This window comes from Aquila chrysaetos, chromosome 5 (genome assembly GCF_900496995.4).
Source record: "Aquila chrysaetos chrysaetos chromosome 5, bAquChr1.4, whole genome shotgun sequence".
NCBI classification, from domain to species: domain Eukaryota; kingdom Metazoa; phylum Chordata; class Aves; order Accipitriformes; family Accipitridae; genus Aquila; species Aquila chrysaetos.
Genome location: NC_044008.1, coordinates 76,273,166 through 76,333,495, shown reverse-complemented (window position 1 = coordinate 76,333,495; position 60,330 = coordinate 76,273,166). Strand labels below are relative to the sequence as shown.

The following is a 60,330-nucleotide window of genomic DNA, read 5'->3' as shown; positions in this document are numbered from 1 at the left end:
GGGGCCGCGGCCTCCAGGCCACAAGCCGTTGCCTTGGCGGAGGGAGCGGGACGGGCGGGCGGCGGCGACCCCCGCCCGGCCGAGGGGAGGGGAGGGGAGGCGGTCCCGCCGGCGGGGAGCTGGAGGGGAGAGCGGCCGGCGGTTCCGGCAGCTGCTGCTTTCCCCTGGGGTTGCCGGTGTTGGGATCGGTCGCCTGACCCCTCAGGAAATAAAGCGGATTTCTTCGTTGTGCGTGGACCTTGCCTGGCAGCTGTACGTGGTGACCCCCCCAAATGCGAGCCCACCCGGCCAGCCGACGTAGCAAAGCCTGGCGCGCAGCAGGCCGCGTACGCGCGGTCGTTCTTCACCCCGAGTCGGAAGGAGCTGTTCGGGGGGCTGCGCGCTCACGTTCCAAGTTTACGGCAAGAAAGCTCTTCTGCAGATTTAAGCTCTTGCCTCTTTACCAAGCAGTGCTGGCAGCGACTAACAACTCCGAAAATATCCACGTGTACAAGACAGGTACTCCTTGGCAAAAGATAAAAGCTATTGCGACAACCACGTTTCAGAGAGAGGAGGGGAGCGTCTTACCACGTTCCCATTGTCAGATGAGTGTCTAGACAGCGTCACAATCAGGGCACCGGTGGTTAGACAAATTTCAGCATCCCGCTGCCTTGGAAAGCCATTTCTTATGGCCAAAAAAGAGGAAAAACATCGATTGGGCATCTCACGATTAGTGTTGCAAACTCAGCCATTCAGATGAGATGACTGCAGCTAGGGAGCCAAGATTGTCTTAAGTTTTATGACACAAAATTTCTCAGAGACTTTTATTTCACTTATGAGCTTCCCTTTCACTCTCAACACCGCCTTTTCAGTGTCGAAGGCGCTCTCAGAGATTCAACTACAGTCTGTTTTGTTTGCTATCAAAAAAAAAACTTTTCGTTTGGGTAACCACTGGAATTTATTTAGCCTAAGTTGCTACCACATGCCAAATACTTTCTCTACTTCTTCTATATTTATCATATATGTTAAGCTTAAGTCCCCACCGCCACCCCCAGCGCCCACAAAAATGTCTGCTTTGCTTGGCTTATAAAGGAAAAAGATCCTTTTAAGGCAAGACACGTTTGTAAAAGATAACACTTGCTCATTTTTACCATATCGGCAGTGTGAGAGAAGGGAGAAAAAGAGAGGACGGGAATTTTCATGATGGAGAGACATCCCCTTGCTTATGCACATGGATTCCTAAGTCCACCCAACACCATAACTGCTCAATAAGATGTAGTAATAGTAGTAAAGGATGTCCTGGTGTATAATGCATTGTTTAAAAATAACACTTAAAAATGTCTTCGCAGTTGTTCTTTCTGTTTCATTGGGAAGCATCATTGTCATATCACCTATACAGCTACAGCATTCAGGACATTGGCACCCCAGTCCATGTCTGTAACTCCTGAACACATTAAAATGGTTTAAGTCGATGTCAAGGGGGACCTCATTACAATATACCAGTACTTAAGGGGCAGCTACAAAGAGGAAGGAGGCACTCTCTTCACAAGGAGCCACATGGAGAAGACAAGGGGCTGTGGGTACAAGTTGCATTGGGACAACACTTATCTTGACACAAGAAAGAAATCTTTTATGGTGAGAACAACCTCCCAGGGTTGAGGGTAGAGTCTCCATCACTGGAGGTTTTCAAAATGCCATCAGACAGGGTGCTAGATAATCTCACCTAGGCTCCTTTTCCCATGAAACATTGGACCAGAGGTCCCTTCCAACCTGGGCTGTTCTATGATTCTATGATTTCATTCTACTTTCAGAGCTGGGATGGACAAGGTGTATATATATGGTCAGTTACCACAGAACAGCTGATTAGTAACTTGTTGGTCCATATCAGCTGAATGATTTTCAATCATATGTCAATACCCTGTAAGTTGTCTGTGAGCACTTTTTTTTTTTTTTTTTTTTACTATTTTAGCTAAGCAGCTATGGAACTTTCCGAGTATAATCATGATAGCTATATATGGAGGTATTACCAACATTCTTTTACTTGTCAGTTCTCATCTTATGTAGTGAAGAACTTTGTTCATACTCTGAAATTCACCATTGCATAAGGACGTTATGAATCGCTGTCCTCTCAAGGATGCTCTTTTCTAGGAGAGAGGCCCCCCCGCATCTTAGAAGAGCTTCTTAATAAGAATGGCTACACAGGCTCACATGAAGGTAATCAGAACACTACCTCTGACAGCAGCTGGGAACAGCAGCAGAGCAGAAGACTCTGCAACTATATTTTCCCCAGTATCAACTTCCAGTTTTCACCAATCTGCATCTTCTAGACTTCCCGAGTCAGAGCATGCGTCTTTACATCTGATCATATCTGATGGCTCGCTCTTACATGAATTTGCCCAGCCGCGTTTTGAGCCCATCTGAGCTTTTGGCATCCACAGGATCATGGGGCAATGGTTACCACAGTTAAATGGTGTTGTATGACTGAAGTACTTAATTTTGTTTGTTTTAGAACTTCTTCCTTGGTGTTCCCCAGCTCTTACTAAGAAACAATCACTAATCATTCTCTGTTGCCACCTCTGTAACAGTCACAAGTCTAGAGACATATTTCTTGTAATTCCCTACCTTTTGCTGTAAAATATGTGAAGAGGCATGAGGACTTAAAGGCAAGATTGTTCTGAAAGTTGGCACACTTTTGCCTCCAAAGGGTGCCACAAATACCTATGGTGTGCAAGTTTAGTCTTCAAAATACGGTAAAGATCCAAAGCTTTGCAAGTATCTAACACAGAATGAAGATATCCTGTCCTTCCTCTAATTCATACCTTCACAGAAGGTATGAAGAAGAAGAAACAATTAAAACCGCTATGTTAACCCCAGTGATTATTCAGCTGCAGAGGTGGAGCAGCCATTCGATTTTAAAAGATACATTTTGGGCTTCATGGAGCCCAAAAAATTGGTCTTGTTTCTGGATAGGGGGTAGCTGCTATTTGATGTCTGAAGCTGGCAGCTGTTTCCTATTTTGCATTTGGAAGTGACACATCCCTTAGAGAAATGTTGCTCCTGTTAAAAAGACACCGATGTAATTTGAGCTGAACATTTCCAAGTTGCGGGATTAGAGAGATGAATCTAGTTTTTTAATGGCATGTCATAATCAGAAAGCTGCATGGAGGTTAAGGGTCACATTTCATACCCAGAGCCACTTCTAATCTCAAATATTTATCTGAAATTAGAAGCATCAGGAGAGAAAGAAGGGGGAGGTAACTACAACCTGGAGTTCATTAAAGTACTACAAAGAAAGAGGAACTCATTAGGGAATAGCTGAAAATACCCTTAATAATTCAGACTTCTGCCACTGTCCGGATCAAGAGGATGCCTGCAAATCTACCAGGTGAGCCTCAGCAAAACAACATCCACCATGCTAAAAACTTTTCAGAAATTGCATTTCATTAGTGATTACAGTGAACAAACTGTAGTATGACCTTTCCCCAAAATCACCTTTTAGGCAGCTAGTGCTTTGCATTAGATAAATATCCCTGGCATTATGCACGTTTGCATTCTGTCACACACCCACACAGAGAATAATGCATAAATTTGCTTCTCAACAAAGCATGGAAACCCCCCAATTTTTTTTTTCTCAAATGGATAGGAAATCAACTGTGAACATCGAGAAATACATTGTAACCAGTTCCAAAACAGAATATAGAACAACAGTTACTTATCAGAGTTAACCATGCCAAAGAGTATTTCCTCCTGTCTGTACCAATGGTACATGCTACTGATCATGCAGGGTCCTGGAGACATTCAAGAGGGTGGTTCCTACCAGAGCATCACACAGCACGTTAGGTTTGTATGAAGCGTAGAAACAAGCGCCGTTGCCCTGTCGGAGTTCCTTTACCCCCACCCAGCACTGATGTTAGAAGAGATGGCGGTAGCTGACTATGCGAAAGCAGGATTTTATCTGTTGGTGAGTGGTCTTCTATGGGGTAACTGACACCACACACACACACACACACACACATGCTTTTGATCAACACAAGACCCAAGAAACAAGCCAGGGAACTTCAACTGAGCCAGGGCTGCAGAGCTGCTTAAATCAGGCGTGAGAGCTGGCTACGAAGGGCAACCATACCTGTGGCACAAATCCTTGCACAGGACTCCAGGTGTAATCCTCTCAGTTTCTGACAGGGAAACATCAAAAGGGCAAGTCCTGGAGCTGCCTCGGTCCTGGCAGTGTGCTAGGGAATTTCAGAACTGTCTTGTTTGGTGTTGTGTAGCACAGTCCAATATACTTCAACGTATAGAAATGCATTAGGACAGAGTGGAACATATTATGCAGGATATTTCATTTTGAGAGGTATTGAATGAAAACAGCATCTCCCTTAACATTATTCCCAATCATTAAAAATCTCTTGCTGGCCTCCTATGTGCCTTACTCCTACCAATAAAAAAGCCCAACTCTCAGCACCCGGAGCAGTTTTTCAATTCTTCCACAGCTTTCACTGAGCTTCCTTCCGTACCGAGCCCAATCTATTCAATGTAGGGTGGGTCTTCCCAAAAGACTAAAACTTAGTGAACCTCTCGTGGTGAAGGACAGTATTATAAAATTCTCTAACATCTGCATGCACTTTGATGTTCTCTCAAGTTCAGTATGTCAAAGAGTTAAACTGTGCCAGATTTAAATGTCTAGAAGTAAGAAAGCAGTCTGTCATGCCATAACCTCATGCAGCCTTACACTCTTCTTAGCAGCCCTCTCGCTCCTTCATGACAGGTAATACAAACATCTTACTGGGCTTTGGAAGAATGACAAGTAAGAGTGCTTTGAAAGAAACCCTCTCTGAGTTACCTGACCCAGGAGAAGAAAAAAGCTGAAGGGGGCTCAGTAAAGCCAAGACAGACAAAATTTAAATTTCTTTGCTTCACCTCTTTGGACAAAAAGGCCCACAGATCTGCAACCTTAACACGCATTCCTCTTTGCCCTAAGGTCCTTCAGTGGTGTATCACATTCAGTCACCCCTTAACACACCAGCTGGTACAACATGGTACAGAGTCCAGTAGCTGCAGACCTCCCCAAAGAGCAGGAGCATGGAAACCAAGAAGAAGGCAAGCTTATCAGTGAGATGAATGGCAGCCTTTTCTCTGAAGGAGGAGGGTGGCGTTCAGCAATCTTATTCATCCTATTTTCTTGCTGCAGCTAGTGGAAGATGAGGTCCTGGAGTTGTTCATGCCGACTGTTCCAGTGATCCTGAAGCACTCTTGAGGACTTGCCGATTCATCCGTTCAGACTTGGCGCAAACTAACCGGTTTTCCAGCTGCATCTCTGCTCAGGCAGCTGGACAAGCTCTCTAACTTGCTGTAAGTAGTCCTAGTGATCAACTGCTCATACCTGTCACAGCCAGTGAGAAAGGGATATTGAGGGCAGCGTAGAAAAAGATACGATGACACTGAATTGTGCTGGGACCAAAAATGTGTCCGTGAGCACAAATGTAGTGCGTGCATGGAAGGGTACGTTCAATTTAGTGGCTTTTCCTGGCTTAAAGATACTGTTGGTACTATCAGCACTTAAATAAAAGAAAACATTTGGAGGTAAAAACCTGACTGAGGACAGAGCTAAGATTAAGACTACTTAGGAGTAACCGAAAGATTAAAAAAACCAACATGGCAAGCAAATTGCAAAACCATGTGCTATGTATGTAGGAAATTCAGTGTTGAGGATATGCTTAGAAAGTCAAAACACGCCAAGGTAAAAAATGTAGTTGCAGCAGCTGGACAGCCTTAAGTCTTGCTCTACAAAACACCCCTCCACTTACTATTTTAAGATTATACTATTTTCACCTTTTCTGATCCCAGATAAGATTACATCTCCCAGTAAAGACAGACTGTTTCCCTGCTCCTCTCTGGAGGGCTTTCACGGAGCATGAGCTGTCCGTTTTGGTATCCAAACGAAGATGAATTTTTCAAAGCGTAGCATTTTCTCTGTTTTTCCTCGGTTTTTAATACCGAGGTCTGCAATAAGGACAGCATTTCTGTGACGTTCCTCGCTCTCACAGACAGGCACTCTAGCAACCGGGTCTCGGCACGGCCTTTTCTCCAGGATCCCTCCTGCAACCGCGGGCAAAGTCCCTGACCCAGGGAAGAACAGGGAGAGCTGCTGGAGGGCAAACCTCAGGAGCCGCGACGAGCACCGAGGCAAAGGCCCCCCGTGGCGCGAAGGCTGCGGCCGGCCCGCCCGCCGCTGAGAGCCGCACCCGCCGTCGGGGGGCTGCAGGCGGGGCGAGGGGCCGCCGCGCCCGGCAGGGACCGAGCCGGGGACCGATCCACGCCCCGGCCCCCAACCGCTGCAGGAGAGCCCTCTCTCTCCCGGTGTCCCTCTAAGCGCAGCCGGGGCCACCGCGTCCCCTCGTGTTCCCCGGCAGCAGCATCCCCCGGCCGGCAGCGACCCGCCGCCCGCCCCGGTCACCCGCGGGCGCCTACGCGGGCCGGACGGCGATGTCTTTGGGGTAAATGACCGTCTCCCGGCTTTCCGCGGCTCCGGCGGGCCGGACCGGCACCGCGGGGCAGCCCCCGCCGCGCCCGCCCCGAGGGCTCCGCGGCCACCCCCGGCCCGGCCCGTGGCGGCGTGGGGGGTGGGGGGTGTGTGGGAGGGGAGGGCCCGCACCGACGGCGGCCGGGGGGGCGCGGGGGTGGCACGTCCCGCGGGGTGGGACGGGCGGCACCGCCCACGTGGAGCCGGGGAGGAGCCGCCGTCGGGGCCGCGGGGGGAGTGGGGGGGCAGCGGGGGGGGGGGGGGGCGGCGCGGGCCGGGGGCGCCGCCGCGGGGGACTGGCACGTGCGGGTCCTCGCGCCCGCGCGGCCCGACCCCCAGGGCCGGCCCCGGGGCCCCGGAGCCCCGGTCCCGGCGAGAGGCCGCCCCGCGCCCCCGCCGCCCTGCGGGCGAGGCTGGCGGGCGCCGCCGGCCGCCGCCGCCGCGGCCCCGGCGCCGGCAGGGGCGGCGATGGCGGCGCCGGCGGGCGCGGGGCGCGCCCCGACGGAGCGGCCCGCCGCGCCGTGCCGGTGCGGCGCGGCGCAGACCCCCCGCTCCCTCCGCCTCGCTCCGAGGGGGCGGAGGGCAGGGCAGGGCGGGGGCTGGCCGGCTGCTGCCCCACGCGGCGCCCGGGCTGGCGGCGCCCCCGGCGCGCTCCCCGCGCACTCCGTGCCCCTCTGTCATGCTCGCCGCCTGGGAGCGGGCGGCGGGCTCCTGCGCCGGCAGCCGCGCCGCCGAGCCCGCGCCGCCGGCGCTGTCCTCGCCGCCCTCGCCGCCCGCCGCCGACCCCCGTCCCCGCGGGCGGCGCGGCGGGGCGCGGCGGAGCGCGGGCGGCGCTGCCCGCCGCCGGGGGCTGGCTGCTGCTGCCGCCGCGGCGAGCGGCGGGTGGCGGCGGGCGGCGATGGGCACGGCGGCCGTGCACCTCCTGCTGCTGCTGGGGCTGCTGCACGCCGGGCCCGGCGGCGAGGGCAGGAAGGGCTGGCGGCGGCGGGGCCCGGCGGCCCGCGAGCGCGGCGAGGCGGCGGCGGCGGCCGCGGCCGAGAGCTTCCCGCTGGACTTCACCGCCGTGGAGGGCAACATGGACAGCTTCATGGCGCAGGTCAAGAGCCTGGCGCAGTCGCTGTACCCCTGCTCGGCCCAGGCGCTGCCGCACGACCTGCGCCTGCACCTCCTGCACAACGCCTCGGTCACCTGCAACGACGGCAGCCCGGCCGGGTGAGTCCCCGCGCCGCGCTCCGCTCCGCTCCGCACGGCGCCCCGCCGGCCGGCTCCGCGCCGCCCCGGGGCTGCCCCGCAGCCGCCCGCCGGCAGCCTCGCCGCGGCCCCCCGCCGATGCCCCGGGGCCCCGGCCCCGGCCGCGCGCTCCCCGAGTCCCGGCCCCCGGCCCCGGCCCCGGCTCCGGCCCCGGCCCGCCGCGCGCTCCCCCCGCCCCGGCCCCGAGGGCTCTGGCGCCACCGCGCGGCGGCGCGCGGCGCGGCGGCGACAGGTGCAGCGAGCGCCTCCCGGGCGGCGGCGGCGGCAGCGGCCCGAGGCGCTTGTCTTGGCGGCCGCGAGCGCCGCCGCCCGCCGGCGCCCGTTCCGCCGCCGCCGCCCCTGCGCTCTGCCCAAACACTCGGCGCAGCCCCGGCGCCCCGGCCCGGCGGGCATCAAAGCGCTGCGGTCGGGCCCGGCTCCCGCTAACGCCGCGCCGCCTCCTGTTTGTTTGTCCTCAGCTACTACCTCAAGGAGTCCAAGGGCAGTCGGCGGTGGCTGCTCTTCCTGGAAGGTGAGCGCCGGCGCCTCGTGTGGGTCCCGTCCCGTCCCGTCCCCATCCCCGTCCCCGTTCCCGTCCCCCCGCGCCGGGCGGGGTTCGGCAGAGGGGGGGCGGCCCCCGGCTGCCCTCGACGCCCCGGCCCCCGCCGCCGGCCGCCTTCCCTCGGCCGTCGCCCGCTCTGCTCCGCTCCGCCGCGGCCCCCGGCCTGCCCGCGCCCCTCCAGCGGCCCCTCGGAGTCGCCCGCCGCGGCCCGGCCCCCCGCCCGCGGGCCCAGCGCCGGGCGGGGCGGCTGACCCCCTCTCTTCCCCTCACCAGGAGGGTGGTACTGCTTCAACAGGGAGAACTGCGACACCCGCTACGACACCATGCGGAGGCTCATGAGCTCCAGGGAGTGGCCCGCGACCCGAGTGGGTGAGTCGTCCCCCTCTGCCCGGCGGGGCAGCCCCCGAGGAAGCGGGGCCGGGCCGGGGCAGCCGCCCACGGGGTCGGCGGCATCGCAGGCGCGTGGTCGCTGCTGTGTGACCGCTCCTGCCCCGGCGCTAGCGCGGCGTCACGGCACGGACGGGCTCTCGCTCCTGCCAGAGGACGCCCGAACGAGCGTGCGTCTCTGCTCTCTGGGAAAGCTGTAGAAGCGGAGATGTGCACGTGCGGTTGGACGTTGGGTTATCACCGGTAGACAGTACTGGTCTTTGGAACTCTGGCCAATATGCTCTCTCTGCTTTAAAGGCATGCACGTACTCACAAACCTGCTGGGATCTTCAGAGCTGTGTTTTAGTTTTTTGTTTTTTAAAGAGACTTTGTGTTTCTGTTAGTCGTGTCGGAAGAACTGTTCTTGGGCCTCGTCCTCTGCTCGTCAGGACAGATGCACTTCCTTGCACACTGCGCTGGGGGGGTGTGTTTGCCTGTAGTAGGACTGGCCCTATGTGCATAGGGAGAAATCAGATTAACTGTCTGGGCTTTTACCTGGAGCTGTGTGGTTCCACCTTTTCCCCGTTTACAATTGCGTAACGTCACTTAACCAACTACAGAGGTTCTCTGTGTGAAAGCATACATCTGGTGCATACGTAAAGTATTTGTAGCGTCTTTTCAGTGTCACCCATAAGGTGGAGTTAGCACCCCGGACACCCACGCTCCGGACCACCGGGCTCCTGAGTCAGCACAGAAATGCTGAGCTTCTCCCTTCATTCTTGCTGCTTATGCTCCAGCTTTCCGAGTACCTAAACCTCTGCCACTTGCACAGGTCTTATAATTGCATATATTGGTATTTACCTGCTAGGATTTGATTTTTGAGGAAGTACTTAATTTTAAGAATGTGTCACTTTTCTGTACTACAAGAGGCTTCTAGACAAGCCTCATCTCTAGCAGGAATCAAATTCTGGAAGTCACATCTGCCTAAGGGGAAATTTAGAAATGTTCCTTCCCCTTGCCTTACCAGTGTATTCCATCATGGATGTTTGTCTTCTGTGTGGTCAGAGATCCCGCATGAAGCTCATATGGTTTCTCTGAAGTCATAGACCGTCATCTGTACATTTCTTGTTTCTTTGTGCCCATCTGCAGGAACCGGGATCCTGTCATCACAGCCAGAAGAAAATCCCCACTGGTGGAATGCAAACATGGTGTAAGGAGGGACAACGAAGGGAAATAGGTTTATACTTAAACAGCATCTCCTGCCTTTTAGGCTAGCAAGAATGCTACAAAGACAGATTAAGACTAACACTTGTGAGAGGAAGTTGTATGTTTCCTCATTTGTTCTAGTTCAGCTCTCTAACAAGTAGCGCTGGCAAGGTCTGGAGAAACTTAAGTCCAGTCTCCTTGGAGTTCTGGGGTGATCTAACGAAGAAAAACTGGGGATAGCTTAGAGAGCCTTCTCAAATAGATGAAGTGGCAAATACTGTTGTGAGTGGTGGGCTGATAGTATGTTACACATTTGCCAATTTGAGAGGAATGTGGAACAGCTCTTCTGGTTCAAAGAGAAATGAGAAAGACGCCAGTTGATATATGCATCTATAGAGGAGGGAAAAGCAGAAGAGAGGGATGTTAATTTGCATTCTGCAAGCCGGAGACAAAAATGGGAAGATAACTTCATTCCTGCAAAAACCTCCAGTGGCTGCAGTCAGCATTTACACTGCCTTGACAAGGTCTTCTCATTTTTCATGTGAAAAACTGAAGCACAAAGAGTTTCCCTGTGGCAGGCCATCCACCATATCAGTGGGACAGCTAAGAGCAAAATCTTGGCCCATCGTTCTGTCCACTGAACTCAGTGCTTCAATTAGATTGATAAAAGACACATTATTGGTTGATTTAACTCAGTAAAGCTACCAGTGTTCAGGAGAAAGTTCAAGACAGTTATAATTGTCACTTGGTGTGCAAGAAGGTAAGTTGTCTAACTGGACAAGAAACTCTTCCCTTTTCCCCTCCCCAGGGTTTAATTTTCTTCCACTTACTTGACCCTTTCCTCACCCCTCCTTGCATGTCAAAGGACCATCAGTACTCACACAGCTCTCTATTACAGATTCATCCCTTATTGCTCAAGTGATGTTTGGAGCGGTGCCTCTTCCAAGTCTGAGAAAAGTGAGTGTTGCTGATGGGCTGTTGCTGCCCCAGACATCGCACATTAAAGGATATGGCCAGACTTCTGTGAAACTGCGTGAATGAAGAACAGGCTTTTTCTTGCTGAAGGGCAGGAAGGAATATCAAGCTACTTCCAGATAAAACATCCTGATCTCTTTAGCTCAGGCTGTTTTGACATAGTTCAGAGCCACTGCTTGCAGAGATGTTACACTGATGCAGTGTGCAAGGATTAGAGGAACGAAATTCCTTTCAGATGAATCTCCAGGTTCCAGCACACAGCAAATTAAATGGTGTAGCTGAGGAACCATGGTTTGTCGCATGCAACTTTGCTTTGCTGATCTGAGAGGCAAGTGCAGTGAATTTAGCTTCAGACTTCTTTCACGAGGATATGTGGCCTTTGAAAGGAGCTGTCATGTGTCAGGCTAAAGCTGTCTGCAGGTTTCTTTGGGAAATGAAGAATAATTCATCTTAATACATGCATTGCCATCGGCTGTCATTTTGATGATGACGGAACTCTGGGAGTCTGCTTAAAGGAGTCCTCTTCCAGATTAAGCTGGATTTCATGCAAATGAATTGTTCTACCTCATGTACTTCTCTGGGTTCCCCAACTTAAGTAGGATTGGTGTCTGGGTGCAGTAATGTCTATAGAAACACCAGGGGCTTAGTTCTCCTCTCACTTGTTCATGAAGAGTTTTCTTTGACCCGAATGGAATTACTGTTGATAGATGCTCCTGTGAACAAAAGAATTTGGCCTAAGATGGTCTGTAATGTGGCGCTGAAAAAGGCAGGAGGTTAATGCTTTTCTTTGAGTTAGTTGTGAGTTCTGGCCTTAAACCAGGCACCGTGTCACTTGATGACCACTCGTGGATACCACGGATACACTTTTTGTCACAGTAAGGGCCTTTTTCACTTCATCATGGCTTCTTCCGATTGTTCCTATGAAGCAGTTACATTTCAGCAATCATGGCTGCCTTTTGGTGGTGCTGAGGAAGTAGCGGTCTATGTAGGTGTAACATTTTGTGAAACATTGCGTGTCTGAATTGGCTTTATGACTGGGAAAAAAGGGATGCAGTAAGTTGGAACTGAGATTCCAGGTGGTAGGAAGGTGTGCGTGTTCCTCATTTATAGAGAAAGGGTCCCAGCGCCTTCCTTCTTGTTTTCACTCTCTAAGTTTAGCAGTTCCTAATCACTGTTGTAGGAAGGTGTGCTTGTGTTCTTGTGTATTCTGTTCACTCTCTATTCGCTTTCAGGGAAGCAAGTTTTGTATGAGGGGGAGTATCTCTTGTTAGGTGTACTTGATACAGGTGGAGAAAATGAGCCTGGTTTTAGGTTCATAATCTCTTTGTAAGTTCTTAAGCATTTGTGGACAGGAAGCAAAAGTCTTAGCCTGGATAAGAAACCGTTTTGTTGACACTGAGCTATCTCTTCCAGATGAATATGCCTTCATGGGAGCACTGATCATTCAGGAGGTTATAAAAGAGCTGGTGGGAAAAGGTCTTAGCACTGCGAAAGTGTTGCTGCTAGCAGGGAGCAGGTAGGTATCTACAAGATTTCCTGTGGTGAAGATGGGAGATTTCCACAGTAGAAAGTTGTTAGGGAGGAGGTCTCAGCAGCTCCTGAAAAAATTCTTTTAGGAATGCAGTAACACTAACACAGCAAACCCTGTATCTCTTCTGTTTTCTCTTCTAAGTGGCACAACAGGGCATGATACAATATTTCCTCAGCTTTTGGTCCAGGTACACTTAGGAGAAAATGGAGAAAATAACAACAAGGTAAAAGCTTTGCAAGATGGAGTGAATGTGTTCATTCTTCCCTGCATCAAGAATTCTGGGTCCTGTTGGCCCACACTATGAGACGCATGCCTCTTGTGAATCAATTCAGCACATCTGAATTAAAAAATCAGACTTGCTTGACGCAGATGCTCTGAATCGTGCTATGTTGTGCAAAGCTATGGTACACTCAGCATATGTTACACAGGGGTGTAATATAGAAGTTGCAAAGGGTGAATTTGTCTCACTTCAGATTCTTTCAGTTTTTGAGCTGCCAAACCTCTTGCAAATGATATAAAGCATATAGATCTCCCAGAAGAAAGAATAAGAACAGGATTTGGTTTCTGAGGTATCGGATTGTTACTCAGCGCTGGCTTTATTTCTGAGTGTTTTGCAAAGCAAGGAAATAATTTGGTGACTAGCAAGTTAGTAGTGGGTAGTCCTGCGGATAGATGAAGTTGTTTACAGAGTGTCACTGCTATGAGAGGATGCATATGCAAGGCAGCCATTTAATAGCTGTGTGTGCTTCATGACTGCAGTATTAACATTGCTGTTGCAGTGCTGGAGGGACAGGAGTGCTCCTGAATGTGGATCGAGTGGCAGAGCAGCTGGAGGAGATGGGTTATCAAGGGATTCAGGTTCGAGGCTTGGCAGACTCTGGATGGTTCCTGGATAATAAACAGTATCGCAGAACTGACTGTATTGATACCATAACATGTGCTCCAACGGAAGCCATCAGAAGAGGAATAAGGTACAATCAGATGCTTTAAAGTACACTTGTAAGAGGTTAGAGTGTGGAGAAGATGTCCTCTTTCTCTATCTTAATTTTGATACTTAAAGAGTCTTCATCATCTACATCAGTGATTTTTCAATTATTTTATTGGAAAAGACAGTAATTTAAAATCTAGACAGGCAAAAGAATGTGTGCAGGTGTAGATGCTCTAAAATGTGTTGATGGGACAATGTAGCCAAGAAAGAACTCTGGTGTCGATAAGCTGGAAGTATAATGAGAACAGAAATAGACTGGGATATGGAAAGGCTGTTGTTAAGATTGCACTATGCCTTTCATTCTGTTACTGCTTTGTCTTCTAGGTATTGGAATGGTATTGTTCCTGAACGCTGTAAGCTGCAGTTTAAAGAGGGAGAGGAATGGAATTGCTTTTTTGGATATAAGATTTACCCCACTCTTCGATGTAAGTATCAGAGGAGAGATAAAATGGATTATAGGGTTTCCTCTGTATCCGCAGCTAAGTTAGAGCAATCCCTTTTCCAAATTTTGTCTTCCTAGGTCCAGTCTTTGTTGTCCAGTGGCTCTTTGATGAGGCCCAACTTACTGTAGACAATGTACACCTCACTGGCCAGCCTGTTCAGGAAGGGCAGTGGCTCTACATCCAGAATCTGGGTAGGGAGCTGAGAAACACCTTAAAGGATGTGACGTAAGTATTTAATTGATGAAAACCTGGCATGTTTATTTCTAAGAGACATTCTTATCCAGTATCCTAGCAGCATTTCTTAGATCTCTGCAGAAACAAATGTTCTAAATTTGGTAACTGTTAGTTTGTGTACATCAAGAATCTTGCCTTTTTCATTTCTGGATAAGTACAAAGTAATTTTCAGCTTCACAATTATCAGCTACCCTTTGTTATCAATAAGAATGTGGTTTTTTCCTTTCCTACCTCCAAGGTGAGGTCTGAGACTCTTGCCATTGCACAGCCATTAACTTCACAGGGATGTTTTGAAAAGTACTGTTCATAAAACATCCAGAGAGTTGATGAGACAACAGAGGAGGAACCGTTAATGTGCCTTACTTGCTTCATACAAGAGCAGGTATTCAATGTTGCAAATGTGCACTGTTAGGCAGGATGGAGCCCCTTTTCTTCTGGATACTTTCCAGTCCAGTCAGGTTTTGAATCATGATAGTAACTGCTGTTTCTAAAAATCTTGCCAGGGGCAGCAAAAATTCCACTTTCTACCTAGTCCGGAAGGTTCTGTTTATCAGGAGTTACTTTGTCCTTCCAAGACCTAATCTATGTTTCCTTTTTTCCTTTAGCGCTAGCTTTGCTCCTGCCTGTTTGTCTCATGAGATCATTACACGCAAGTGAGTGCTTTTACAGATTCTATGAAAGGTCAACAGGGAAATGGTAGAGGAATTAACCAGTCCTGACAGCCTGACCCTTCTGATACAATCTGTACGATTTGTCTTTTCAGTCACTGGACAGACATCCAGGTGAAGGGGACATCATTACCCCGTGCCCTGCACTGTTGGGATCGGAGCCTACATGAGAGCAACAAAAATGGGAAGGCCCCTCTGAAAGGCTGCCCAATTCATCTGATTGACAGCTGTCCATGGCCTCACTGCAACCCCTCGTGCCCCACTATCAGGGACCAGTTCACAGGGCAGGAGATGAATGTGATCCAGTTCCTCATGCACATGGGTTTTGATGTTCAGAAGATGGCACAGCAACAGGGCCTGGAGCCCAGTAAACTTCTGGGGATGCTCAGCAGTGGTAACTAGGAAGGGGTCTTCAGAGGGGCAGAGAGATTAGATCAGGAGGAGACTCTAAGCCCTTCTCCCACACTTTCTAATCTTCTTCCTTACGCTCATGCAGGCAGATGCACGCTCACACCCATGCATGCTCAAACCTGTACACGCCCACATGCTCCCACACTCTTGCACACTTAGGATGTGTCAAGAAAAAAAAAAAGCAATTTCTTGCTTACACTATTTGACTGGAACTCGTTACCTCCAAACTCCAGGGCTCAGTTTTGGCCATTCACATCATCTTTCTGTGTTACACAAGGCAATCTGATACAGGGAGTAGGAAAGCCATAAATAGCAGCAATGAGAACCTTCCCCAGGTCTAGGACTTCTTCCCTTGCCATGAATTTTACATCATGGACTTGATACAAGTGGTGAAAAAAGCAAGCACTGGATTTCTTTTGTCCAACTAGAAGTGAAGGAATGATTACATGACTTCCTGGAGGTCAGCGTCTCATGATGAGTCGTAACATACAAACCCAGGACATGTGCTAGGGATGGACACTCTTGTACTCAATTTACTTTCGTATTATTTTATAAAATGACTTTTTTATTACTTTTTTTTAAACTAAGCAAGAAATATAAATGATATTGTTTTGTAACATATTTTTTTTAAATAACGAAGAAACCTCTTGCTACTTTGGCAACGTGGACATATTTATTTTAATATGTAAAACGCTATTTATAAGGGCTGACCAGAGAACCATACATATGTCTTTGTAAAGTTGTATATGCTGCTCATTTGGATGGGTTATCCTTATGATCACTTGTGCCTGGGAGAGGGCTGAGGGTGGTATTGATATTTTGTATTAATTAGACTTCTGCGTTCCCCTTGCAGTATGCTTTGTCATTGTTTCTCTGATGAAGAGGTTGTAATATGAGGTCTAAGTACAGAGATTTTCACCCAGCATCTGATGTTTGCGTACTTGCACAGCATTTTCAGCTTAACTGATTTGCCAGGTATTCCAGGGCACTGCATTTTAAGGTGCAGGGAGATCTGGTTTTGCAGCAGAGGTCTAGTGAGAGAAATGTTTGATCAGACCGTCTGTCCTGTCTTGAAATGGGGAGCATTTGGAACATAAAAGGCAGAGAACACAAGACAAGCACCAACATATTTCTATTCTTCTAGTCATTTGCGAACACACCCACCTCAGAACATAGAGAATCCCCTTTGATGGCAATGGGAGGAGATCAAGGGAGGGATCAGGAATGTATGACTGAAGCTGGAGGGAGCGAGATACCATTCCTTGGGGGGGAAAGCACACAGGCAGCTGCAGAAAAGCTTTATGCTGTAGCGTACTGCAGCTGGTGTAGACAAACCTGCACAAGGAGCATAATTTACATCCGTTCTGCAGAAGTTCTTGACACCGACTTCGCATTTGCTTGCACTTGTATAAATGGTTACAGAAAATTGGGGCCTAATTCTACAAAAATCCCATGCACTTTCAAGATGGGTCTTGCCAGGTTAAAAGAATAGTGCTGTTTTTAAGATCCATTGTCTTAGGTGGGTAAACCCCCAAAAGAACAAAACTGGAGTTATTCGGTTACTTTTCATGGACTTCAGCAAACAGGCAGGCAGTACCACACAGGAAATCAGCTGTCCTGCTGTGCAAGATGTGTTTAGTATACATTTAAGATTAAAAAGTAGCTAAAGAGAAAATGAATGGTGCTCCCAGCAGAACTGAAATGCAGGAAAACTATCAGTGGAGTTTCCCTATGATCAGTCTAGGGATTAGTGATACCCTTTATGTTTTAATGACTTGGGTATAAAAGTAAAATTGTTCTAATTAGATTTTTCATGCCACTAAGTTGAGAGGCTTCTTCAGTACATAGGTTTGGAAAAGCATACAGGAAGATGGGATTCCTCTGAGGGCTGGAGTCACATGGAGTCAGTCAAAGTGCTGGTACTTGAGCAGTAGCCAGAATTTCTGCTGTGCACTAGTTCATCAACTGGGAGCACCAAGGGAAACTACTGTGGGTATCAGTTGTTTGCAAAATGACTCTACACAAGATGATGCACCTGTAGATAGGCAAGTGCCCTAAGCTGTGTCCAGCGATGTATTTCTACTAGGAAACAGTGAAGTAGAAATACCACTGCTGAAGTTTGGAATACTTTTTGCAGAACTGGTTACCTGTATATCTAAAACATTAATTCAAAGGTTAATTTCTAAAAGGCGAAGAATATTCAGAGGGGATATTTTCCTTGCAAGCACAGGAAAAAATCCCTGGGAGTCAGGGATCACTCTTGTAGCTTAGTGTACCTCTGCAACAGTCTTTTAAAATGTGTAACAGGGAGAAGTCTCAGAAATATTTTTAAAGGGGAACTTGGCTAATTTATTAGAAAAATTATACAATTTGCTTGCAAGTCGTAGCTGGAAACCAGAATCTGTAACCCAGGAAGTAATTTCCAGCTGTCTACTTCTTGTACTTGTGCAATAAATATAATTTTCCCAAGCCTTTGTAAAGCTGGCGCTTCTAAGTTCATCCCCAGTGACATCTGCTGTGTGGAAGCCAGTGGCAAAAAGGGCAAGACTGGAAGAATTCAGTACCACGTGTTTATGCTCTCAGATCTTGTGACTAGATGAGATGCTTTCCCTCCAAGAGGGAAAAATTGTCACCAAAAGCATCACATGATTGAGCCAGAATTAAAATGCAACCAAGAAGTCAAAAGCTGATAGCAGAATGTATGGATTTGCACTGCATGACTACGGGTCCAGACGTGGGCATCAGGCATGTAAGCAGTTTCAGTCATGAGCTGGAGGGTAGACCCCGGGCCTCTATTCGCTGCAGGAATCACTGCTAATACACAGGGCCTGAGAGAAACTAACTCCTACACAGATAACCCACTCTTCAGCCCTCACAGAGAAGGACTGCAGATCTGATCAAGTAATGCGCACCAAACCCAGCCGTGATACAGTGGAGACCTTGGACAATTACATTCTCCCAGTCTTACCAGCTGGAGCTCTGTTCTGGACTGGGGGCAGCTGCAAGGAGGACGTGCTGTGCTGTAGAGAGGAAAGACACAGAAGGGCTGCTCTGGGGGCAAGGTACCCCATTCCTTAGACAAGCAACTTGGAGGCAGCGTCATTACTGTGAAAACACTGCAAGAAGGTGGTAGCAGCAGTGGGACAGGATTGCTGCTGCTGCTTCCTCTATTCCATAGCCTCTGCTGCAGCCATGGAGCAGCTGATCAAGCTTTTGTCCCCCACGCTAGTCCTTGCTACTCTGTCCTCCTGGCAGTCTTGCGTGGAACCCAGGCTAAAAATCTGGACAGTTTAGTAGCCATGGTCTCTTCTGTGCCAATCAGCGTCTCACTTCTTTGTAAGATGCTGTGACTTCCCGTTTAGGAGCCACTGGTCTGATGTGTGGGCACGTGGGCTTCTCAACATTTATTTTGATTGCAAAGCTGCCCATGCCATTCACCAGCAAATGTCTGTGGCTCTGGATCTCCTTTCAGAGCAAACCTTAAACTGTGCAGGCAGATTCTTCCCTGTTTAGCAGAACAGGGTCTCAAAGGAGCAGTGCAACAAGCTGAGGTGATGGGGTGCAAGAAGTGGTGGGTTTCTAATTCATGACCTTCTATTTGAGATCGGCTTACACGTTTTTAAAGTGAAAAGGAAAATTTAAGTGCTTTGGCAGTGCATCTGTAAGATGCTGGGAAACAAGACTGCTGGCAGCACCCAGAGGCCCTGGGGATCCACAGAAGCCAGAGACCTGCACATTCAAACCCAACACCCCTGCAGAAGGCAGTGGTCCATCTGGTGCACTGCTCCTGCCGGCCGTTCATTTTGGGGACCATTGTGCTCTGCCAGCACTGCCTCCCAGTGCTGAGGCCTCTCTGGAGTGGCACCATTTCTCATGAGAAGTGGAAGCCCAGCAGCAGGACCAGCCCTGCTCTGTGCCCAGGCATCGCTGATGGGTCACAGCGTGCAGGGCAGCTGGGAGGATTGTGATGATCAGCCTGTGGCACCAGGGCCTTTCAAGCAGTTGTCCTCAAGCGTGCCTTGACATGGAGCGTCCCTTTGCCCTCTGCTCCTGAGTGTGCTGGGTCCTCTGGTCAGATGGGAGGTGATACAGCAAGTTACGGTATAAGCAATAACACAGTGGGCTATAAACTGTAAAATAGCTCTTCTGCAACTGGAGTTCAGTACAGCTGCTTGACTGTCATATAATAAGTATTGAATAAACTTTGCCTCACTTTTCCATGTAGGCAGTGTGGTACAGTTGTAGCCAAATGCTACAATGGGGAGTGTCGGGGGGGGGGGGGGCAGGGGCCGATCTAGAGGGGCTCCTGCTAGGGCTTAAGAAGAAAAATGATGAGTGTGATCTCACCTGTGTTCAGGTGCAATAGAGCATCACTGATGGAGTGCTGAGACTGCACAGGGACAGCAAAGCTGTGTCCCTGGACAGGATGAGTGAGAGTCCAACAGCAGCAATAACTTTGCCTTTTAACACAGCCCCTCTGTTTTACAGGACACGCCACACTACAGACAGTAACACACTGCCAGTCAAGTCTGGAAAACTTCTGCTAGAGGTGAAGGATTAACATCACAGAGAGTCAGGAAGGGCAAGACCTCAGGGTGAGATCATGTTCACCTGGAGCTCCTTGGCTCTCTTGCTGCGTTTCCTGGTTGTTGTGATGCTAATGGTGCAACTTCCACCCCAAATGAATGCAGGTTTTCTACATTCAGCACCAGAGGTCTTTTTAAGGAAAATGGGAGGGATTTTCATGAAAGAGACACTGAAGTTACAAGACGGTGACAAAGCTGAAGGTAGGCACATTTTATCTTAACATTCACAAAATTTGTACTGTTCTCATGTGAATCATTCCATAAAGTTATTCCTGGCCTACAAAATGCTGACTGTGAGCTGCTGGAGTGCTGTAGCCACTGCTTTTCACCATAAGCAATCCTACTGTAACCTATGTCTGTCTCTATTTGTCTCTTGTCTTAATCCACAGCTGGATCACAAGTGACTTGCAGGAGCAATACTAGCTTAAATAGATCCTGTCCAAACCCCTGGCCCTGGCTGCTCTGTCTGTCAATGCCACTGCTGTGTGGATACAAGCACGCACATCTGCAGTGTAAATCAGACCAGTGATGACTCCAGGTTAAAAATAATCCCTGTCAGGTGCAAGTTTTCTGCTGTTCTTTTTTAAATCTGACATTAGTATCCTGATCCAGCTTGCAGAGCAGTTGTGTAGGCAAGATGCGTAAAAGCAAGGGAGGAGGGTGGGGGGTGGGAACAAGCAGCCAGAAACTGGACGTGCTGCGTCACCTCCAAAGCCCATTTTATCCAAGCAGATACTCACGTAAAGGCGTGCTTCCCAGCAGCGTGAGCGGCTGCAGTCACACATCCCAGGTGGTGGTCCTGCCTGCCAGCAGTGTTGGTGCCAGCAGACCTTGCAGGCAGCAAACTGCTGAGAAAGGGTATTCTTCCAGGGGGTCTGGGAGCTTTCAGCTGTCTGAGCTCCCCAAACCAGCCCGTCCGAGTCCCCAGGCACAGCATAAGGAAGGGTCATGGGAGAAAGGGGAGCAGCATCCTTCACCTGGACAAACCAAACCCAGGCTGCCCCAGAATTGCATGCTAAGATCATAAATTGGAGCAGACACTTTCTTTTGTCAGCTCTTCTTTATAGTATCTAGCACTGCATGTGGCGATTCATTGGTGGGTGTCACATCATTACGTTAACATATGAATATGAAACAATTATATTAAGCAATTATTATTGTTACCAAGCATAAGGGTTGATTATAATTCCCAGTTAGGAAGTTACAGGCTTTATCAGCACAGCTGATGACTACCTTGAACCATTCAGAACGTTTTAAGGCTCTGGGCTGGGCTGGCCCTCAGTCACGCTGACTCCTGGCACCTGTGCAGAGCTCCTGGGATGATCCTGTTTCCACACTGGGACCAGCACAGTGAGAGCTGGTCTGCAGGTGAGGAGTCAGCAATGGTGCCATGAGGCAAATGAGGAATTTTTCTACTATGTTGTGGTTTTCATTTTTCCTATTCTGAAACTACCTCAGAAATTTTCTTTGGGGCTTTTAGAGTTAGAATTAAGAAACTTTTGGGTAGAGACCAAATCTGGGGAAATGTTTACCAAAAATGGCTACCTGGGAAAGCTTTGATCCAACAGGAGGGAGGGTTTGACACTATATATTGAAATCTGTGTTCCAAAACAGAGTTAAGAATATCAAAGCAATTTTTTTTTTTTTTTTTTACAATTGTATTTGGTTTTGGCATTCAGAGATACAAGAATAATACAAGAATAACTGGTTCCCATATAAGTAAAACAGAGACAGGGAAGAGTTTAAGGAGATAGTGAGGACGGGTGCTCAAAATCCTCACAGCCGCATGCTCTCACTAATGCTCAAAGCACAGCAGGGCTTTTCACAGCAGGTACATATATTACTGCTCCAGATCAAATGGAGCAAAGTGAGTCAGCTTTTATCATAGCCTCTGGCCTAAATCCTTTTATAGGGCTAGTGATGCCTTTGGACTTCTGTCCCTGCTCAGGGGGCCTTGGGTCTGGTCTGGAGGACTCAGCTCCTTTTTCTGCAGCATGGCTGGATCGCAGCCCCCTTCCACAGACAGCCCCCACGGTGTGGGGTGGCTGCTGGGAGAACAAGAGTGTTCCAGTGACCCAAACATTTCTAGAGGAATAGCAGAAGGATAATCAAGAGCCTCTGACAGAGCTTGCAGTTTCAGTGTTAAATAACACCCGCTCATGGCAGTTGAGCGGGGGGCAGGACTCATTCCAGAACTATTAATATAGCCCCTATTTATACTCCTAGGTTCCTGCAAACAGCGCAGCAGAGAGCTACAGCTGCAGAGCTAAAATGGAATAAATGTCAACCTCCAGGGAGAAAGTGATCCTTTCCGCCATCATGTGGGGAAGGAGACGGTGAAAGGACAGAACACGGGGCAGGTTTCAGACCTGAGAAAGCGGAGCAAACTGATCGCAGCACCCTGAGATTGCAGCCAGTGGGCAGAGCCAGCTAGTAACCTCCCTGCAGCCGGCAAGTCTGCGCTGATGAGAGGCTGCCAGAAACGCACACTCAGCGTCACACGCAGCACCTACCGATACTGGTAGAGACAAGTCAGGGATTTGAGCTGCCGCTCTACCGATCCAGTACCAGGTGTGACTCAGGACAAAGGAGCAGAAGCCTGAAAGGACATTTGGGGGGGGGCTTTAAGTGCATTGTTTGCTGGACTGGAAAGATGATGGAAAGCACGGGAGGGCCGTATCTGAACACGGCTGCTGTGACATCCCCTGTGGGAATAGCTCGTTTGCTGCAGATGACGTTTGGATGCACCACGTTCAGCCTGGTAGCCCACCAGGGGGGATTCAGCGCGGCCTACGGCACTTTCTGCATGTTTGTCTGGACCTTCTGTTTCGCCATCACCGTCTTCATCATCACCTGCGAATTCACGCATCTGCACAGCTGCCTGACCATTTCCTGGGGAAACTTCACAGCTGCTTTTGCCATGCTCGCCACACTCATGTCCATCACGGCCGCAGTGATCTACCCGCTCTACTTTGTCCAGCTCGGCTGTTACCCCATCGGCTGTGAGGTGAGAGACTTTCGCATCGCAGCCAGCGTCTTCGCAGGCCTCCTGTTTGTTGTGTATGCCGCCGAGGTGTTCCTAACCAGGGCAAAGCCGGGACAAGTCACCAGCTACATGGCCACCGTCTCTGGGCTCCTGAAGATCGTACAGGCCTTCGTGGCCTGCATCATCTTTGGGGCACTGGTGAACGACAGCCAGTATAGCAAATACGTGGCAATGCAGTGGTGCGTGGCTGTCTACAGCTTTTGCTTTGTGGTGACAGTGGTGGTAGTGGCCTTCAGCGTCACAGGTAAGACTGCCCTGCTGTGGTTCCCCTTCGAGCGCTCTGTGGTCGTCTACACTTTCGGGGCTGTGCTGCTGTACATGAGCGCAGCAGTCATCTGGCCGGTGTTCTGCTTTGACAGCAAGTACGGCTCCCCACGGCGCCCCAGCCTCTGCGCCAAGGGCAAGTGCCCCTGGGACAGCCAGCTGGTCATCGCCATCTTCACCTACGTGAACCTGCTGCTCTACGTCGTGGATCTGGCGTACTCCCAGCGCATCCGCTTTGTCTCGCACCTCTGAAATGCGGGTCTGCCGCTGCAAAGCCGTCCCAGCGGCGTAAGCAACAGCAGTCAGGGATGTGGCAGGAGACGGGATGTGGGGAAGGGAGGTGCTTGATCAGGCAGGTGCACAAGAACCATCAACCAAACTTCAGGGTCAAGACTGACTGGACCAGCAAATTAACAACCTGCAGTGGGTGGGCTGCAGCTGATGCTGGGAAAAGCCCACCTCCTCCATCATTCAACATCTGCTTCAGCCGCCTGGTGCCAGAGTGAAGAAATGATGCAGCTCAAAAGTTCGCAAAACGGCCTTTCATCTCCAGGCGGCAGAAACGCTTGCTGCTGCAACAGCAGGTCTGCAGGCTACTGGATTACTGAGCCAAATATTAGGAAAGACACCAAGGATTTTGAAACTGTTACCAACGCCTAACCTTAATCAAGTGACTACCCAGGAAGTGGGAAAGTTAAAAGCTACATCAAGGAACACCAGTTCTGGAGATGAAAAACAATCCCTCAGAGTTTGGGTTAGTTTGGGCTGTGTGGTGAGACATGAAATGCAAGTGTGGGAAATTCCAGTCAGGATGTTTCTGAGAACAACATCATAGCTGTAATAGTATTTTGAAAACTACCAGTCCTTTCCCTTCCTCTCCTCTCCTCTCCTTCGCTGTGTAGCACAGAAAAAGAATATCCTCAAGCATGCAACTTGGGGGGGGGGAAGCATGGGACATTCCTATTTAGCAAACACTGAGTCATTATAGAAATGAAAATTTGCAAAATCAGGGCTCTACTGGCAAGAAACAGGGTGCAGAACAGAGCCGAACTGCAAAATAACCATGTGTAACTTGACATCCTTGCTCGAGTGGGACCAGAACGTACCTTGGCATATGCTTTGTCTCAGTTCATATGCCACTGTTTTACACTCATGTCAAGAATTTTTTTTCTGGAAGCTTAAAGATAAATTCTGGGGGGAGGGAGGAAGGGGATGCAGAGATGAATTGATCTCATGGCGCTGCATAAAAGACCAAACCTGGCGGGCGGGGGGGGGGGGGGGGGGGGGGGTGCACGGATGGGACATGCCAAAACTTGCATACAATGGTAACGAGTTGGGAGCACTGCCTCAGACCAGATCAGGCGCTAGGATTCCTGAGCTCTTTGTGTCACCAACGAGCTGCATTTCTCTGACCCACCCCTGAAAAAACACCCACTTTGAAGTCCCACACTGCATAGCTCAGATTTCAAGCTTAATAGGAAGAAATGTCCTTCATTTCTGATCCAGTGAGAAACCAAAGCAGTCTGAGTACTTGTGCAGAAAGCATGCAGACTAGATAGGTTTGATTAAAATCTAAAGTAGCTGACTGTCAAGAGCAAGATTTATTTTTTAACCAAATTAAAATAAAGCTGAATGGCAGACTTACATACTACATCTCCAGAGATCTGTATAGTTTCATCTTGGTCTCCACACAGCTTTTATTTCACCAGACATAGCCCTTCTGCTTTCTGCCAGAAAGCGCAGCTCAATTTATTTTGATGCATGAAGCCTGAACACAGCCCCAAAAAAGTATATACCCAAGACGGCTGAGACCTCTGACTGACATTCTTTGTAGCAGTGTCACTCAGGAAAAAGGAAGGAAACTTACTTTCCATCAGTGCTTTGTATGGGGTTTGAAAAGCAAAGGAAAAAATTGTTGGTACAGATTGTGTTGGATAATTCTGCTACCAAGTCAGAACCTGCCTTTAGCAGTGGGAATTACTAGCCCGTGAAACAGGTCAAGAATCAGTATCTGGCATAAAGGGAACGTACTGAACAGCCTTCCAAGGGGTTTTCCTCTTCCACAAGTCCCCATTAAGGGCAGGAAGTCTGGAAGATAATGGGCCAACAAGAGGCTGGCCAGCTTGTTCTAGGGCATAGACCCAAGACTATCTACTATAGATACAAAATGGGATATTAGAGCACTTTATTTCTTGCCACTCAAACAACTTAAGGGCTTGTACAAATAAGAAATGCTAACTTGGAAAAAGAAATCCGTTTGTATTGGAGGAGGCAGTGTACAGAGAGCCACTGCACACAAAAGGAACCTTAAGCATTTATGATGTATTCTTTATAAACCCATCAACCTGGACAAATTAAGCTGTCACACTTGAAAATTACTTATTTTTTGTTATTACAGAGCACTAAAAATCAAATAGGTGACTGTGAACCATCATGGCTTCTGTTATAAAACTAAAACCTGTAAAACCCAGGAATATTGCTGTGCAAAAGCACCTTCCTGCAGACCCCGGCGTGGCTCTGACGGGGCTGGTGGAGGCCAGGGAGTGGGATGTCAGCGGCAGGTGCCCCGCAGGCAGGGGCTGCTTGTCCCCAGAGATGGCACTGCAAGTCTTTTGGGTAGTGAAGTCTGCTGGAAAGCTCCTCAGCTGGTTAACACTTTCTTCAGCTGGGCATTTGCTTCCTTTTTGCTGTGAAGATTTTGCACCAGATAGGAGCAACTAGCAGGGATATGATAAAATCTGCTAATTGCACAAGTTGATGCAACTTACACAGTGCCAGGGACATAAAGGCCCAAGAGAAATAGGTAACTGGGAAACAATGGGTGTAAAATCTAGTGCCTTCACAATGAGGAGGAAATATAATTTAACATGGAAATCATGATACCACTGACTGGAGGAGTGGAAAGACAATTCATTGCCAAGAACAGTGTGTTCAGATTTAGCTTTCTCATCTGCCAGCCAAAGACTGAGCAAAAAATGTTAGCATGGTCAAAATGGCAAAAAAAGATTGTGTGGACAACAATCCACTCTTTTAGGAGAAAAAAAAAAAATCAAAACCTCATGCTTCAGTGGTTAAACACTCACTAACCATTGGAAACTATGAGATTACCCAATCTAGGACAGAGAACATCTGATATCTGCTTAATACGATTTTAACAACCTACCCTGTCATGATTCAGTTAATTAAAAAACCCTTTATTTCCAGAGCTCGTCTTTCCCCTTAATTAATAAATCATGATCAAGTAACTTGCCATAAAACAGGCTTCCTAAGACACCAATCATTCTCAACTTTTTTGGTAAACTAATGTCAGAATGTACATGCAGTCATTTAGAATTATGGATTTGTGCCTGCAGCCAATAGAGACAGCTCCTAAAGGATTCCAACCTGAAATATACGCATATATATATATATATATAAAAAAAAAAATCTGAATCTTTAATGGGTTGGTTTTTGGTTTGGCTCCTTCTTATTCCCTTCTCTTTCTGGAGACTGGGATTCTGTAGCCCCAAAAGATGATGTTTAGGAACATTAATCTGCAGGAGATAGACCAAGATTTATTTCTGTCAATGAAGGAGTAGGAAAAAAGCCGAAGGAGAGAAAAAAAAGCAAGCGTGGTAAGATTACATTTAGGAAAAAACAGCACTGCCTGGTGCCTGGTTTTTATGGCGACGTATTTCAAAACATCTCGGTCTCTCCACAGTCCATTACTACGGACCCTCGAGCGAAGCCACACCATGGGCCGTCCCGACAAAGCACGCGTTCATGCTCCTGCCACGGTTGAGGCCGAACACGCCTTCCGCCGGAGAACGCCCACGCCTTCCCGCGCGGCAGCCGCCACGCTTGCTGCGGGCGCCCGGCGTCTGCGCCGCCATCGCTCGTCCGGCTGCCGGGTCAGAGAGCTGCCGTCCTGGGCGAGGCGCAGAGAATCCCCCGGCCCAGGCCGCGTGCTGGCAATGCCGGGACGGCGAGGCAGCCGCTGTTCCGGGGTCAACGGCTGCCCGAGCCCTTCGCCAGCCAGACGAGGACCCGCAGGGGCAGGAGAAGCGAAGGGCTTCGGGGTCCCTTCCCTGGGGAGGCAGAACCCGGTCGCCGGCGTGCACCTCCCTGCAGCAGCCAGACGAGAAGGAAGAGGAGCCAGGAGGAAGGGCAGGAGGGACGCCACAAAGCACGGAGCGGAGGCAGGGATGCGCGGGGATGGCGAGCCCCCTCCTGTGCCCGACTAAGACCTGGCCCCGCGGGGGACAGGGACGCGCCCAGGACGGCGGCTGGCAAGGGCCGGAGGCCGCCCGCCCTGCTGCCGCCCGGGCCTGCAGGCACGGCCGGCACCCGGGCCGGAGGGGAGAGCCGGTGGCGGAGGCGCTGACCGAGGGCGGCCGCGGTCCGGCGGGCCCCTCCCGCTCGGCGGCCCGGGGCCCCTCAGCGCGGCGGCGGGCGGCCCCGAAGGGCACGCGGCGGCGCCCGAAGCTTCCAGAACGGCGCGCGCCGCCGGCCCCGCCGCTGCGGCGGGAGCGCAGCGCCCCCTGGCGGGGCGGAGCGGCGGCTGACCCCGCGCGGCCGCCGTAGGCGGCGAATGATGCAACACCGTGTGCCGGTTGCCCCAATAGCTGGCGAGGGCGGTGCCGCGCCGGCCCTCCGCCACTCAGGGACGAGGGGCGGTGCCGCCGCCGGCACCGCCCCTCGTCCCTGAGTGGCGGAGGGCCGGCGCGGCACCACCCTGCCGCCCGCCGATTTGCCGCGCGCCGAAGCCCCGCCCCGCCGCCCCGGGGCTCCGCCTCCCGGCGCGGCGCGCGGCCACGTGGAGGGCGGCGCGGCCGCCGGTGGCTCTGGCGGGGCCGTTCAGGACCGGCCGCTCCCCGCTGCGCCGCGCCATGAGCGTGGGGTTCATCGGGGCCGGGCAGCTCGCCTTCGCCCTGGCCAGGGGCTTCACGGCGGCAGGTGGGCGCTGGGCGCGGCGCGGGGTCGGGGGGCGGCGCGGGGATGGCGGCGCCGAGCCGCCGGGGCTGACGCGCGGTGCCGTTCGCAGGGGTCCTGGCCGCGCACAAGATCACGGCGAGCTCCCCGGACACCGACCTGCCCACCGTGAGCGGGCTGCGGGTGAGTGAGGGCGGGCGGCGGCGCTCCCCGCGGCGGGCCGCCCCGGGCTGACGGCGGCCCTGGTTTCTCCCCAACCGCTGCAGAAAATGGGCGTGAACTTCACGGTGAGCAACAAGGACACGGTGAAGAGCAGCGATGTCCTCTTCCTGGCCGTGAAGCCCCCCATCATCCCCTTCATCCTGGAGGAAGTGGGCCCCGACATCGAGGCCCGCCACATCGTGGTCTCCTGCGCGGCCGGCGTCACCATCAGCTCTATCGAGAAGGTGAGGATGGGCGGCGGGGGATGGGGGTCCGCTGGGGCCGTAGCGGACGACCGGTACCGGGAGGCGTCTGCCGCAGGGCAGGACCGTGCGGGAGCTGGCCTTGAGGCGGTCCCGCTCCTCCGGGAGTTGACGCGGGGGACGGGCGACACTTGTGCTGCCCAGGGCTAAATCACTGCTGCGGCCGACCGGTTGCTTTGGGTCACCTTTGCCCGTCCTCATCGGAAAAAGCTGTAAGAGTCTTTATGCCAGCTCTTTTATTAGACGAGGTGCTGTCAGGTCTTTTTTCTCTCAGCAGAGGTGGGTCAACTCTCCTGAATTTCTGCAGACTTTGCGCTAAGTGTCTGCACGAGCTGTTTTGGAGACTCGTGAGCTGATGTGGGAATGAGGCGTTCGGGGTGTTGTTCCCCACAGCAGCTCTGCCCAGCTTCCCATGTGCTGGTACTATGAAAGACTTCACATTTAAGTTTTGCCCGCTTTGGGTCAGAGCAGGGAGTTTGGAGTACAGGAGTTTCTCTTTTCCCTCTGCTTGTGTTGTTCTTGCCCCTGGGGAGTCCCTTCCTAGACAGCCTGTTTGGTATGCCAAATATGCACTAAAGCTCATTTGTGTCTCTTCCTTCCTTCTTTCTTTCTTTCTGTCTCCAATAATTTTCTGCCCTAAGAAACTCTCTACCTTCTGCCCCACACCAAAAGTGATCAGGTGCATGACCAACACCCCTGTGATTGTCCGGGAAGGTGCTACAGTCTATGCCACTGGGACTCATGCGGATGTGGAGGATGGGAAGCTCGTGGAACAACTGATGGCCAGTGTAGGCTTCTGCACCGAGGTGGAAGAGGACCTGATAGATGCTGTAACGGGGCTCAGTGGCAGTGGCCCTGCATATGTACGTGCTACTTCCTCAACTTGTGACAGTCTTGGGGAGAGCAGTAGGCTTCGCGTGCAGTGAAAGCCTGTGCAGCTTCAGTTTGTCAATTCTTGTTTTTCTCGTCACTCACATTTGCGATGGGACATGTAATCCAGGTATCCAGTTTATAACCAGTTTGGGTCAACAACAAAAGTCCATTACCAGTCGGATGAGTCTGAAGTCCGTAGCCATCAGGCAGTGTCCGCGTGTTCATGTTGCAAAACGTGGGCCTGTAATTAGTATGACCCAGCAGCTGAATTTCTCCCGTTCCCCCCACTCCTGCTTTGGAACTAGTGGGAGGGAAGCCCGGCATAGCACCCATGCAGTAAAGGGGGAGGCATCAGTCTTAGAGTAGAGATGTTCAGTCACCTTCTTCCTCTGTCTGGTCTCAGGCGTTCACTGCTCTGGATGCTCTGGCGGATGGGGGAGTGAAAATGGGACTTCCCCGCAGGCTGGCTGTTCGACTTGGAGCACAGGCTTTGCTGGTCAGTATTTCCTCCTCCAGAACACGTTTGAGTCTGTGCCTGCTCTATGCAGACTATTCTGCACATCACGATTTGAAATAATCTCAGTTCTCTTACTGAATCTACTTTAAAAAGCATATTTGGTTTAACTGCACACAGGTTCCCAGTGGCGGGACGTAGGAAGTGTCCGCAGCAATCTGCTGGCGCTGATGGTGGTGTGGGAGCTGGGGCCTGGGGTACCATGACTCCTCTGCAGGCTTTTTCAGCTCTGAAAAGTGTTTTGGCAGCCTGCTAATGGCTTTCGGGCAGGAACCCAGTTTTGCCCACTGTGAGTGTTTGGTGCTGCTCTGTGCAGTGGAGAACAGGAGTATTTGACAGTCGGTTCCTCAGTCAGAGCTCTGGCAGCTGTTTTCTCTTCCTCGCTACAGGGTGCTGCCAAAATGCTGTTAGAATCTGAGCAGCATCCTGGGCAGCTGAAGGACAACGTCTGCTCGCCTGGGGGAGCCACCATCCATGCCCTGCACTTCCTGGAGAGCGGTGGCTTTCGCTCACTCCTAATCAATGCTGTGGAGGCTTCCTGCATCCGGACAAGGTGGGCAGCTACGAAGTCCTAAAAAGCCGGCAAAACTTGCCCCCACACTCCCTGTCTCTTCCTTTTGCTATGTCTTTCTCTCCCACCACCCCATTGCAGGGAGCTGCAGCATTTGGCAGACCAAGAGAAGATCTCCCCAGCAGCCATAAAGAAGACTTTGTTGGATAAGGTGAAGCTGGAGTCTCCTTCTCTGTCCGTGGCATCTGCCAGCAAAGTCAGTCTGTTCACCAACAAGAGCCCCAGCAGCAAGAACGACTGACCAGGCTGCTGTAGTCTGGCTGTGCTGAACATCAGTCTCCTCCATGCCCTTGCTTTTTTGTCCAAGGAAGAATGCTCGCTCTGAATGTTGGTGTCCCCCATACCTGGCTCTTGGCTTGCAGCAGCTGTGGGGCACTGCAACGCTGTAGAAGAGGGTCCTATAACCTGTAGTGGGGTTGGTGCAAACTGTCCCTGGCATTGCTGTTCTCTGTTGGGCAAGTGAGATGCCATCATCGGACCTTCATCAAGGGCATTGTCTGTCCAGAAGCCTTGGATGCTTCTAGGACTCAGACAGTGTTTGTGGTGTCCCATGCAGGAATGGTTTCTAATAGGATTTTTTTAAGAGGTTTCAGAATGCCTTTTGGTTTCAAAGGTTTGAACCAGGCCCAGACCCCTCTTGCCCCGTCTTGCATCTGCTGTCAGAGCTTGTGTCTTGTCGCTGTCTTTACTAGCTAGAGCAGGTGCTGCCACACAAATGCCGTGCTGCGCACTACATTAGAGGCTGGGCCCTAAAGCACCTCTCAGAAGGGACCAAAGTGCCTCTGCCCCATCTGCCTTGACTTTCAGAGACAGATGGTGTGAACCTCTGGACCACACTCCGTTTCTCTTTGCTGGCTACCCCTTCTCTCTGCTCTGTCTGGTTTGGGGAACCGTGAACTGCTTTCACTGTCCCTCCTTTGTTGCTAGCCTTGCTTGGGTGGTTGGGCCGGTGGAGGGGTAGTGAGTGCTCCCTCTTCCCTCTGTCTCTGACACTTCTTCATGCTCTCCATGGGCAGAATCTGCTCCCATGCGCCCATGGATATGTTTCAGCGTCACTGCGCTCCCCAATGCTCTCCTTGCTTTGGGGCAGCCGGGAGCAGAGCTGAAGTCAAGGACAACCTCCTCCAGAGAAAGCTGCCTTCTGTACCATTCCCTTAGACTCAAGCAGGGTTTTGTACCCAGCTGCTGAGCTACTGCATGGCAGCTGGGCTCTTCCTCAGCACCTTTCCTTGCATCAGGCTGTACCTCTTTCTTGGACTTCAGTGTTGATGCCTGTTGACAGTGGCTGCTCTGCTTTGGTTTGTGCAATCCAGCTGTGTTGTGGTGGATTGGTTGTCCCTTCCAGACAGCACTTCTCCCAGCAGAGCCCCTGGGCTGGTGAAATCCAGTGCAACAGCCCTCAGTGTCACCTTGTGTTGGCACAGTTCTGTCTCTCTGGTGTTTTCTAGACTGTTTCTTTTTTCTTCCTGTTTCTCTGAAGGTGTTGCACTGCTAATGGCTAGAAGGGGAGAACACCTAGAAAAAGTTCAGGGCTGCTTCATGCAGTTGCATTCCTGGTTCTTTAGAATACAAGACTAAAGGGAAACACTGAAGTAATCTACTCTGGCTTGCAGCTCAGATCTTGTCCCATCTCACCTAGTTTGTCCTGCATGACACCTAGGAGGAAAGTCAGTCTTTGCTTGACACAAAAGAGGTTCAGGGAGGACTTGAGAATGCCTGATGCCTGTCCAACAACAAGTACTTGCTTGGTGAAATGCATCCAGATGACTATGTTTTTGCAGAGGTGGAAGACCCTTGCTTTTCTGGTCTGGAGAATTACCCAAGTCTGACTCAAATTTATGAGCAAGAAACAGCAGCAAAGTATGGGTCCAGGAGCAGTGGTCCCTTCTGCCCCTGAAACTCCAGTGTTTGTGAGGGAAGGAGTCTGGCCAGGGTTGTAGCAGCAAGCAGAGGGTGGCCCTGCTCGACCCCTCCTGCCGCCTGGCACAGCACCGAGTGCCAGGCCAGGCGTGAGCAGGCACTGTGCTGTGTCGAGGGCAATGCAGCACCTCTCTTCCCTGGGCCCACTGGGGAAAGGGATGAGTGAGGGTTGTAGACTCAAAGGGCAGAAGGGACCAACGCTCTGATCAGAGAGAAGGTGGATTATAGCCCATCATCTAGAAGGACGATTAACCTGTACTTCAGGCACAGTCTTGGGAGCCAGCCCCAGAGCAGCAGCAAAGAGAAGATTGCATCTACTGCTTTCTGCAATTTCTTTATAGCCAATGTCCCTGCATGGCTTCCTTGCCTCTTTACTTTTCTCCCAGAGCCTGAGTCCTATCCCAAGTCAGAAAACTGCACAAAGCATGCAAGCTGCCCCTACCACTTTTATGGGGCTTCAGTAGGAGCAACAGGCTGGAGGGGATGGAATGGATTTGGGCGGATAATTGTCATACTGTATTCTACCTTGGGGTATACTGGGGGAGTGCTGGTGAAAGATGGATATTTCACATGGGCTTATTGTCTCCTGAGGAATCTTGGACGTGCAGGTGATGCAGGAAGAGCATTTCCGTATTGTTGCAGAGCCTGCCAAAGGTGCTAGTAATGTTAAAGTGTTTTTAGTGTTAGGCTTTTGGCTGGTAGCAGTCATGACCCTACAGGCATGACAGAGGGCTACTCCTCTCTTTACATAATAAACTGCTTCTCTGACAGAGAGCTCTGGCTAATCCCAGCTGTTTGGACCAGGTATATCTCGTCCCCCTGCCAGTGGCCATTGGGTCCTTGCTGCTCACAGTGAGTGTGCTTCAGGTGTGCTGCAAACCTGTCTTCAAGACTGGTTTGTCTGGGCATGGGACGCGTATTGGCCTCTTTCTCCTTGTCATCCATGGTTCCTGAGCAACAACATAAAATTTATCCTAGCACCCTGTGCTACCAGTTTTCGGATATTTAAAGAGAATGGGAGGAGGAAAGCTGCCTGGCTGAAATCTGACATGAGGGACTTGGAGCGTTAATCCTTCTCAGAGCATCCCAACCCTTTAGGCTTTCTAGCGGTTCTGCCACTGCATACAAGATTCCATGGGAGGCGAGTGGGTGCTGCATGTTCCTCTGTTTCCCTGCTCAGGCTGTGAATACCCTGCGCAGACAGGCCAAGCTGGAAGTCAGATGGCTTAAGTACTGGCTGATGCAAAATGAAAGGGAGTGTTACAGAAAGTGTCGCAACTTGACTGATAAAAGTGTGATGCAGAATAAAAGGTAGGATGGCTGAGCTTGAGCCCCTCTGCAGGGAGACTTGCTGACTGCCCCAGTGTACCCCCAGAGAGGCAGAGCTATAGATGAACTTCCTAGATGCTTGTCGACCTGTAACTGAGCTGGCCACCACAGCAGATGGAAAACCCAGCCTGTCAAGGGCTACAGAAGAGACCTACAGGACTCACATTCAGGTACCTGCGTGCACAGCAGAGAACCCCGCAGTGCTGCTGCCGAATGCCCAGGGCCCAGACTACCTCCTTAGGAGCGTGCTTTCTCCATGATGTTGCCTTAACTCCTGTATGCCCAATTTCATTGCAGCACCTTCCACTTGTCCCCTCGTCCTTATCTGCTGTACTCATCTTGTCAGCCCTGCTTTGCTTGTAGCACAGCAGTAAATGCAGTAGGCACCGGTATTCCTGTGTTATGGACCCACAGTTAGAGCAGAAGAGGTGGAAACACACGTGGAGCAAGCCAGGCACGATCTGGGAAGAGCAGCATTTCACAGCAGAAGAGCCAGCCCCAGTCTTGACGCTTTTCAGCCAGGGCTTGCTTTGGCAGTGTCTCCAGTGCCCAGGAGAGCTGCTGCGAAGCCCTCCTCTTTAAGTCAGCGTTTTCGGTGGAGACCTTGCTGCTCCTCCGTGCAGTTTCAGCAGCTCTAAGAAACTGTGGATGCAGCAAAGAGGAGCAGCTGAAAGGGAGCGTGGGGCCCCCCCGGGGGAGAGGACGCCGGCGCTGCTGGCCACGCCGGGGCAGGCAGCCGGGCTCTCCTCTGCACTGGGGCCAAGTTACAACGAAGGGCGTGGAACAGGGGGGCACCCCCGGGGGGAGCAGCACCCCCTGCTCCTGCTGCGCGGCTGTTCCTTGCTGTGCACCGCTAACACGCGTGGGACCCCGGGGGAGGCGGCCACCCCCCCTCCCCGCTGCCCCGGCCGCCGGTTCCGAGGCCAGAGGTGCCGGAAGACCCCTCGCTGCCGATCCACCGGGGCAACGGGCGCGGCGGCGGCGGCAGGGCTCGCCCCGGGCCGGGAACTGCCCCGCGCCGGCGGGAGGAGGCGGCACCGGCCGGGGCCAGGGATCCCCCGCGGCCCCTGGGCGGGCCTTGCACGCCGGGCGGAGCCCCGCGCCTGCGGTCGGTGCGGGCCGGGGCGGCCGCCGCTGCCGCCGCCTCCCCTTTAAGGCGCCGCCTCCGACAGAAACGCGCGTCCCCCTTAAGGCCCGGGGCGGTTGCGCCGGGCGCTTCATGAATGGAGCCACGTGACCCAAACATCACGTGACGCGTCCGTGAGCAGCAGCGGCGGCGGCGGTGGCGGCTCGCGGCGTCCCGGTCCCTCCCAGCGCGGCCTCCCCGCCCGGCCCGGCCCCGGCGGCTCCGTGAGGAGGTGAGCGCCGCCAGCGCCGGCTGCGGCGGCGGGCGGCGGCGGGCGCGCCCGGGCGGCGGGCGCGGCCCTGGCAAAGGGCGGGGAGGGAGGCGGGCACGGTAACGGGAAGGGGCGGGGCGGGGAGGGGGCGGGGGCGGCGGGAGGATGGCGGCCGGGGCAAGGCGGGTCGGCGGGTGGCGCGGGGGCCGCCGAAGCTGATCACGGCGGGGGTTCCGGGGCCAGCGGCCACCCCCCCCCAGGCGCCGCCCGTCGCGCCGCCCGCCCCTGTCCCGCCCGCCCGCCCGGTCCGCCCGCGGCCGAGCAACAGGTGCGCGGGGCCGCCGGCCTGGGGCCTGTCCCCGCCGCCGCCTCCCGCGGCCGCCGGCGGGCACCACGGGCGCGTCCCGCCCCTCCCGCCGGCCCGGCTTGTCCTGCGGACCGACCGGCTGCCCCCGGGCCGGGCCCGTCCCCACTGCGCCGTCCCCCCGCCTCCCGGAGCCCGGCGCCGCCGCGGCCCGGCCCGCAGCGGGTCCCCGCTCCCGCGAGGGGCGGAGGCGGTGCCGCGGGCGGGTGCGAGGCCCCCGCCGGGCGGGCGGCCCCAGGGCGGGGGGGTGGTCCTCAGCGACCGGCCTCCTCGGCGCGGGCTTTCTTCTTGGCAGGTGATCTCCCTCCTGACCGGGGGAGGCGGAGGTCCGGGGAGGGCGAGGAGCCCCGAAGGGCTCTCGCTCGTTCCTGGCGCAGAGGCTTGGCCGCAGGCGGGACAGCCGCGCTTCCCCGATGCCCCCACCCCGCCGCTCGCTCGGCGTGGCCGGTACCGGCTGGGCGAGAGCCGGCGGCCGAGGGGACGCAGCTGCGAGGTTCTGGCCCCCGTTCCGTAGGGGCCTGCGGACTCGGCGCCGCCCCCCCCCCCCCCCCCCCCCCGGCCGGAGCCCCCGGTGCCTGGTGGGTGCAAGGAGCAGGGCTGGAGGTCTGCTCGGTGCTCAGCGCTGCAGCGTCCTCGGAGCTGAGCGGGTTCCCTCTGCGGTGGGAAGCACACCTCGCCGGTGGGACTGGGGAGCAGGCTGCAATGCCTGACCGACACGGAGTGTCTGTGTGTGTGCACGGGGCGGTCTGGCCATCCAGAGCTGGGGACAGCTCTGACTGCCCAGGATGCGCGATGCTTGAGCTGCATGGTTCGAGGAAGGCACTACCAGGAGGCTGGAAGGGGTCTCCGAAAGCCAGCTCTTTCCTTTATCTGTGTAAGCAGAGTTAAAACCATCTGGGTGGGCAGATTCCTTGAGGGAACAATTGCTGTCAAAGTGCCCTGGGTTGGATGTGAGCTCACCAGGGACTCCCAACGGGAGGGTGGGGGGGGGGTTGGGTGGGCACAGGAGAGGCACTGTCCTGACTTCATATGCAATCGGGGAAGTAATCCGATTTCTTTGGATTCCTGAGGGGGCTCTGTGAGCTAATTCGCAAGAAAGCAAATAAACAGAGTATGAAATCCACACTGGGAGAGAGAGCTCTCGTGCGGCATGCCCGACTGCTGCCAGTGAACCATGCTCCTCTGTCTGCCCAGTGCTGCGGCACCCGTTGTGGAGCACAGCCCCTTCCTCTGCCTCCCTGTCCCTACCGATGGGCCTCCTTCCCTCCCGGCGCCGTCTCCGGGCCAGCCTGTGCTGGAACGGGTGACGTCACCGTGTTTACACGGGGCTCGTGGCACGGTTCTGCGATCAGGAATGTGGAGAATGGGGCCCGCGTTGAATCATGCGCGGTGCTGTCAGCTCCCTTGTGCTGCCTTTGAGCTGAGGAGAGAATTGGCTGTGCTTGTGCTGAGTTCAGGCCTTTTGAGCTCTGGGGAAATGTGTTGAGGCTGCATTTTCTTCATTGCAGTCATCGCGTTTGGCACTTTTCAGTGTGATCTTTCTTCAGGAAGCTATCAAAAGCTGAGCAATCAGCAGTCTGGAGAGTTAGGCCAAGTTTGGTCTCTGTCTTGGTGCCAGTTCTCTGGGTGTCCTCTCTGCGAGCTGCCAAATAGCCCTGTCTCTGATCCTTCAAAGGGGACCCAGAAAATAGCCAACAACTGGTCTCGGGGTTGTTCTTCCCATTCTACTGACTGACTTGTGTGTTGCTGCATCTCATTCTGATCCCCTTGGGAAGGGGGACGAGGAGAGGTGGGATCACCAGGTGCTTTTGGGGACAGTCCTGTTACAGCTTTGACGGTGGCTGTGGGAGGCTTCTGCCTGAGGAGGCTGGGTTCCTCCGGGTAAAAATGCTGCTTGACTCTTAAAAGTTCACGAAAAATTAAAATGCTCTTGTCAGGGTCTGGGACCAGTCTCTTCTCTTGTCTGCTCCTGGCTCTCTTGCCCCCATCTTGGCGTTAGCAGAAGTCGTGGTGCAAAGGCAGGAATGAGTTGCTGCCTTTGCAGGGTCCGGACTGTGTGAGCACCCCTGCCGATTCCCCAGTCTGCCCCAGGGAGCTCTCTTCCCAGTACCCTGCCTGATGCAGCACACTTGTTGCCTTGTTTGTTTTATTTCAGCTCTGCTGTAACGAAGGAAGCTTGAGTGCTTGCCAGGCAGCTGGAAATTCTTTAGCGCCACAAGGCAAACAAATTTCTGTAGTCCCGCTGACCATACCTGCCCTTGGCTCCTTATGCTCACCAGAGGACGGCGCAGAGAGGTGCTGCAGGGGTGACATTATTGGTCTCCCCAGCTATTCCCTTCTCCCCTTTTCCCAGCAGCCATGTTGTTTGCTAAGTAGGAGCAGAGGAAGGGAATGCAATGGTGTGGCAGAGAGTGAAGAACGGATTTTATGAAGCAGTCGCTTGTGTGCTGTCTGCCCTGTGTTAGCCTGCTTCATTGCAGCTACCTTCCTTGGACAGCAAAGTGACCCTTTCTACACCAGCACTGTCGGGTTGTAGCGGACATCTCATTGGAAGGAGCATTGTCCTCTGGGTATAAATAGCCTGCCTCCTGGCAGGCTGGAGGCTTTGGGAACGTCTCTGCTGGTGTCCTGGGGAATGCTGACCCCGTTCACCTCTAATAGGTGGTAGATGCATTGCGGGGAGCCTGCGCCGCAGCTGCTAGAAGAGCATAAATTCGTATTTGCTGACTTGTGCATCTGGTTCTTGGCTATAACTTGTACATCAGTGCCTCTTACATTTAGCAAAGCAGTAGCAAACAAAATTGTTGTTGGCTGTTTGGCACCAAAGAGACAAAAGGTAAAGAGGTGTTCGTAGACTGCACTTGCACAGGAATGCTCAAGGAGGTGTGCCATTCCTGGCAGTTGGAGGTGCAGCTACGTCTGTCGAGCAGTATCTGAGCGGATGAATTCATTGGGCAGCGTAGCAGCACTCTGAACTAAAGCCTGAGGGAAGGAGGTATGTAGGGATAGAAACAGGAGCTCGGGTATAAATCACTGTAACAACAGGCCTGGGAATTGCTCTTACCAGTTCTGACGTCCTGTCTTAGGAGTCTGTTCTCCTCCGGTTTTGGCCACCCTTAACCTTTGTTTTCTTATGAGCATACCTTGGCTCTGAAGATAAGGGATGGAGAGGGTGGTTCTGGGCCCTGACATTGCCAGGGACCCACAGGGACTTTTTCACAGAAAAGACGTACAGCTGGGGTCAGCTTTGCATGACTGGGAGAGGTGAAGGCTGCTGAGGCCCAAATTTGTGATGGGATTCCAGTGTGCCCAAATGCTTCCTTGTGCTGCAGCATCAGGTTGTCCTTCTGTTACTTGGGAAAGGTTGGGTGCAGAACTTTGACTTGAGCCCGGATGGGCTGGCTTTCCTGGGAAGCAGAAAAAGTTTGGAGAGGCGTGAGTGCAGCAGTGGCGTTATCCTGTCCCGCAGAATGCCCAGCGAGGCATGTTGTGGAGGCAAAGGCTTCCTCTGTGCTCATTGCCCAGGGTTGCGTGTTCTTAAACTGTACTGTTTCGGGTCCTTGGGGGCAGATAGAATCTGGCAGGGCTTTTGTCCTGGGGAGTTTCTGGGCTGTGCTTGGGCACCTGTTGGAGGGGCTGTGTCAGAGCGACTGGCTGCCTTGCTGTGCTTGGGAGTGACAAGGATGAGGCTGGGAGCAAGAGGCGCTGAGTGCCAGTGTGCTGAGTCAGCATGACTGGCCTGGAGCAGCCGTGCTCTGGACCCAGCCTGCTGCCTGCCAGGCTATTTTTAAAAATGTGGCTTCCGTGTATTCTGACTCCTCCTAGTTTTTTAATTTCTACCACCCCAAGCAAAAAAACCCAGCATTGCCACAAAGTCTCCCTGGGAGTAGGGGTGTGGAAGGGCAGCAGTTTCTGCTCAGGGACAGAGTCTGCTGCTTGTGAGTCCAGCTCAGTTGGGTGCTTGTGGAGCGTCGTCCGGGGAGGGGGCAGTGGGATGTGCAGCAGCCCGTGGCGTTGCTGCTAGACCCTGCCACGGGAATGTCGCAGGCTCTGCTGCATCCTGGGGGGCTAACCTGACCTTCCTTCCCTTCCAGAACCTGATTGACAAGGCTGTCGTGTTATGACGACCCCCAACAAAGGAAACAAGGCCTTGAAGGTAAAGCGGCAGATGGAGGAAGGGGGTGCGGAAGGCGGGTGCAGGCATCCGCTCCAGGTTTGACAAGTGTGTGCTGCCTTCTCTTCCAGGTGAAGCGGGAGCCAGGTGAGAATGGGACCAGCTTGACAGATGAGGAGCTGGTGACCATGTCTGTGCGGGAGCTGAACCAGCATCTACGGGGCCTGTCGAAGGAGGAGATCATCCAGCTGAAGCAGCGTCGGCGCACGCTGAAGAACCGGGGCTACGCGGCCAGCTGCAGAGTCAAGCGTGTTACCCAGAAGGAGGAACTGGAGAAGCAGAAGGCAGAGCTGCAGCAGGAAGTGGAGAAGCTGGCCTCCGAGAACGCCAGCATGAAAATGGAACTCGATGCTCTCCGCTCCAAATACGAGGCTCTCCAGAACTTCGCCAGAACCGTGGCCCGGAGCCCTGTGACCCCTGCGCGGGGACCTCTCACCTCCAGTATGGGGCCCCTCGTCCCTGGCAAGGTTGCTACTACTAGTGTCATCACAATAGTGAAATCCAAAACGGACGCCCGGTCTTAGTGAAGCGAGTGTTGCCTGAGCTTGTCTGTGCAGGGCAATTAGGCACAAAACCAGCCTGGAATCCCCAAAGCACAAACCCTCCCCACATGGGTCCGGGTTCCTTCTAGTTGGCCCAGGACTGGCCTGCTGATCACTCCAGTTTTATTTTGTTGTGTCCAGATTGGTATGAGCAGTGGTGATGCGTCCCTTGTCCTGTGCAGACAGAGCCTCCCACCCAGCGGTCTGTAGCCCTCGGGCGCCCTTGGGACAGACTGCGAGATCTTGGTTTTCTACCCAAAGAAAGTCTGTGCGGCGTGGCCGACGGCAGGGCGACGGAAGGGCTTGGGGAAGGTCCGGAGGGAGGCTTTCTTCCTGGGGGCCGGGAACCCTAATTTTCGGTCACTTTCAAAGGCTTTATTTCATTACTCTTCCAGGTGGTGCATCTCGGTGCCTGACTGCCAGGCGCCTGAACCTGCTGCTTTTGTCTCATTTGGTACCCGTAGTTGCAGTTGGGGTGTTCTGTGTAATAGGTTTTTATTCCTTTCTAGGTGTCCCTCTGTGCCCTAACAGTGGGTTTCCTTCAGACGTCCGTTGCGTTAGCCGTGTAAACCAGCAGTGGTGGAAAGGAAGATGCTGTCGTGCCCTGCTGCCTCTGCCCCAGCGATGGGGAAGGAGCTGGGACAGGGCCCTTGCGGGGGCCCAGCACCCCAGGGGAAGGAGGGAAGGTACCGTGTTGACTGCAGGCCGGTTTTGTGCCTAATGTGTTGCACTGAACAAGACCAAAATCACTAGTTGTTCCCGTGTTTTGAGGGTATCAAGTGTCTCTAGTGTGATGGTTTACACAACCAGTTTATGTGGTTAAATAGCCCTTTATTTAAAGAGAGAAACATCGTTTTAAGAGTTATTAAATTATCTAAGTTTAAAATTAAAATCAGACAGAAGAGAGAGCGTATTTATAGTCAGCTTTTTTTATCTGAGAGGGCGAGAATATTTGACCATATGAATGGCGAAATATTCTCGGAGACTTTGCTAGTTAAAAGTTAATAAATAAATAATTTTAAAGTTTCTCATGAACCTCCCGCAAACTGTTTGTGGCTCTGAGGTTAGTTTTTATAAAGAGTTATCAGACTTTATTTATAAAACTTAGAAAAAGACAAAAAAAGAGGCAAGTCCTGTTTGATATCTTTTTGCAATTGTACCAAAAGTGACTTATTCTTGACCTTGCTGGCTTCCGTTGTGTCCCCTTGTGTTGCGCTCTCTGTGCTCTCTGAGCTCTTGCGTGGCGCTGTGGTGTGGTGGTGCCAGTGGCTGCCTTTGCCATGTGCTGTCGTTTCATGCTGCCGTCACTTTCCCTAAGCTCGACCGAGAGATTGAGTTGGAATCTCTCCGAATTCTCCAGAAGGATTCTGGCACACAGGCAAAGGCACTGCTGTTCTTGAAGGCAAAAATGAATGGCTGGTGTGACTAAGTAGTGATGTCTGCCCAGAAAATGCTTCTCTGCAGAGGCATGCTGCAGGGGCACAGGTGGCTTGGGCCCCTTGCTGAGCAGCTGACACTGAGTAACTCGGTTTACCTGAATGGGGAAAACGTTGTGCTTTCCTTCCTCCAGCAACGGTGGTAGAGAAGTAACACAAGGGAGAATTGTCCAAGTTTAGGAGGAGACTGATGGGATTTAACTCTGGAATTGGATCCTGTGGTCAGAACTTGTGTTGCTCTTGCGGCCCACCTGACAAGAGGGGCAAGTCTGCCTGCCTTCTGGGCAGTGCCAGACCAGTGCTAGTCCTGAGTGTGTGCATATTATGGAAAATTAAGCTGTGGCACGGTTACTGTCTTTCCTAGTGCAGCTTCTGTCTGTGGGTGTTGGAAGAGTGCTTAGACTTACAGCTGTGTGACACAGCTGAGAAGCTATTTGTGGCCAGGCTGCATTTCCACAAACACTTTGATCCCCCTCTCCCCTCCCCAAAGATTTGAGCCGATTACTGAGTTGTTTTAGAGAAGCAGGACATGGGGGTGAAGTCCATGTGATCTCCTGGCTGCTGAAAGTCTCCTGAGCAGAGGGGACAGATCAGGAGGGCACAAGTGAAACTTCAGTCTTGCGGGGAGGCGTGGTTTGCCATACTGGGTGTTTTCTGGTGATGTGTTTCTCATGTAGCTGAACTGATACTGCTGTCCTCTGGGCTGAGAAGCAGGGAAACCTGATGAAAGCCGCAATGTGGCAGAAGAGGAGCAGGTAGTTGGTGGGGGCTTCCTGGTGGAGGGGGAGATCAGATTTTCTCTGATTGATTGGGAGTTTAGGGAGAAGCTGTCCGGGATGGTTTTCCCAGTGAACTTCCTGAACGAGGAGCGGGTTAGAACATTGCGTCCAGGCTTCCCACTCCTCCCAGCCCTGGGCTTTGTCTTCTCTGAGCTGAAGTGCCCGACATGCCCGCTTCCCAGCCATTCACCGGATGGGTTACGCACCGAGCAGCACTCAGCACAGAACTCTGGGCTCTAACCTTTGTCTTCCAGCTGGTGTCGTGGTGCCTGGAAGAGGTGAGGTGTTCCAAAACACAGAGACCTCCGGTTGGCCTGGGGTGTCAGTCCCAACCCTGTCCCTCCTGGCGCCAGCCTGAGATCGAACCTGGCTAGAGTGCCATTCTGAACCCAGCTGGAGGCCTGACCTCAGCAGGGTGAGCAGCCAAGGTTTTGTGTATGGGGCTGGTTAGGAACTGAGCTCCAGGGGCTGGAGGCTGTGGTGTGAGGAGAGCCCCGTCAACAGAGCAGACAATGACGGGCAATCCTGCAGCCATGGTGAACTCGCTTCCATCGTACTCTGCAGCAAGGAATGTCCGGGTCCTTCCCTGCTGGCCGGGTGGCAGCCATGCTGTTGCCAGTAAGAGACTGTGCAGCTTTGGAGTGAGACCGTGAGTCAGGAGGACAGAGCAGGCGGCAGCGCTGACTCTGCCAGATGTTAACGCTCTCCTTTCTCCTCCCCTGTGCTGCGCTTGCTAGCTCGCGGCCCCAGCCTGCTCCGAGTGGCCGAGTGCGTTCGATGAGGACGGGTCCGTCCGTCCGTCGTGTAGGGGGGAGCAGGTGCAAAGCCATGGCTGAAGGGCGCCTGTATTTAAACGAGCTCTGCAGGTGCTGGGCTGGATGTCGGCGGGGACGTGGTCTCCTCCCGAGTACTGCTTCCCTATACTAGCGCGTTGGTTTTGGTTTTGTTCTCAGTGAAGCGCTGGGCCCCGAGTGACGTTATTTCTGCAGTGTCCACGGAGTCTCCCGTCCTGCTCCGGGGGACCCGGTCCCCCGCCAGCCGGCTTCCTCTGCCCGTGCCAGGCGACCCCTGCCCCGAGCCGTCACGCTGACCTCTCTCTCGTATATAGCGTTCTGGAGTGTGACAGTTCTTGTTCCTGAGGTGCTCGTCCGTTTGGTTTCCTGCTGTGAAGGGTGTCGTGTTTTCTTTCTCCTTTTCCCGGTGCCGTTACCGCGGTGGTCGGGGGGGGGGGGGCTGACCCCCCCCCCGCAAAGCGAGCCCCCGGGGTGACCCCCCGCGCCGCCGCCCCCCGGGGATTTGTGTATCTTGTGGTGAATTGTGTAAAGTTAACTCCCGCCCTGCTCGGCCTCGGCGGGCATCGCCCTCCGCAGAGAGCGGGGCCGGGGCGGGCGGCTGGCCGCGGGGACCCCCTCCTGCCCGCGCCCGGCCCTCGGCCCGCCCGCCCGCCGCGGGGAGGCCCGGGCTGCTGGCGGCCGCCGCCGGGGCGGTTTCCTGGCCCGAGGGGGCTCCGGCGGGGGCCCGCCGCGCTGCGGGGCCCGGCCCGGGGCTCCGGGGGCGGGGCGTTCGGCGGTATTTATTGCTAAGTTATTGCCCGGGGCGGCGGGCCGGGCGGGCGTTATTTATTGCTGTACATAGTGTCCGTCCGCGGCCGCGGCCGCCGCTGTTTTGTACGTGACAATAAACCGCTTTCAAACAGCCGCCGCCTGGCGCTTCCTTGGGGCGCGGTCCGCCGCGGCGCGGGGGGGCGCTGCTGCACCCGGGGCGGTGGCGGCGGAAGTGGCGCTCGGCCGCTCGCGCCGGTTGGCGGAAGCGGCGCCGCGGCGGGGCGCCCGGCAGCGGAAGCGGGGCGCTTCCGGGGCGATGGCGGCCGGTGGCAGCCTGAGCCGCTCGGAGCGGAAGGCGGCGGCGCGCGCCGAGATCCTGCAGCAGGAGGAGCAGCGGGACCGGCGGAGACAGGTACGGTACGGCCCGGCCCGGCCCGCCCCGCCGCCGCGGGCCGCCGTGACCACCCGCGTGTACCGGGCAGGTGTCCCGCATCTGGAGGAAGCCGCCGGCGGAGCGGAGCCCCGAGGAGTGCCAGGTGCTGAGCGAGAGCGAGGACATCGTCAGGGAGCTGGAGCGGCGCCGCAAGCGGCGCGAACGGCTGCGCCGGCGGCAGGAGGAGGTGGGCGGCCCGGGGGAGCGGGGGGCTCGGCCTCGGCCTGCGGGATGGCGGACCTGGCCCGGCTGCGCGGCGCCTCCCCGGAGCCGCCGCTCGGTGGTTGTGGGGAGGGGAGCCGGCCGCGGCCCGGGAGAGCGGCCCTGCGCTCGGGGGCGGGGGGTGAGGTGGCCGGGCTGGCCGCTGCGGGGGGAGCTGCGGCAGGCCTCGGCGGCTGTGCCGCGTTACCGGGAAGGTCTCTGGCCCCCGAGGTTGTGGCCTCCCGCGTCTGCCCTGGGTTTGTCTCCGCATCAGTCTTCCTTCCATTCAGCGGCTTGCCAGATCCCTGTGTTTTCCAAGTGCACGCCATTTTGTGCGTGCGCGCTGTGTGGGCATGTCTCTTGGGAGGAAGGATCTGCATGTGCTGCTGTCCAGGAGGCCTCTTCCCTTGATCTGCCGTGGACAACACCCACGAGCCATTTTTATTCAGAAACCACTTCTGATAACGTTTGTGTTGCTTTCTCTGGCTAGGCTAGGCTCGTATTAAACCTCCAGGGAGCTCCCCGTTCCTTCTGATTCAGTGATGCACTATGTCTCAGAAACATGTGAACTTGCTCAGTTGTGTTTTCTAGGTATGTGACGAACCAGAGGAGTTAAAGAGAAAGGTTACTGAGCTGGCTGCTGCTGTCCGGAATGCCAAGCACCTTGTCATCTATACAGGAGCCGGGATCAGTACGGTAGGATTCTTTGGGGGTGAGTGGCTGGAGCTGTGGGAGCTCCTTCTGGAGTGTCGCGGTGGTGTTTGGACTATTTTTGTGGTTTCTAAATGACTGTGTGATGTGTGTTACGAGTCTGGGATGCTATGTTAACGCTGCTGTGCTGCAAACCGTGACCAAGACGTTTGCTAGTTTGCGTCTTGGGGTTGCGCCTGCTGCCCAAGAGATTCCAAGGCTGCATCACCTCTGTGACTGTGTGAAGATCGTGCTTCTTAAATGAGAATATTGCTAGTCTTACTTCATTCAAGTCTCTTCAGCTACTTTTGGTGTAAAACCTAAAAACAAGTTAGCTAATTAATGTTGTCTGCGTTAATGGATAAGTAGGAGTAGCTGGTGGTTATCAGAACTTACAAATGACAGTTTAAGAAATGTTTAGTTTCAGTGGCCTTTGGAAAAGTGGAAATCTGGTTCTGCCTCCTCTAATGTGATATATGTCACCTTTGTCTGAACTCTGAGATGGGAACCTTGTTTTTCTTTACCTTTTCTACAGTCTCAGCTGATACGGAGCACAATTCTGGGCAGGGTGTATGAGTGCTAATGTCACAAGTATTTTTGCTAATGAATGCTGAGTGCAAGGTTCCAGAAATCAGGGTCTAGTGAAAATAAGGAAAGGTTCAAGAATTGGGTTCTGTGTAGGGAAATGGGAAGTACCAAGGGTCAAAAAGAGTTCTGGAGGGATTCCATAATGGTAAAATTGGAGAAAATAAATACTGGAGGTGAAAATGAGAGCTGCAAGGTAGGAGCAGAGATGCTAGAGAGAGAGAGCAAACATACGAAAAGGTTTTCCTGCGATTAGGAGGAACCACTGTGCTAGAAAACTTGAAGTGCATGAAAAAGCACCCGTGAATGAGGTGTATCTGGTTGTCCTGGCTGAGACCAGGTTGAAGTGTTTGTGGACAAGAGGTGTGAACCTTCCCGTCAGGCCTCGTTTTTTCTCTCCCAATAATACAGGCAGCTTCAATCCCAGACTACAGAGGCCCTAATGGCATATGGACATTGCTGCAGAAGGGTAGGAGCATCAGGTAAGGAGACAAATTCTGAGCTGTGTAGCAGAAAGCTGATACTGAAAGAGAGATTAATGGCAATTCCAACTTTTTTTTTTTTTCTTCTTCTTCTTGCTTCTTGTCAGGGCTACAGATCTGAGTGAGGCAGAGCCCACACTCACCCATATGAGCATTGCCTGCCTACACAAGCACAACCTGGTACGATATTTTTTCCGCACCTCACTTGTGTTCCTCTGTCTAAGTATGATAAATAAAACCCAACACGGGGAAAAAAAGCTTTTCATGAGATTGCCTAACTACTGTTTTCACTTGGGTGGCTATATAATCCATGTAGGAAAAAGCATCTGTGCTGACATACAGCTGAGTCTTCGTTAGGCTAGCTCCAGACTGTAGCTCTAGTGGTTTTTCCCTGGGTGCCTTTACTTTAATATGTTGTATTTGCCTCCTGGTGAGGCTGGTCTGGGGACCTGGCCACAAAGGCAGCCAGACCTAGTAGACCTCTGTTTAGCAGGAGTAGTCTTTTCATTTAGCTTTCATAAAGGTCTGTTCTCCATGCTTTTCTTCTGTTGGTTCTGGTCTGATGTACGGGGTTATTTGGTGCGTATGGAGACTTATGCGTCACCTGCATTTGAGTAATACTTTCAGAGTCTTCTGCGTGTGTGTTAGCTCAGCGTTCTGTTCTCTTCAAGGTGCAGCATGTGGTGTCTCAAAACTGTGACGGGCTGCACCTGCGGAGTGGGTTACCCCGAGCAGCAATATCTGAGCTTCATGGCAACATGTACATAGAGGTGAGTGGCCAGAACAGGATAAAGTTACTGTCTAGTGGCCTCCCAAGAAGATAATGTAAACTATTTGTCTGCCACTAGCTCCAGAAGAATTAGTACAAGGGCTAGCCTCTGCTTAGTTCGTATCTTCAGGCCATCAGGTTTGGGGGATGTGAACTAGTTAGCAAGCACCAAAACAGTGTTCTGTACAACTCTGTAGCTTTTTCTCTGTCCTTGCTAGAGCCTTCTGCTTCTGACTACTCTTCCTCAGACCTTCTCTGAAATCCCTCCTACCACATAGACAACAGGCTCCCTGTAGCTCCACTTGCTAGCTGAGTTTTTCCAAACTTTTCCAAGTTAGCGTCTGATCCCAGATGATCCCTTCTACTGCTTCCAATTTATTGTCCCCCATAAGTGCTTTTCTTCTGAGAGAAGTGGCTGGCTCCTGGCCTTTCACGAGCTAGATGCCAGTGATGTAACAGGTTTTTTGCTCTCGTCCTGCACCAGGTCTGCACTTCCTGTACACCCAACAGAGAGTACGTGCGAGTATTTGATGTGACGGAGCGCACAGCCTTGCACAGGCATCACACTGGCAGGATGTGCCACAAGTGTGGGGCACAGTTGAGAGATACAATCGTCCACTTTGGGGAGAAGGGGACGTTGAGACAGCCCCTGAACTGGGAAGCAGCAACAGAAGCTGCGAGCAAAGCAGATGTGATTCTTTGTCTGGGTTCCAGCTTAAAGGTAACTTTAGAGACTCGGTGAAGACTGTTAGCAGCATTCCCTCTTGGTGATACACCTTGGTGCTGAGCAGTCTCCTCCCAAACAGACAACTGTAAACTCTGGTGTCAGGATTCGCCCACCATCTGTGATAGTCTCTCTTCCTCCCTCTTTCCCCTCCTGGTAATACATTCCTTTTCCTCTCGCTGATACGGTTCGCAGTTACGCGTGCCTTTGGCTGTACTGAAAATCTCTGTTTTGTGGCAGGTTTTGAAAAAATACCCGCGTCTTTGGTGCATGAGCAAGCCGCCCACTCGTCGTCCAAAGCTGTATATCGTGAACCTGCAGGTGAGAGCCTTTTGCACTGGGTTGAAAGGGTTTGGGCCCGATGGCCGCCGGTGTGCGGCAAGCCTCGCTGCCCGGCAGCACGCTGGACCCCGGGGCAGGGAGCCCCGCCTGCCCGCGGGGAGACGCCTGCAGCCGCGGGTCTGGTCTTGCTCCTGCAGTGGACCCCGAAGGACGATCTGGCCGCCCTGAAGCTGCACGGCCGCTGCGACGACGTCATGCGGCTGCTGATGGCGGAGCTGGGGCTGGAGGTCCCGCGCTACGACCGGTGAGCGGACCGGGGCCCTGCCCGGCGGCCGTGCCCCGGGGGCCGCCCCGCCCCGGGGCCGCCCGGCAGCCCCCCCCATGCTCGCCCTGTCTCCGCAGGGCGCGGGACCCCATCTTCGCGCTGGCCGAGCCGCTGCGCCCCGGGGAGGAAGGCACGCACTCGCGGAAGCCGGTGGCCCCGCCGCCGGGGGCCGAGCCGCCGCGGGAGGACGAGGAGGAGGAGGAGGAGGAGGAGCCGCCGCCGACCGCCCGCCCCGGCGGCTGGCTGGGCCGCGGCTGCGCCAAGGGCGCCCGGCGGAGGAAGAGCAACTGAGGGCGGGCGGGGACGCGCCCCAAGATGGCGGCGGGGGCGGGCGCGGGGCGGGGCGGGCGGCGGCGGCGGTCCCGCTCGCTCGGCTGCGGGCGGGCGGGCGGCGCCGCCGGTGACAGCGCGGCCATGCTGCGCAACGGGGCGGCGGGCGGCGGCGGCGGCCCGGCGGCGGGCGGCGCGGCGGCGCAGCGGCCCGTGCGCGTCTGGTGCGACGGATGGTGAGTGGGGCGGGCCGGCGCGGCGCGGCGCCCGGAGAAATAAACGGTGTTTGGCTGCGCTGGTGCCTCCGGTTCCTCTGTGACCGCGGCGCGGCCGGGCTCGGCGGCGGGCCGGGCCCCGGGGCAGGTCCCTCCCCGCGGAGCCGCCGCCTCGCCCCGGTGCGTGGGGCACCAGGACGCGACCGCTCCGCCGCCGGGAGCGCCCCCGGGCTCGGCCGCCGCCGCACGGGCCCCGGCGCGGCCGCCGGGCTGGGCCGGGCCGTCCCCGAGCGCCCGGGGCTGCGGCCGGGGCCGGCCTTGGGGACAGCGCTGCCGTCCGGCCCCGGAGAAGGGGGGACGGGCACCCCGCTCTCCGGCCGCGGCTGGGGCAGGCTTGCTGCGGCGTGCCGGGGTGCTGCTGCCTGCCCCTGACGAGCCGGCTGCGAAGGCGGCGGTCCTGCCCGGTCAGAGATAGTGGAGGGATTGTAAACCTTTGAGCCCGTGGGGAAGGTCACCTCCTGCACCTTCCTGGCAAAGTGCATCCTTGTGTCCCCAGACTGAACCGGGGCCGTTGTCTTTCTAGCTATGACATGGTGCACTATGGCCACTCGAACCAGCTACGCCAGGCTCGGGCCATGGGAGATTATCTGATTGTTGGAGTCCACACAGATGGTAAGAGGCTTTCTCAGCTTTTCACCTCGTGCTGCCTCTAGAATCGCCCAGCAACGTTAGCCCCGAGAGAACGGAGATACTCTGATACAAAGCAGGCTTCTTCCTGCGTCTCCGCAAGGAGCAGCAGCCTCCAAAAGAAAAGTGTCTTCCCTGGGTAAGGGAGTGGAGTTACCCCTTTCACGCTTTCCAGAGCGAGGGTTAGGTACTTCAGAGCTTGCAGGCTTCGTTTGAGGGGTGAGCTGTATTCTGTGCTGTGAAAACAGTTGAACCAGTTGAAAATCAGTCTGGTTTTGCTGGGTGCAAACGGCAGAACTGATATTCCAAAACAAATTACTGTGTGGAGAAAAACTTGTTTCAAGCCCATCTGGAAGTTAAGTGCTAGGAACTAGTTCTTGCGTGTGGAGATGGATTTTAAATGGGTTTATGGATACATATTTTCTAGCATGAAGCTGTTGTTTAAAAGGGGAATTTCCCCTCGGGGGAAACCCAGGAAACCCAGGTAGTCCCCCCAGCAGGATGTATCTGGGTACAGGGAGGCACTGAGACCTTCTGCCTTCCGAGTGACTTCCGGGGCCTTTGTTATGCACTTAGGTAATGCAACTAAATTAAAATCTTTTCTGATCTAGCTGGGGCTTCCTTCTCTACCACAAACCAATTCCAAGCTGAGTATAAGCCCGCAGTGAAGAGGCTCCTGTAGGTGAGAGTCTTCGTAGCTGTAGTACGTGCTTCTAACTGGGTTTTTCTGTTTCTCGCCCAGAGGAGATTGCCAAGCACAAGGGCCCCCCTGTCTTTACACAGGAGGAGAGGTACAAAATGGTGCAAGCCATCAAGTGGGTGGATGAGATTGCTCCAGGAGCTCCCTATGTCACCACACTGGAAACCCTGGACAAATATAACTGCGACTTCTGTGTGCACGGTGGTGAGTGGTATACTGAGGCGACAGTTGTATTAATGCAGGCCCTCCAGGGCTTGCGTGCTCTTGGTTTCCCTGCTGCAAAGTGAGGAACGTTCTGGCCAGTGCTGGCCATCAGGGGATACCTTGCGTACAGAGGTCTGCCTTACCAACAGCTGTGCTGGGCGGTATGGCTACTCCTGTTCTGGTATTCTGGAGAAATACGTCTGTGTGCTAGGCACCCTAAGAGTGGCCAGATACCTTGGTTTTAAGCATCCCTTTCACTTAGAGAGGTGAAAAGCGTTGTCTGACGATTATCCTGAGGTTGCCCTTAGCACCATCAGAAATTTGTGCATAGGGGAAAGTAATTTACAAAACTTAAACATGAAAAATGCTGTTCAAAAGGTAAGTGTGCAGAAATACAATCATGTTTATATCTAGTTATACTGGGATGAGATCAGATCTGAAAAGCTTCTCTCTCTTCATCCAGCTAATAAGCTGTTCAAGGACTTAGCTGACCGTGTGGTCAGAGACCTAGTTCTTATTATGAACACTTTTCAGTTTACAGTCACTGAAGAGAACCAGTGTTCTGAGGAAACATTCTTGCTTTTGTACTCTGTCCCTTCCTGGAACTGCTTCTTGTGTTCATTCAGCCTCTGCACCTCCTCCCTACCCCTCTGAAGGTATTTTGTTAGTTTAATCAGGAGTAGCCTTTGCACTCATTTCATGTATCCTTCCTCATCTGATCCCAGCCACCTGCTATCGATAAGCCAAGTATTTCATCAAATGTAAATAAATTATTAATCTTCTATAGGATAGATACGTTTTTTCACATGGACAGGGTGATTATCAAATTCCTTGTTAACTTGCCTGCCCTGAATGTGTTTGGGGTACGTGACCCCTTACTAGACTTGGTGAGGGATTATGGCAGCAGAGGAGCACTCATGGCCTTTGCTCCAGTTGCCCTGCTTTTATCCCCTTTGCCAAATCATTCAGCACTCCTACCTGAATAATACCCTTGCACGCTGCAGTTTTGCCAGGTTGTGTTTATGCAAAAGGTAAGTTTTGAAATAGCCAAGCTTAACTGGGAAGGTGACAGGCAGCAAACCCACTGTTTCTCCCTCTCCTGGCACGCAGAGCTCTGCTTGCAGTATGGTCTCTTCTCCTGTGCCCTGAGGTGAGAGTATGGGATTTTAGAAGAACAACTCTGCTGCCCGGAGCATGCCACCCCACTGTGTGAGAGAGCGCACTTGTGAGCTGCCAGCACCTGCACTGTAAACTGGCTGTTTTGCCAAACAAAAGCCAGCTTAGGTTTTCACTTGTGAAGATTTTATACTATCACTAAAAGTAGGTGAGAGGTGTTTTTGTAGAGTTGGGAACCATCCCAAAGATGAACAGGAATTAACTCTGTAAAAAGGTAGCTTGATGTCACTGTAGCAGTGCCATCACTGAGGGGTAGAACTGGCTGTTGGAGGACTGTTTAATCGACTGAAGAAGTTGTAACATGAACTCAATGGCTAAAACCAGTCCTAGAGAAGTTAAGGTTAAGATGCTTTTTAACACTGAGACCGATGGTAGCTGTTGATTGTCATTCAGACAATAATTCAGTCGTGCCTGCTGCTGAATTCACCGCAAGGGCAACAGGCTCGGATCTTCTGGACTATCTAAAAAACAGTGGACCAGATGGCTAATGGTGTTTAGCATCCAGGAATATGCTTGTCTCCACAGATAGGGTAGTCTTGCAAACCCCTGGCATTTCCATGGGATGCAGAATGTATCCCCTGTGTATGCACAGGGATTCCCGTTGCAGGAGTTCTAGTCTGGCATATGTGCTGGAGCTGTTCAGTTGTGGCTGCTGTCATTCTAAAACAGCTTTTGTGCAGGAAGGCTTGGGGCGCAGTTCTGAGGCTTTTCTCTCTCTGCAGATGACATCACCTTAACAATAGATGGCAAGGATACCTATGAGGAAGTGAAGACAGCGGGGCGATACAGGTAACCTGTTGTTGCTTACCTTCTTACCCTGTTTTGGGCAGAGTTTCTGGGAGTTCATGCCCCAAAGGGAAGTCAGATGAAAGACAGCTATCTTCAGGTCGTGCTTTAATTTTGCTGTAACGTGTCAGAGCTTCAGTTGCTCCCACTATTTTGGCTTCCGGGAAGTGTTGCAGACTAGCGTCTAACTGGTGGGGCCTTCCTGTTCCTGGCAGATGCTAGTTCTGGCCTTGGAGCCTTATGGGGAGTTAGCTCTGTTGGGAAGTCTGTACAAGGTAAGTTTTCCTCATGTGAGCAGTTGCTGTGGTGTGAAGAAGATGCAGAGGCTCAGCAAATGAATGCTGTGCTTTATATCAAGAGCAGGTAGAAGGAAGATTTTCTCAGGATGGCCCCTGGTTTGGATTTATCAGGTGTCACAGGTGTTCCTGTGGTAATGGTGGGAAGAGAGGCAGGCATATGCTCCTGAGGCTTCTGCTTTATCCTTTGCTTGTCTCCCTGCAGGGAATGCAAACGCACCCAAGGTGTGTCCACTACTGACCTCGTTGGCCGCATGCTGCTCATGACTAAGGCTCACCACAGCAACATAGTGAGTGAGAGGGCTTTGGGTGGGAGTTTGGAGTCCAGGACATACGCTACCTCTTTGCTTTTGCTGTCCCAAGTGGCAGTAGAGCTCCTGGGTCTGGCCCCTGGGTGCACAGAGAACTGGAAAGCTGATAATGGGCAGTGGCAGCAAAACAACCTGCTTGTGTTTGCTCTAAGCCTGTCTGAGATCACAGTGTGATCTCAGCCCGTGCTGCTTTGGAAGGGTGTGGGGGGGGATAAAAGCTTCCATCCCTCATGATTGGTGTGGTCTTTAGGAATGTTATGGGGACTACAGGCTAGCCTATGGCTTCTCTGAGGGTGAAACTACATAGTGCAGCCACATTGGTCTGTCAGCCCAGTGCTGCCAGAATTGGAAAGTCCTCTTCCTTCCCACTGAGCTGCATGCTTCTGCCTTCTGCTGTCTCCAGTCTTATCAGACCTTTCTTGAGTCTCTTCAGCACACTACCTGGTAGATAGCTAACCTAACCAAAGGAAAATAAAGGAAATAGTTTTATGTTGGTTAATGAGTTGAACTGACTTGGTAAACAAGCAATCCAGTGAATGGAAGGACCTAGGTAACAGCAGGGACAAGGCAAGGGACCCACAAGAGAATTCGGGGGTAGAGGGAGATCCTTCTAGTGTGCTGAGCTGTTAGATTGGCTTAGCCATAATATGTAAGTTCACACCAAGATCTGGCACAGTGCCACAAGCTGTCTGCAGAGATCTAAACCTGTCTCTAGTGGAGTGTCTTTGGAAGAAGGAGGGATGCTGTCCTGGTAGGGGCTTGCGTAGTTGAGGGAGGACGTAGGTGTGCAATGTTATCAGGTCTGCAGGTTGGGCAAGAACCACCATCACTGTGTGATGCCAGGCTGGGATCAGATAAGGACACGTTTCATCTGACTCATGCTGGGACATGACTGTGGTTTAGATATTAACTAGTTTGTCAGCATTCAGTGCCAGGGATCAATGGTGTGCAGTCTGAGCCTGGACTTCCCAGCACTTCTGCGACACACAAACATATTCTTGGTTGGATGAGCTATGCGAGTGCTTAAACATTTTGACTCTTTATCTCCCTTCAGGATGAGGACCTAGACTATCGGAAGCACACTGACAACTTTGGGAAGGTAATGTGAGTTCTGGTCATGGAGGTCTGGTTGTTGTCCTGTCTGAGAAGGATTCCAAATGTGCTTTCTGGCCTGTGTTGCAGGGGTTTTTTTTCCCCACATTTAGTAGTAATCTCAGTAAATGTCTGCTGCCCCCATAAAGTAGCTGCTGTAGACAGTGAAATAGGCAGGTGTGGCCGCACAGGGCCAGCGAGTGAACTGTCCTTCCGCAGCACATAGAACTGCTGCACCCACTGAGCCTTTGCTGTTTTTCTGGCTTGCTTGTAAATTCTTTATTGCTGCTTCCTTTGGGACCTAAGTGCCTGCAGTTCCAGCCTAGGGACAGCCTCTGTGAATGCTCCTTTTAGTGTTCTTGTTTTTAAAGGTGTTGCATTAGGTCTGGGAAGTGTTTGTGTAGCAGGCACGTAGCTAGCATGCTGTACTGCAGATTTCACATGCCTGGTCTTCAAGTAGCAGAGCAGTCCTCCTGGGGTTCTCTGCCACCGTGTCCAGCTACCTCTAAAGAGCTGTCAGCCCCTTTTTTTCTGTGGGTGTTGGCTTGTCCCTGATGAACAAGCACCTGGACCTACAGCTTTAGTCTTTTTTACTCACAGGGGGCTTGCTGACCAGGCTGAATCATCCTCTTTGTTCCCCACCATGTTGGGTTTTCTTAGCAGGCTTTACGGGGCCTGTTGCTCCAGCGTGGCTGTTTCCTGGTGCTTGGATCTGGGGAGAATGCCTGGGCACCAGGCACCCTGCATGTCCCCTGTCAGCTGAGCCCCCCTTCTGCATGCTGCCGTTTGTATGGCTTGCCCTGGTCTCGGCTGAGTTGTCTTGGTTCTTTCAAGTCTTGTAGAGCAGCTAGCTTTAGGGGAGCGAAGCCGGTGCTGGAGCGGGTGACTCGGTGGCTGTTTCCAAAACTGCCACATGGCGGGGACAAAGCTCCGTCTTCGGTTTCACCGGCGCTGGGACCTGGCCCTTGCTGGAGCTGTGGGCGATCCCCTCCCGGCTTGGCACGCCATCGGCCAGGTGAACGGGTAGGCTGCCTTAAAGCTTGAGAAGAGCGTAGGTAGGTTGTGTGTTGTCTCCCTTAGTAAGCCTTGCCTCTCCTGGAAATCCGAGACTGCCCTGTTGCCTTCCTCCTTCCTGAGCTTGTTTCTCGGCATCTCCTTAGCTGGCTGTTGAGGGGACGATTTAGACTGTGTTTGACAGAGCAAAAACAGCATTTGTGAGATTGCATAAGTATTTGGTGCCAGGAATGTAGCAAGTGCAAGCTAAGAGTTGTGATACTTGCTAGCAAGTTAAGGCTAGCAAATTGCTTGCAGCTCCATTCTGTGTGTTGTCCAAACCCTCTCCTGGAGCCTGAGAAGGAAATGTGTGTGGTATGTGTTTTCCCAGGGGCCAAAAGGTCACAGTCCCTGGACTGGCGTCTCGCAATTCCTACAGACATCTCAGAAGATCATCCAGTTTGCATCAGGGAAGGAGCCACAGCCAGGAGACACTATCATCTATGTGGCTGGAGCCTTTGACCTGTTCCGTATCCTTGACTCTATTTTGTCAAGAAAGTAGCGTTGTTCTTTTTGTTTGATGTTTTCATGTTTTGAGGCACCAGACTAGGATATTTGCCTCTTCTTTCTTCTTCTTTTCTGTAGGTGTGCATGTGAGGGAGGAGGCAGGAGTTGTTACTGGCAGTTTCTTAGTCACAGGACACTGAGAAAGGAACTATTGCTCCTCTCTAGAGAGATTTGTGGCTGTTGGAGGATTTCAGGAAGACAGTTGGATGCTCTCCATGCTCTAGTGATCACACCCTAGTCCCTCTTGAGGACGGGCTGTCATAGACCAAGTGACTGCACAGGGCATCTGGAGCAGATGCTTCATCCCTGGGACAGTCATGGAGGCATTGTCCCAGAACACCTGAAACAGGTAGAGGTTCTGGACAGAGGCAAAGTTGAGTCCATGTGAGGTGGAGCTGAAAAGATGTCTGGCTTTTGCCCAGAACCTGTGGAACCTGAGGAGGAAGGAGGCAACTGTTCTTAGGACATAGGCAACGAGTAATGCAAAAATAAAATCCTTGGGATTCCAGTCTCCCACTGTGGTCTTTCAGTGCATCTGTTACTGTCTTACCTATTTTCCACATTAGCTTCAATTCCTTAAACAGGTCTACAGATATTGGGCATGTGGATTTCCTGGAGAAGGTTCACCAGCTGGCAGAGAAACCCTACATTATTGCTGGGCTCCACTTTGATCAGGTCTGTATATAACGTCCAAAGACAGAGCAGCATGGCCCCTATTCTTTCTGAAACAAGCAGGTCATGGTCTGGAAGACAAGAAAGGGATGTATTGGCCAATACAGGATTTTCATGTTGGGGAAAAAGTGAGAGGGAAAGGGCGTTGCTTTGTCTCTCTTCTAATTGTGCCTGGTGCTTTGCCTTAGGAAGTAAATCGCTACAAAGGGAAGAACTATCCCATCATGAACATCCATGAGAGAACGCTCAGTGTCTTGGCCTGTAGGGTGAGTGCCTGTCAGATTGGTGCCTCTGCGCTGTTCCAGAAGTTGCCTGGAGCTGGGCGGTGTTCACCTGTAGCCAAGAATCTTGCATGAGTTCTTTGGTGTGCACTGAGAAGGTGAAGACAAGACTGATCCCTTTAGGCTGCCAGAGGTGCTGGTGTGCTCTCAGGAGGAATGACTAGGCTTCTGTGTCGTCCTGGCTAACCTGAGCTATTGAACTCATCCACCTCTGTTCCACCGGCCATGAAGAGGCAGGATGCCTTGCAGAGTGCTGCTCTGCTGTATGCAGACAGCCATGTTCTTGTAGAAAACTCTCTGCTGCCTGCAGCAGGGGAGAAAATTCCTGGGAAAGAAATGTTGGGAGGCCCAGAAATGTGTGCCTTGAGCAATTAACTTTTGGATTTGCTATATATGCACTACCAGAAAGCATATTCTTTCATGGAACAAAAAGATGCTGTGAGACAAGCAGTGGCTGCTAAACCCACTTTCCTGTTCCCTTATTTTGAGCTCCTAACTCTATAACCAGAAGACCTGCTCAAGTCTGTTTAGGAAGCAGGCTGGCCTCTGTTTTGGTTTTTTGGTTTGAGGTTTGTTGTTTGGTTGGTTTTTTGTTTTTTTTTTTTTCCAAATCTGGACTTTTACCTGGTTTCTTTCCTAGTATGTCTCAGAAGTGGTGATTGGAGCCCCCTACGCTGTCACTGCTGATCTGCTGGATCACTTTAGGGTGAGAGTCTTTGCCTATAGATGGACATGAAGATGTTGGTGTGTGATGTGCTTAGGGAGCTAAAGTGGTGCAGGAAAACACAGGGGTGTAGAAGACAGCTGGTCCTACTCAGCAGGGAGCTCCAGATGCACTGCCAAGCCTGGTACAGGCGGGGTGGCTTTGCTGATTTCCAGGCTATGCTGCAGTGAGTGCAGTGGCAGGGAGAGTCCCTGTCATCTTTTGGATCTTGTCAGCGACTTTGTGTCCTTCTCCAGGTAACACTTGTGTGTCATGGGATGACTGAGGTGGTGCCAGATAAGGATGGTTCTGATCCATACGAGGTAAGCTACTAGCTGCTGTTGTCCGTGCTTCTTTGTCAGCATTTGATAGATACAGCATGGCTTTCTTTGTGTTCCTGAGCTGAGAATTTGTATTGCAGAGGATGCTACCCAAGCAAGTCCTTGGCAGGTGATGATGTTTTTCATCCACCCTGAGGGTAGCTACTTGGAGCAGAGCCTGTAAATCATTCACAACAGCTCCATTCTTTTAGTCACTGTTTTTTTTGCCTGTTTCTGATGCCTTCATGGCAAAGTGAGAAATCCTGTAATCTTTGCTCTATGCCAGTCCTGGGCAGCCTTGCTCAGCTCCCATATACGTGAAGCCTTGCTTTCAGCAGTTATTTATTCTGCCTCCTAGGACATCATTTTGTGTTGTGCCTGGCGGAGTGCCCATAGGACCTGCCATGACTTCTGCTCAGCTGTCACTACTAAGCATGTAAACCCAGAGGTCCTGTGTGTTTTTCACCGCTGAGTCTGCTGTGTTTGTTTACAGGAACCGAAGAGACGCGGCATTTTCCAGCTGGTGGACAGTGGCAGCAATCTCACCACAGATTTAATTGTGCAAAGAATCATCAAGAACAGGTTGGCTTTCTTCATCTCCCAGTTCTGTTGCATGCTGCTCTGTCCAGCTTGTCTGAGGACTAATTAATGGGATCAAACAGGAAGAGAAGGGGTTATCTAAAGGTACAGAGTCAGTGAACTGGTCCTTCATCTTCCATAGCTTGGGCAGGCTGCTTGAATGTGGATGGACTGGACTGTACAGGGAAAAGACCAGCTAAACTCTAGTATGTCAGAATGTGCTTCACAGCACGTTTTACTATTTTTCCTCCTCCTCCTCTATTAATGATAATATTTCCTTGCTGTATTCTTGGGGAGAGAAGCATGTTGCTTCTTTCAGAGCTTTGCTCTTTCAGGCCTGAGCCCTTCACTTTCAGTGACCTTGGCTCAGATCAGTGGTAAATTTGATTTTAGTATTATGGCACTAAATCATCTGTCCCAGGACAGACCAAGCATGCAATAGCAGCGTCTTCTGCAGGAGAGGTAAGTAGTGTTTGACCAGTGTGGGAGCCTGGGACTTCGGAGTGATGATAACAGTTGTGGGAAGCTCTGGGTGCTGGCTCTTGAAGAGGAGTCTGGGGGTTACTTGTGAGGTTTCTGGAGTACTCTCAGAGCAAAGCAGTGTAGGAGAAGGCAGTGCTACCCTGCTCCAGGTGCTTTTAGTCTACTTGAGATACGGAGGGATGAGAATCTCGTGGCTTTTTGTGATTGATGCAGGCTGGAGTTTGAAGCTAGGAACCAGAAGAAGGAAGCAAAAGAGCTGGCTGTGTTGGAGGCCATGAAGAGACTGGAAGAGGAGAAGCACTAGGCCAGCAGAGAGCCAATGCGTGGGTTGCAGAGCGCCACAGTCTCACCCTCTTGAGGAGCAGACAGCTCTTTGAGAGGGGACCCCTGAACGGGGACACCGCTGCCGGCATGCAGGATGTGCTGTCCTACCCTCTTCTCTCCTAGCTCCTCCTGCACTAATTATGCAGACATAACGAGTCGGGATCCTGCTGCCTAGTTTTTCCTCCGTTAATCAGCTCCCGTCCCCTTTCCCAGGAGGAGATTTGACAAAAGGAAAAAAACCAAACAAACAGTTTTAATTATAACTAATGTTTTAACATGTTGATGTGCTTTTACCTTCTGCCATTTCTGGCTTTTAGCAGGGAGGGAAATGGAGCAGCCACCCAGGCCCCCTCTGCCCCTCCAGGTTTGGCTGTCCTGACCTTTCCAGAGCAGCCCTTTGGGTGGTGGTGGGGGCTGCTGGACAGACTGGTGAGAACAGCCTCCCTGGGGAAGGGGCACAGCACCCGCAGTTCCTCCTGCGAGCTTTTGGTTAGGGACGCTGGGCCATCAGTGTGGTGGCTGCTGGAGGTGCCGACAGGCCCTGTGCTCTAGGGTTTGCCGTGCTGCCTCTTCTCAGCTGCTGCTTCTGCATGAATACTAGACCCAAAGCTACTTTGGGTTTAGTGGGATAAAGCCTCTCTCCGCTGTGACTGGTGCCAGCGAATCGTTTGCTGCCCCAGTAACAGGCAGTGGTGTGGCGGCTGCTGAGAGGGGCATGTGGCTGGTGGCACAGGGCCCCTCGGTTCTGCTGTTTCCCTGGCAGGTTGAGGCATTTCTCCACACGAGGCATGGGAACCCTGGGGTCTTTTGCCAAAGGCTCTTCCTGTCTCAAGGCAGCAGGACCTGGCATTGCACGTAGACCGTGCTCAGCACCCTGCTTGCTGCCGCCACCAGAGTCCACCTTGTGCCTGACGGGTTACCTAAGGGAAGGACCTTGTAGGCTGAAATTTCACGGCTGTTTTCTGAGGGCTGACATGCAGCACGCATGCCCCTGGGGGGAGGTGCGGGGCCTGAGGAGGATGGGTGCTGGGCTGAGCCCCTTTCTGCCTCTTACATTCCAGGGTGCTGTGTTGGGTGTCCTGGGCCGCTCCCTGTACTGTGCTGGACGGTCCTTCCACGCCAGTTCTGTTGTCCTCTCTGTTGTAAACTTTTGTTGCTGATCATTAATAAAATGTTGAAGAGTTGTGTGTTGGTCTCTTTGGGGCTTGAGCCTGGGTAGCAGAAAGGGGCCAGGCTGCTGGCTGGAGACTCTGTTCTACAGCAGCTTTTTTTCCCCGGAGCTCTGATGGGAGCTGGGGAGAGGCCGCTGTGGCCCGAGAATGAGCTTGTTGCCCTTGGGCAGCCCAGCCTGAGCTCTGGGGCACGTTGGGTTTGTTCTGGCACAGGGGTTAGGGATCACTCTGGCTAGAAGCT

General features: G+C 52.8%; 6 protein-coding genes across 17 annotated transcripts; all 6 read left to right on the top strand.

Moving 5' to 3' along the window:
- Positions 1-7,371: 7,371 nt before the first annotated feature.
- Positions 7,372-16,036, top strand: NOTUM (notum, palmitoleoyl-protein carboxylesterase). The gene is made up of 11 exons (XM_030015682.2): positions 7,372-7,711; positions 8,209-8,261; positions 8,565-8,660; positions 9,807-9,867; positions 10,762-10,820; positions 12,252-12,354; positions 13,149-13,340; positions 13,682-13,782; positions 13,878-14,025; positions 14,640-14,687; positions 14,798-16,036. Exons 1-11 carry the CDS (start codon positions 7,398-7,400, stop codon positions 15,102-15,104), a joined length of 1,482 nt encoding a protein of 493 aa, XP_029871542.1. The 5' UTR covers positions 7,372-7,397; the 3' UTR covers positions 15,105-16,036.
- A 5,889-nt stretch (positions 16,037-21,925) lies between these two features.
- Positions 21,926-25,367, top strand: MYADML2 (myeloid associated differentiation marker like 2). Its single transcript, XM_030016251.2, has one exon. It carries the CDS (start codon positions 22,353-22,355, stop codon positions 23,259-23,261), a length of 909 nt encoding a protein of 302 aa, XP_029872111.1. The 5' UTR covers positions 21,926-22,352; the 3' UTR covers positions 23,262-25,367.
- Positions 25,368-27,787: 2,420 nt separating this feature from the next.
- Positions 27,788-33,036, top strand: PYCR1 (pyrroline-5-carboxylate reductase 1). The gene is made up of 7 exons (XM_030016430.2): positions 27,788-27,944; positions 28,033-28,103; positions 28,187-28,366; positions 29,026-29,247; positions 29,661-29,753; positions 30,161-30,324; positions 30,424-33,036. Exons 1-7 carry the CDS (start codon positions 27,878-27,880, stop codon positions 30,581-30,583), a joined length of 957 nt encoding a protein of 318 aa, XP_029872290.1. The 5' UTR covers positions 27,788-27,877; the 3' UTR covers positions 30,584-33,036.
- MAFG (MAF bZIP transcription factor G) lies at positions 28,294-43,918 on the top strand. 8 transcript variants are annotated; one of them, XM_041123282.1, is made up of 4 exons: positions 28,294-28,366; positions 39,387-39,448; positions 39,538-39,933; positions 40,518-43,918. In XM_041123282.1, exons 2-4 carry the CDS (start codon positions 39,413-39,415, stop codon positions 40,575-40,577), a joined length of 492 nt encoding a protein of 163 aa, XP_040979216.1. In that variant the 5' UTR covers positions 28,294-28,366; positions 39,387-39,412; the 3' UTR covers positions 40,578-43,918. The 8 variants fall into 8 exon arrangements, with proteins under 8 accessions (XP_040979216.1, XP_040979212.1, XP_040979217.1 ...); XM_041123278.1 differs by lacking the exon at positions 28,294-28,366 and adding an exon at positions 34,858-34,949; XM_041123283.1 differs by lacking the exon at positions 28,294-28,366 and adding an exon at positions 35,239-35,256.
- A 111-nt stretch (positions 43,919-44,029) lies between these two features.
- Positions 44,030-48,601, top strand: SIRT7 (sirtuin 7). Its single transcript, XM_030016429.2, has 10 exons — positions 44,030-44,179; positions 44,250-44,387; positions 44,993-45,097; positions 46,088-46,158; positions 46,266-46,338; positions 46,830-46,928; positions 47,412-47,648; positions 47,892-47,972; positions 48,131-48,237; positions 48,336-48,601. The coding sequence occupies exons 1-10, from the start codon at positions 44,084-44,086 to the stop codon at positions 48,547-48,549; spliced, it is 1,221 nt and encodes a 406-aa protein (XP_029872289.1). The 5' UTR covers positions 44,030-44,083; the 3' UTR covers positions 48,550-48,601.
- Positions 48,602-48,630: 29 nt separating this feature from the next.
- On the top strand, positions 48,631-60,101 carry PCYT2 (phosphate cytidylyltransferase 2, ethanolamine). 5 transcript variants are annotated; one of them, XM_030016425.2, is made up of 14 exons: positions 48,631-48,764; positions 49,327-49,415; positions 50,173-50,334; positions 52,233-52,299; positions 52,798-52,882; positions 53,958-54,002; positions 54,830-55,018; positions 55,380-55,518; positions 56,148-56,230; positions 56,416-56,493; positions 57,149-57,214; positions 57,469-57,534; positions 58,025-58,113; positions 58,807-60,101. In XM_030016425.2, exons 1-14 carry the CDS (start codon positions 48,673-48,675, stop codon positions 58,895-58,897), a joined length of 1,341 nt encoding a protein of 446 aa, XP_029872285.1. In that variant the 5' UTR covers positions 48,631-48,672; the 3' UTR covers positions 58,898-60,101. The 5 variants fall into 5 exon arrangements, with proteins under 5 accessions (XP_029872285.1, XP_040979210.1, XP_029872286.1 ...); XM_030016426.2 differs by lacking the exon at positions 54,830-55,018 and having other exon boundaries at positions 48,632-48,764; XM_030016428.2 differs by lacking the exon at positions 49,327-49,415 and having other exon boundaries at positions 48,660-48,764.
- The last annotated feature ends 229 nt before the right edge of the window (positions 60,102-60,330 follow it).

Bases quoted from the DNA above. Each gene is read 5' to 3' on its own strand.
- NOTUM (XM_030015682.2), top strand. From the start codon at position 7,398: ATGGGCACGGCGGCCGTGCACCTCCTGCTGCTGCTGGGGCTGCTGCAC. The intron at 8,262-8,564 runs GTGAGCGCCGGC...TCCCCTCACCAG, and splicing joins GTGGCTGCTCTTCCTGGAAG to GAGGGTGGTACTGCTTCAAC. The intron at 14,688-14,797 runs GTGAGTGCTTTT...TTGTCTTTTCAG, and splicing joins CATGAGATCATTACACGCAA to TCACTGGACAGACATCCAGG.
- MYADML2 (XM_030016251.2), top strand. From the start codon at position 22,353: ATGATGGAAAGCACGGGAGGGCCGTATCTGAACACGGCTGCTGTGACA.
- PYCR1 (XM_030016430.2), top strand. From the start codon at position 27,878: ATGAGCGTGGGGTTCATCGGGGCCGGGCAGCTCGCCTTCGCCCTGGCC. The intron at 29,248-29,660 runs GTACGTGCTACT...GTCTGGTCTCAG, and splicing joins GTGGCAGTGGCCCTGCATAT to GCGTTCACTGCTCTGGATGC. The intron at 30,325-30,423 runs GTGGGCAGCTAC...ACCCCATTGCAG, and splicing joins GCTTCCTGCATCCGGACAAG to GGAGCTGCAGCATTTGGCAG.
- MAFG (XM_041123282.1), top strand. From the start codon at position 39,413: ATGACGACCCCCAACAAAGGAAACAAGGCCTTGAAG. The intron at 39,449-39,537 runs GTAAAGCGGCAG...CTTCTCTTCCAG, and splicing joins AAGGAAACAAGGCCTTGAAG to GTGAAGCGGGAGCCAGGTGA. The intron at 39,934-40,517 runs GTTGCTACTACT...ATTCCTTTCTAG, and splicing joins GGCCCCTCGTCCCTGGCAAG to GTGTCCCTCTGTGCCCTAAC.
- SIRT7 (XM_030016429.2), top strand. From the start codon at position 44,084: ATGGCGGCCGGTGGCAGCCTGAGCCGCTCGGAGCGGAAGGCGGCGGCG. The intron at 44,180-44,249 runs GTACGGTACGGC...TGTACCGGGCAG, and splicing joins AGCGGGACCGGCGGAGACAG to GTGTCCCGCATCTGGAGGAA. The intron at 46,929-47,411 runs GTGAGTGGCCAG...GTCCTGCACCAG, and splicing joins ATGGCAACATGTACATAGAG to GTCTGCACTTCCTGTACACC.
- PCYT2 (XM_030016425.2), top strand. From the start codon at position 48,673: ATGCTGCGCAACGGGGCGGCGGGCGGCGGCGGCGGCCCGGCGGCGGGC. The intron at 54,003-54,829 runs GTAATGTGAGTT...GGTTCTTTCAAG, and splicing joins ACACTGACAACTTTGGGAAG to TCTTGTAGAGCAGCTAGCTT. The intron at 56,494-57,148 runs GTGAGTGCCTGT...TTTCTTTCCTAG, and splicing joins TCAGTGTCTTGGCCTGTAGG to TATGTCTCAGAAGTGGTGAT.